At 47.3% G+C, this 72,089-nt stretch overlaps 1 pseudogene; it reads right to left on the bottom strand.

The window, feature by feature from the left end:
• Window positions 1-956: 956 nt before the first annotated feature.
• Window positions 957-51,264, bottom strand: LOC125759300 (uncharacterized; annotated as a pseudogene).
• Between the last annotated feature and the right edge of the window lie 20,825 nt (window positions 51,265-72,089).

A 72,089-nucleotide genomic window follows, 5' to 3' on the forward strand; every position in this document is an offset into this window, starting at 1 on the left:
CGTTCTCAGGACATCCACCGTAATGTGAGTTTGCATTGCATAATCCCGAGCAATCGCAATACTTGCCTCTGTTGACGTACATCTGGGCAAACCAAGGCACGCTCTGAGTGCTTGAGCTTGTACTGCCTGCAGAACACGAATATTAGTCTTGCAAGTATTGCTCAGCACGGACAGGCTATATCTAAGAAAACCGAGAAAGAGCGCTCTGTAGAGTTCGAGCATTGCGTCTACTGACATCCCCCATGTCTTTCCTGCCAAGAACTTGAACAACTGGGAAATTGCTGTCAGGCGCTGCTTCAGGTAGACCACGTGCGGGCTCCAACAGAGGTCCCTGTCAATGATTACGCCAAGAAACCTATGAGTTCTGGCATAATGAATGGGCCGCCCGTTGATTGAGATGACATAAAGTTTCATTAGTTTGCGAGTGAATGCCACTAGTGCGCATTTTTCTGGTGATATGCTGAGACCTTGCCTACACAAGTAGCTAGCTGTCAAAGTTCCTGCTCTTTGAAGCCGCGCACGTATCTGAGGACGTGTGACTGCCGAAGTCCAGACACAGATGTCGTCTGCGTATACTGAAATTGTAGTTGGCAAGTAGCCAGCAAGCCCAATAAGTGCGAGGTTTAGCGTCGGGCTGAGAACTCCGCCTTGAGGAACGCCCCTGGAGATATAGCATCGTGTAGTTGGGCTATCGTCTGTTAACACAAAGAATGCTGGTACGTTCAAAATAAATTGCTTTAGAGACACGTGATGCATGTTATTTTCATCAGTGTGTGATAGACTGGAAAACATCATCGCGAAGTGTTACCGCTTCCTGAGCTGCATTCCCAAGAGTTTTATAAACTCTGTTTCGTTTTCCGGTTAATACTTGACATTTGGGCGCTTGGTTGGCTTCGTAATGATGTAGAAAAAAATACGTTCTGCATTTTTCTCCTATATATCTTCCCTCGGATGCGTTAGCACAGGTCCAGAAGACTGAGCCGAAGGCGATGGCCTAGGAAATGCTGAAGTCACGTTGAAATAAGGAAACCAAGTTTATGCACCCCCACATAGAATTTTTATTAACCGCGTGGCTGTAAAACTAGACTACACTGTTCCCTCTAAATATGAATAAAAAGCGAAGAAATACTAAGAAATAACGGTAAACATGCACCCTGTTTCATAGAAACATTCACTTGGCGAAAACTCGGGAGTTACGGCGTGATGCTTCGAAAGCGTGGGTTGGTCAATAACTAGTAAGACAATTACCTATTCCCTTATTTACTGAGACACAATTTTCAGTAGCTATGCTTGTGGCCTAATTTGTACTGACATGTAATTCTTTAGCCATTTGAACGATAGGACGCAGTGGTGAACGCAGTGGTGAACCCAGGTAAAAAAATACACGAAGAAAATGAGCATGAGGAAAATACACTGTACTGCAAGAGGATGCGACATTACGCGAAGAGTCCGCATCAAATGCGTCTCGTCTTGTGACAGGCGCTCGACATTCATCCTTGCCTACAGGCGTCACTTGAAAGATGAGTGGTTCTGAGACACGCGTGGAGAGCCCCGCTCGTTTGCAGAAACGCCCTACCTTGCGCTCCGGCGTCGAGTTCCAGCATTCGGACGTCCATTCGGGCGTCCACGGCTGAGAAATGTGCTGAGTGTATGGCGCTTGCATGAAGGACCGCGCTATCACCCGCAGGTCCCGAAAGGCCAGCACCCAGTAGGGGGTCAGTCTCCTACGCAGTTGAACACATTTCAAAGTTTGAAAAACACTAACTTTATTCTGGTCAAAATGACTTAAGTAATTATTCAATAAACGGCAGTCCGCTCTCGCCCGCAGGTCCCGTATTAAATTGGGCAGTCTATGCGACAAGATTGAGAGGCGTGCAAGGAATTCTGCAAGGGCGCATCATTGCTCTGTCAGGCATGTTAATAAGTACACCACGTGTTAGACCGGCTTGGTATATAGGATACCTTACATTTGCGGTCGTGCCTACATCGGACAGACTGCAAGATGTTTCACCATGAGGCTGCGTGAGCATGCTGATTGCTTGAAGCGTGGGGTATCTTCTCATCTCGCCAGCCATTGTCGCGAATGCATGCCTTCGTTGGCACAAACCTCGATCAGCACGCATCATCATGATCAATGTGCACGTGAGATTGCAGAGGTATATCACACAGCCATAGGTCGGCAAAAAATGTGGAGCTCACTCAGACTCACTCAAGAAATATATTTTGCGCTTAGGGCTCACTCGGACACCCAAACCTCCCTCTACCGGACTCACTCGGACTCAGACTCACCAAATTTTTTCTCAACCGGACTCACTCGGACTCAAGCTCACCAAAATATTACTCACTCTAACTCACTCAGACTCAGGCTCACGGCTCGATCTGAGTCTGAGTGAATCGACTCATGAGTGAGTTTGCCGACCTATGCACACAGCAGTGTGATAGCCATCGTACAAGTCAGTCGTCAGTGTCACTATCAGAAGGAGATATTGTGTTCATTGATCACTCGTAAGCACATGTGTGGTTTACGTTTTCTGTACATATTTAACAAAGTAGCCATCAACTCGTATCGCTGGTCTTCCACTTTCCCATCGTACCCCTCCCAGCCACCCGCTGTCAAGAAGCCCAACGTTTCACACGATGAGGGTTATGCTAACTAATGCTCGAAGTTTCTTGCCCAAAAAAGAAAAGTTGGAGGCAGTCATCACAGATGATGACACTGACCTTGTCATTATCACTGAATCATGGCTGAACTAGGATATTGAAGATGACGAGCTTTTGAACAACTCGTAGTATACCGTTTTAGACGGGACAGGCCCGATCGTAAAGGCGGTGGGGTCTTGGTTTTTGCTAAACGTCGTCTGGTCTCTTCCCTCGTACCTGTTGTAAGCCAGCACGAGATTCTCTGCCTCAAGATTTCGCTACCGGCAAGCACGAACATACTGATTGCTTGTTACCGTGCCCCTGATTCTGATATTTCATTTACAAACGAACTTCATTCCGTCATATCTGATATAATCTCCCGCTTTCCTCGTGCAAATCTTGTGTTATGCGGCGACTTCAACTTTCCGGATAATAATTGGGATAATTGCGCCGCATCGGCCCGCGCATACAAAGATTTCCTTGAAGTCTTCTTCATGTACATCTTAAGCCAAGTTGTTACCACACCTACTCGAGGAAGCAGCATCCTCGATTTAGTTATAACCACCGATAGTGAAAAAATTAATTCCTTACAGTGTGTTCAAGGTGTTTGCGACCATAACATCTTGCTTTTTTACATAGCCATTGAGCTCCCTGACCGTCAGCCGTCGACCATGTACATTCGAGATTATAACAAAGCAAACTTTTCCGAAATTAACAATCAGCTGGAATCTTTCTTCGAAGACTTCTAGCGGTCAGCCTCTCTCCGTACAGTTGAGCAAAACTGGACACTCTATAAGGGCAAACTGCGGTCTCTCATCGATGCCTATGTTCCTCTCGTGCGCATTCGCGGAGATGCCGGGAGACCCTGGTACACCAATAACTTCAGAAACCTATCTAGAAAAAAAAAGCGCAGTTTCCGTGAACTCAAGCGAAGTAACGATCCGCAAAAATGGGACAGATACTTTACGGTGCTACGTGAGTACACTGGCTTACTGAGGCACTCTAAGCGTAAATATTTTCACCTGGACCGTCTGAGCAGTCTGCGAGACAACCCTCGCAAATTCGGGAACTCATTATCACCAAAACGCACCTCATGTCATAGTATAGCGTTTAATAACTCTGACGGGTCATCTGTACCAGGGGATGAGCGTCCTAATGTCATGAACTCCTATTTTTGCTCAGTGTTCACTAATGAACCTATTGCCAATATTCCTACGTTGCCATCTCGTAATTTTTCGACAATGTCGGAGGTCATTATAGCTATTCAAGGAATCGCGAACTTAATCGACAACCTGAAACATTCCAGTGAACCAGGCCCGGATGGCATAACGGCTAAAGCCTTAAAGGGCACCAAATCGCAATCTAGCCGCTTCTTGCAATTGATTTTCACTCAGTCCGTTGCCTCTTCCACTATTCCGAATGACTGGAAAATCGGCCATGTTGTGCCCATACACAAATCTTGTAGCCGTTCCAATCCATGTAATTACCGCCCAATTTCTCTAACCTGCATACCTTGTAAACTCCTAGAGCATATTCTGTATTCCAGCATCGCATCTCATCTAGACAAGCACTCTTTTTTTTCTTTCCCAAGCATCCTGTATTCAGACAGGGCTACTCATGTGAAACACAACTGTTTGAGTTTACCACACACCTTCACCTTAACTTTGATTCCCGTTTTCAAACTGATGTTTTCTATCTTGACTTCTCAAAGGCGTTCGATCGGGTCGCCCATCGTCGTCTAACTTCAAAACTTGCTTGCCTCAACCTTGATACCCACGTACTACCCTGAATTGAGTGCTTTCTCACGAACCGCTCACAACACACTGTCATCGATAACATTCAGTCTTCAAGTAGCTCTGTCTTGTCAGGTGTACCACAAGGCTCAGTGCTCAGACCTCTCCTGTTCCTGATCTTTATAAATGACATCCCTGCCCACATTTCTTCATCCATTCGATTATTCGCTGATGACTGCGTCCTCTATCGGCGCATATCCTCCACAAATGACCAGCTTATCCTCCAGGAAGACTTAAATAAAATGGTAAATTGGTGTTCTGTCTTGCTTATGTCCCTCAACGTTTCCAAATGCAAGTAGATGTGTGTTACCCGCAAGCATACAACCTTGAACTACCAGTACTCTCTCAAATCTTCGGCGCTCACCCAAGTCGACTGTTACCGTTACCTCGGAATTACAATCACCGATCAACTCACATGGACTGCGCATATAACTAACCTTATAAAAGACTGCTCCAAATCACTTGGCCTCCTCAAGCGATCACTCTTTCTGTCCCCGATCCCTGTTCGCAAACTCGCTTACGAAACGTTCATTCGGACAAAGCTTGAGTATGCCTCAGCGATTTGGAACCCTCACCAGACCTGTCTTATTGACTCACTCGAAGCAGTACAGAATCGTGCGGTGCGTTTTATTGCTTCAAACTATGACTGGCACACTAGTATCACTTCCATGAAATCGTCCCTCAACATACCTAGTCTATCTCTTCGCCGTAAGATTTCACAACTTTCCCTTTTCCACAAAATGTATTATAACTTCTCTCACCTCAGAGACACCATTTTTCTTCCGCCCAACCGCACTTCACACCGTCTGTTTAATAACCTCAGTGTTCGACGCTTACATGGTACCGCTAAAGCATTCCACAAATCCTTCCTACCAACTGCTATTGAGCTATGGAACACGTTGCCCGAACAAATAGTAAATGAGCAAGACTCCAATAAATTTAGGCACATACTTTCATGTTTTCTCAACCCGTAATATGCCACCATCACAGTGTTATTCCATGTACTATTCTTTTTGTAACGGCATTTATAGCACTTGTTCTGCCTTTTGCACTGTATTTGCTTCGCTTTTGAAATTGAAATCATGTCTTCTGTATTTTGCAAACATTATTTTTTTATTTTTTTATTTTCTAACATTGCATAATAATGACCATGCTGTTATTGATGCTTTTGCCCCCCCCCCCCCTTATGTAATACCCTGAAAAGGGCCTTTAAGGGTAAATAAATGATGATGATATTTGAATATTTTCAGAAAAAATCTTTCAGTTGTTAGACCAGCGCTAACTGCCCCGTCTTCTTCCTTCGTGTTTCGTCGTTGTGCGTGCTACCCAACAATGGATTATTCAATACGCTTTACGACAAAATATCTGCAAGTACTGCATCTTCTCATGTCATCGCCATGTCAGCGGCAGTCTCAAGGACCAAAAAACGAGCGTTATCAGCAATGCTTGGTGGAGAAGCACACGGAAATAATTTTACCGCGAAGTAAAAAATAGAAGACAGAAAATCACAACAAGCATGCGAAAGAGCTGCAAGGCACTACGATGCGATTCATTGTGAATTCCAGCGTTGCTGGTGTGGTCTTACGTTCTAGCATGCATACACCGCTATTAACCGCGCGCGAGCAATCTGAATATAATCGTCGATATGATTAAAGAAGCTTCCGATTCGTCAATGCGTGTTCAAAACGTGTGTTGCGCCGAGCGAGAGTATGTGTAATTTTATCCGGAGAAACGCGGTCACCGTGACAAATAAAAAGTGCTACAACATTTGAGGCGTATTTTTCTCCCACAGCAATAAAAATCTATATTTGTCAAAAATAATCACCTTGCTTTGTCGCAGTGCGATATGTACTTTGAGGTCACGAGTGGCACGCGCACTGCATGAGTTACATAGAATTCTTGATAGGATGTGGCAAGTTCCGAGTTTCCGCGAAACGAAGCCAGTCCAGCGAGATGACGAATATTGTTTTGGGACAGAAGACTCCCAAAAGAATGCAGCTGTTTAGCCTAGAGTCAATACTGCAGCCAAAGTGGTCACCTTGGAGGGATTGAAACTCTTGGCGTTCCAGCAGTGGCAGGGTCAGCAGCCGCTACAGCGATGGGCGGGAAGCTGCAGTCCGAGAGCCGTGACCGGCGGTTGTGAGCGAGGCGACCACTGTGGCGGTGTCTGCAGCTGCATGCCACTCTCACCCACGCGTGCAGGGTCCGTCATCGGTTGCGGAACTATCCGTCTTCCCAGCTCTTGAACATCTGCAGCCGTTCCGGGATCTCTTCTGCGTTGCTTTATTTGAGTTTTGTTCGTTTTGCGGAGCGACCTTCATTTGCTGCTTGTCTAAATGAAAGTCGCAAGCCAGCACTGCTTCCTGGACCATCGCACGACGCATAATATTAACGAGCATTGTGTGCGTGTGCGTGCGCGTGCGTGCGTGCGTGTGTGTGTGTGTGTGTGTGTGTGTGTGTGTGTGTGTGTGTGTGTGTGTGTGTGTGTGTGTGTGTGTGTGTGTGTGTGTGTGTGTGTGTGTGTGTGTGTGTGTGTGTGTGTGTGTGTGTGTTTGTGTGTGTGTGTGTGTGTGTCTACCCTATAAAGTGGAGCCTATATACCCTATACCCTATAAAGTGGACGGGGGGATGGCCGCCGCGGTAGCTCAGTTGGTAGAGCATCGCACGCATTATTCGAAGGCCGCAGGTTCTGTCCCTGCCCGCGGCAAGTTATCTTTTCGTCCACTTTTCTTTCTTCACATTTACCTATGATCCGGCAAGCTATATTCAAACGTTGCTCGACCCAGGCGAATAGGCTAATGAAAGTTACACATGATATTCACAGCATCGCACCATAAAGTGCACTTCGTTTCGATAATACTGACGTCTGTGCTCTAACGTGAGTGCTGGCGTTACGTCAGACCATACGTTTCCTTCTGTCCGTGTTTAATCCGTTGCGCTGTCAATTATTTTACGATGTACCCTTTAAACGACAGCATAGAAGACGTTCCTGGTAAGCCCACGATGTGCACACAACTACTACGTTTACAAAAACACGTCGATCCACTTTGTAACGCTTGGTTCGAAACAAAAAAAAAAAAAGAAATGCAGCATAGACAATTACGCGCCAACTGCTTCGCATAAAATGAAACCGATTCCCACAAGGCGTGGGATCTGCCGAATTTCAGGTGCGAAGCAGCTTTTGCTCGGGGCTGTGTCCGTCGTCAGTGATGGCGTCCGCGCGCCAACGCGCATGCGCCTACTCTCTCTCCCACTCTCCTTTACGCAGCTGATCGGTCGCCTTCTCTCCTCTCCTTCCCCGCGCTGCAGCCGCGGCGCCGCCTCTCCTCCCACGTGATGCAGCCGCCCCGCAGCCAAATCCACTCTCTCCTCTCAGCCTGTAACCACTCTCTCCTCTTCCTCCCCCATTTCATGTATATATAAGCGCGTATGCTCGGTTGGCTTCCGTCATTCTCGCTTCGCTCCCGTTCGGATGAGTTGTAACGTCAACGTCGGAGCCACTCGTTCACTCGGCGCTAACGGAAAGCAACGCACAAACACAACGTAATGATAACACATACACTAAATACAAACCTCACACACTAACGAAAACGCCGAGTGAACGTAACGGAAACTTGGTGTGCGCCCCAATGCTGCTTCGCATCCCCCTCACCATCCCTTGACAGTGTAATTTTTTCTTGTGTCTCAACAGCACATTTCATTCCTTAGCTATGTTCACTATCTTCAGTAACGCATTAGGCCATTCTTTCTTTTTTTGAAATGTCTCAATGTCAAGTCTTACAGTTATCAATGCCGGTCGTAACTTCAGTTCTCTCAACCTTTGATTCACTTTTCCCCAATCGTTCGAACGGCGTCTACTAATACGCACAGCTCTCAGCGAGCTTTGATGGGCGAATATCTCGGCATTCACTTGCAATGTGGAGAGTTGTTTCTAGGATTTTGTTAATCTAGACACCTGTCTAGTCTTTCAGTGAATATTTACTCCATCATTTCCTTTTTGTTTGTTTTTTAATCAGGGAGCCAGCTGGTACCGTAAATAGCAAAGCACTGCCTTTTGTGTGTATACTGTACAAAAATCTCCTTCTGAATCACTTCTGTCGTGTATATAAATTTCTATGCTTCTTTTATTTTAACACGAGAGTGTTTTATACCGCGGTCCACCTTTTAGTGACGTATTTCCGTCACGGAAATGACGTCGAAAATTTTACACGATCAGATGGCAAAGAAAAAATTACGGCATATCCACAGGTGAATGATGAAGACCTTGGGCGAAGTTCCTGAAGCAATCATGGTCTCGGGATTCGCTTCTCGTTGAGCCCGTTTCGCAGCGGCGTCCTTGGCGCGCACCGTCACGGGATCTGCCTGGCTGCCGCCAAGCGAGCGCCCGCCGCTGCGAATCGTCCATGCTCCGCCAACGATCCGACACGTACGGCGACGATCCAGGAGAATGAGAGAGGCGCTCGCTCCCCGCGCATCCCCGCGCAGTCCGCGCAGCCCGCGCAGCAGCCAATCGGAAAGCAGTGGCACTTCCAGTGCCATCTAGTGTCGATTCACACAAGCGTCCTATTGCACACAATTCTATTGGACCAACGCCATCTAGGAAATGAGACAAGAAATGGTGATGACACAGATTGTGTACAGCGCCATCTAGAATATCGTCCCTGAACTGCAGTTTGTATGTACTTCTATGAGACAGCGCCATCTATTCCATCATACGGGAGATCCGTTTACGCCGGACAACGGAGACGTGACAAGGTTAGAGTAAGAGGAGCTACGCCCCTAAAAAGTTCCGTCGACGGGCATCAAACCCACGACCGCTCGGTCCGCAACAGCAGATGCTGGGCATGCTAACCACTGCGCCGCGGTTACAGACTCCAGAGACGTTACAAACGTGCCTTTTATATCTACCACTCTCGCGTTCGGCGGGGTGGTGTTGTCCTCTGGAGTGGTAATGTAATTCGTCATTACTGGGGCCTCCGCGATTAGCACCAGCAACGCCTTACACGTCCTCCCATTCAGTGCGCTTTCAATAGAAGTTCAATTTTGTCAATGCCCCAACACGCCGCGAAGTGGCGACCTTAGCCTATGCGTCGTAAAAGCGTCGGCCTCGCTCATAGCATCACGCTAATCCAAACCAAAATAGCTCTGTGACGCGCGCCTGCCTCACCTGGCCGTAACGCCGCATTCCCCGCTCACGCGCTCGCCCCGCGAAAAATCGTGGCCGGGCTACCGGGGCGGCACGACGCGCTTTGCGCTTGCCTGTAGTCCGGCCGTGGCGTTCAATCACATTTTAACATGCCGCGCGTTGGCGACCAAGTTCTGCGTCCAATATGCGACGCTCTTCTGGCTATTACACCTCGTTCTCTGATTACGCTTTCACCGTTAACTACTACAGCTACCACAACGGTTTCTTTAGTCATTTATCATATGGAGATGTACCACCAACAAAGTGGGGACATCTACGTTAAACGGTGCTATAGCTGCCAGACACACATTGTGCGAACTCTCTTATATAAATGTTGTACAGTAAACATTGTTACTTCTCGTAAGGGCGCGCTTTAATTTCGTGTTATTCCGATTCCAATAACGGAGGGATCAACCATGTTTTTTTAGGAGCGAAGCTCCTTATAGCGTCACCTGGTCGCTTGTCGCTCCGTCCGGCGTTCCCCCGCCGTCGCGTCTCCCGTCTCCCGGTGACATGTCTGCCTGGTGGCAGACATGTCACCGCCCCGTTTTAAAGGGGACGCTCATAGCATCCATCCATCCAGAAAAAAAGAACTAAAATAAAAGATAAAATAAAATATAAAAATAAAAATAATAAAAAATAAATAAATAAAGATAAAAAATAAAAAGTAAACAAATAAAAAGGTGAAAAAAAGGAAAGAGATTACTTTGTCGAGCCAGGTGGCACACTTGTCATCGCCCCATTATAAAGGGCACGCTCATAGCAACCATTCATGTGCAATATGGCGGTTGGGTGAATGCACGCTAGATGGCGTTATAGGTGCCGCTGCTCTCAGATTGGCTGCTGCGCCCGTTATCTCTCATTCTCCTTGATCGTCGCCGTACGTGGAGGAGTGCGCTTGCCGGATCGTGCTGCTTGGCGGACCATGGACGACGAGAAGCGCCGGGTGCGGAAGGCCGCTGCGTCTCGTGCTCGTCGGCAGGATCCCGAGGTGCGAGCTCGAGAGGCTGCCGCCAGTCGCGCTTGGCGGCGGCTTTGCGGGCGCGCACCACCTCGAGATCCGCCTGGCGCCGCGCTCGCTTGGCGGCAGCCTCTCGATCCCGAAAGGCTCGCTTGCTTGGCGCTCGCTTGGCGGCAGCCAGGCGGATCCCGAGACGGTGCGAGCCAAGGACACCGCCGCGAAACGGGCTCAACGAGAAGCGGATCCCGAGACCATAATTGCTTCAGGAGCTTCGCCCATGTTCTTCATCATTCACCCGTAGATATGCTGTAATTTTTTCCTTCTTTCCATCGCTCTTATCTAATTTACCGCTTCTGTTTCACTCAGTTTGTTTTGATTACTCCTCTTTGTCTTTTTACACCTTCAATTTTCTTGTGCTTAGTTGTTAAATTCCTTGATCTTGTCCCACAATCAGTGCCCAGGCTATTTAGAGCGAAGCTTTTAGGCACCCTTTCGTGTTTTCACCTTGGTGCGTAAACGAGTGATGAAAGGCGGTGAGCACGGTGTGCAGCTCGTGGGACGCACAGCTCTGGTATACAGTGGTAGTGCACTCTTGAAAAATGCCGAGTGGCCTAACGTCCTTTGGCTTACTTGCAAAACCCAGCAAGACTGCTGGTTTTATGCGCGGAACTACAGTGGCGAGTCTCAGCGTTCATACCATTATTTCTTTTCAAGTTCCTTCCGCAGCTTTATATTTCTTGCAGCCCAAAAGACGTCATCGCTGCTTCGTAATCGCGGCATTTCGCGTTTCCTTTATGCCAAATTGTCTTTATTTAAGCTTGTATTGTCATTTCCTCGGTTATGCACGCACCCTCGCACTATTACAACTAGAAGATAAATATGGCTTGTTCTTGAATTCGCGCCACTTCATTATACATCTCTTCAATAAATCTGTGCATTCGCATTTCCTCCTAACAGAAAATAACTAGTCCTGATGTCCTAACCTCCTTCATGTCACTATATTGTGAGGGCTCCAAAAACACTATAACATATTGAGAAAAAGGCATTTGTTCTAGTTTTTCTTAAGGCATGAAAACCATAGGGAATGACAGCGAGTCCAAGTTTGCCGTATAAATTCAGTGGATTGGTGTGAAGCATAGAAAATGTATGGTGCATCATGAAACAAAGTTCGCGTTCAATCTTTGATTTTCCCCTGCTTGAGGCGTTGAAATAAGTTGAAAGTTGCGCAGTGTGTGTCCTGCCTCTTCCCTGTCTTCAAAGCGCACCCACATCGTAGACATTCAGAACCAACTAGCCCAATTAAGTGCGCGGACATACCAAAAACACTGGACACCTTTGTATTAGCGAACCTTCTGTGCATATCACAGAAAAGAGTTGCTGTTTCGTTCAGGATGTGGCTGATTATCGGGTGAATGATAGGCTTCATGTTGTAGCGTGCGCGGGATTAGGTGTATAAATATACGTAGATGCGTCAATAAAATGGTTGTACGTCCGGCGGTGCTGTGTGCCTGAATGTGCCTTCTGCTATCGTCCTTGCTTTTGAGTTTCGCTGGTTTCTTCGCAACTAAGCATGAACCAACCGGCCCAGCTATTCACGCTTGAGAAGTTTATTCTCTTTAGGGCTCAGTAATATGGCCTAGCTGCCACCATATGAATATGACATGGTACTTGACGCCTCAAGCCAATCAAAACGATACGAGAAACAGCGCGAAACACGGGACAGTGAAAGAGACAGACCAAAGATACAGTGATCAACGAGCACGTGAGATTTATGAGGCATTTTCCATTGACAAAAAAGGTGATAGTATGTGCGTGAGTGTGCCTTCGTTAGCGCTCCTCACCAGGGAAATTGCCTATCAGTCTAGTGGATGATGGTTTTATTTTTTCAGAAGCTTTCATAGAATTCGTTAACAAAGTTCCACGTCACTGTTCTCCTCTCCTTCCTTTCATGTTGCGTGTGCTATATATACCCCCATGTACGGAATAAAACCTTGGTTTTAAGTCAGCGCTTGGTCTGTCTCTTTCACTGCCCCGTGTTTCGCGCTGTTTCTCGTATCGTTGAACATGTACCAACCGGCCCAAATACGCACCTTAGTCCAATCAAAACGCACGGCCTTTGTCGTCACTGCCCCATGACGAAATGTCACTTCCCATAACGAAAATAGCCTATGTGTGTCGCTGTAGTCCGAAATCAAGGCAGTTTATCCGGTGAAATAAAATTATAACGGCTTCGTTTAGGGCGATGCCACTGGCGCAGCAATGTCGGCGCATTCCACAATACCAGAATAAGCGTTGAAAACGACAGGCTTATTTGTGTCGCAGAGCCCCTTAAAGAGTTTAGCCCCTTCAAGAGCACCAACTAGGCCAAACGCAAGTTCTCCTGTTCCCCTTTAAGAGTTACTCTCATACGTTTTGAAGACATCTGGGTAAACATACAGATAAGGTAGAAGAAATCGTGTTAAATGGTTCGAGTCTTACGGAGCCACAAACATTCGCTGATAGCTTAAACAACTTCTTTTACAGTGTACTTACTACTGATTCTGCGCGCGGAGAATCCAAACGTGTGGTAGACTATGCTAATTACCAATAATTAACGCGGATGGTGTTTTGTCCACGCTACTAAAACTGAGCGATAAAAAAAAAGCCCTGGCTCCAATGGGCTGCCGAATGGATTCTTAAAGCGTTTTGCTGTTCAGCTGTGCCTGCTTTTGGCGAAAATATTCCAAGTTTCTTTCAATGCTGGAGAAGTGCCAAGTGATTGGAATACAGCGAGAGCTGTCCCAGTTCACAAAAAAATTTACCAACGATTACGATATTGCTTAATGCGAATTATGAGCCCAGCTTCGTGTTGCGGTAATGCCAACTGTGTTTGAAGTTTTGGCTTTCCGCAAGGTACCGACTACGCCATAGATCATAATTCTTTTGAAGTAGGACAGCAACCACTACGCCATTATTCGTCTTTCTGTGGATAAGCGAGGTACCCGCTACACGTCTCTAAGGTATTATGGGCACTTTGTTGATGCTGCATGTGGCTGAAGGGCGTGTCCAGATAAGATCGAACACGAGGTCCCGGTCACCATTCCCGATTTTGATGAAATTTACTGTAGGTCTAGGCATTATACTAGTGATGCAGAACTATCGGTAAATTGACTATCGATAGTATCGATAGTTTTTTTGAAACTGTCGATAGTGTAGACAAACTATCGATAGTACTGTCTACAAACTATCGATAGTGCAATAGATAGTACCATGGTTAATATTACTAGCGATATTACTGCCACGCGTGTGTATTGATTTGCTTTAATGTATTCGGGTTTGACCCACAAAGACTTAGGAACCTTTGACGCAGACTGAGCCGAATTTTAGCGAAGCTTCACGATTGTTTGAGATCATTCTATTAATATTACGCGCCGAACGCGGATAGTCAAGTTTATTCGAAAGCTTACGCGAATACCAGCGATAACACTGGAAGATTCGATGACCGGCCCCCCACCCCTCCCAGGTTTCTACCGTGGAATCCACTGACGCAAGGGCCCCGGACAAGGAAATACGACGACACTGCAGAACAACATATTCAAGCGTCAACGCACCACGTGACCTGCTGCTACCCCATCTAATCAGCTATAAACGCCTTACTGCACACCGGTGATCACACTCGGGCAGTGGTGGCGGCGGCGGATACACAGGAGCAGCACCTGAGAAATTTTGCTCACTTTTGCAGTGCCAACTGGTAATCGAAGCTCGGAACTACGACGCGCCGTCGAAGTGCCGGCCCCCCACCCCTCCCAGGTTTCTACCGTGGAATCCACTGACGCAAGGGCCCCGGACAAGGAAATACGACGACACTGCAGAACAACATATTCAAGCGTCAACGCACCACGTGACCTGCTGCTACCCCATCTAATCAGCTATAAACGCCTTACTGCACACCGGTGATCACACTCGGGCAGTGGTGGCGGCGGCGGATACACAGGAGCAGCACCTGAGAAATTTTGCTCACTTTTGCAGGTTAGTTTGCTGTTCTGCAAAATTTTTTTTTCCACACTTGTACCCATTCCTATATTTTGCTGCTGCTCTACTGCCCGAGCAAGTGTTCCTTGTGTAACGCGTTTACTGAGAAAGTGTTGCTGAGCTTGTGTAACGCGTTTACTGAGCAAGCAGGTGTTCCTTATGTATCGCGTTTACTAGCACTCTAAAGAAACTTCCTGTGCACTATCGCCTTGGAACTATTGTAAGTGTGCATCCCGTGCTTACGCCATGAGCAACGACCCTGGCGAAACGTGTCTAGCATGTTTTGAGGAGATACTGACAGATGAAGAATGCATGAAATGTGCAGAATGTGGTCTGCGTTATCATCTCGGAAAGTGCTCAGGCGTCGGCGAGCGCACGTACAAATCCAAAGACGTTGAAGCGAGGGCGAGTATGAAGTGTCAGACATGTCGCTTAACAGCGTCTCGAAGCGCTGCCACTGCTCGACAGCAGGATGGCAATGTATCCATTGCTATGAGCAAGCAGTTGGCGGACATAAGCAGAGCGCTTGCTGCGCTTACAGTAAAGGTCGATGAGATAACGAGTCTTAAAGATGCAGTGAGAAACATTGAGAGATCTGTGCAACACATGTCTGACACTTATGATAAGCTTATAGAAGCTTCAAATAAACATGACAAGCAAATCGAAGCCCTACAAAAGACAGTTGATACGCTCGAAGTAGCTAATAACAAGCAAACAATTGCAGAGCTGCGCACGGAGCTGAATGCCCTAAATCAATATAGCAGAAAACAAAACATGGAAATACATGGCTTGCCTGAGACTGAACGCGATGATTTGATGGAAAAAGTGAATGAACTGGCAAGAAGGCTCGATTGCCGGTGCTTACAAAGGATGATGTTGATGGGCTGCATCGCATTCCCTTAAGGTCAGACAAAACCCCGGTCGTGCTCATCAGGTTTTGCAAACAGTCCACAAAAGCACTGTGGATTGCGAAGCGTAGCACTCTGAAGCAATGCATAAAGGATGTTAAGTTTTTCGACAACTTAACTGCGCAAAACAAGAGGCTATTGTGGCTCGCAAAGACAAAAGCTGCGGAAGCACACTACCGGTTTGTCTGGACGAAGGAAGGGAAGATATTTGCTCGAAAGGAACCAAGTACTCGCGCCATCAACATCAACAATGAAAGCGACTTAGACAAAATTATCTAGAACAGACTGTGCGTTTCGTCAGAAAAGAAGTTAGTGAAAAATGGCCTATTTTCTGCTGATTCATTCCTAGAAGTGTTAAAAACTTCTGGATACAGTAGAAACAATAGCCTGTCCTTTTATCACTTAAATGCGCAAAGTTTAAGAAACAAGGGAGAGGAAGTCGAGGCTGAAATGAAGCAGATCAACTACACTTTTGATTTTTTGCTTTTACCGAGACGTGGTTCCGCTCGGAGGAAGACGTCATTCAATTCACTGGCTACAAACATGTAACTCAATTCAGGAAAGAAAAACGAGGTGGGGGTGTGACCATATACATGCGCCAAAACTTATCTTTTGACATCCTGACTGATTATACGGGCGTTTTCGAAGATTTCGAATGTGTTAGCCTGTTACACCGGAACATTTTTATCATTGCGCTGTACCGCCCACCTCAAGGTAACACAGAAGCCTTTCTTCAGTTTATTGAGACATGTTTAGAAAATGCTAATTCAAATAAATGGCGTGTTATTGCACTTGGTGATTTTAATATTGATGTTATGGGTAGATCTCCGATTCAAGCGGCCTTAACTGAAATAATGCTACTGTATGGCTGCACAAATACGATTGAGTCCCCAACACGAGTAAACAAATCAACAGCAACAATAATAGATCTTTGCTACACGAACTTTTCTCGGGACGCAGTTTTTTTCCGGAGTGTTTTCGTCTGGTCCAAGTGACCACTTGCCGTTCTTTGTATTTGTCCCTTTAAGTAAAAAACGAACTACCCCTATCCATTCACGTAGAACGAATGATTCCAATAATATCGCTGTTTTCTGTGAGTTGCTGAAACAACCGATTGGACAGACGTCTACAATGCAACCGACCCAAATGAAGCGTACGAAAATTTCATTATAAAGGTTATTAACCATTACAATGTCGCTTTTCCTGTTATGGCAATTAAAAAACACAGAAAGGCCCGTAAAGATTGGATAAACAAGGCTCTTTTTATGAGAATAAAAGAAAAAAACTTGATGTTCGCTAAATTTCTTAAAACGAGAAGTTCTGAGATATTAGCTGAGTACAAAAAGTTTCGTAATGTGCTAAATTCTGATCTAAAAAAAGCGAAGTCGTCATTTTACAGAAAAAAGTTTTCAAACATAGGTAACAATCCTAAGCAGATCTGGGAAGGAATTAAAACTCTCATCGGCAGCAAAGCTAACACAACCCCCGTCGAAATGCTGGTTAAGGGTATTATCTATGACGGTGTTGCATTAGCCGACAAATTCAATGAACACTTCCTGGAAGCTGGTAAATATGACGGCTTAATTCCCTTGCCTAATAATACCTCTCTTACGTCATGCATTCAGATTTCCAACTATGACTCGATATTTCTGACGCCAACAACAGAGGCAGAAATCACAACCATTATTAATTCTCTAAAAAATACTTGTGCTCCTGGTGATGATGACATCTCACCATTGCCAATTAAGAATTCCATTAGTTGCCTTATAGAACCACTGACCTATATATTCAATCAGATGTTGGCTACTGGCGTGTTCCCAGATAGATTAAAGATAGCACGTGTTACTGTTGTCTATAAAGGTGGAAATAAAACAGAATTCGGTAATTACCGGCCAATTTCAGTTCTGCCAATTTTTTCTAAGGTTGCTGAAAAAATAATTTATACACGTTTCTTTGGCTTCCTTTCCACAAATAATGTGATAAGTGATCATCAATACGGTTTTCAACCTGGGAAATCAACTGAAACCGCATTGCTTTATATAAAAAATGTCTTAATTCGAAACATTGAAATGAAACACTTTACTATCGGACTATTTCTCGACTTCAGTAAAGCGTTTGATTCGGTTCAACATGACATTCTCTTAGCAAAATTAGAAATTTATGGAATTCGTGGCATTGCAAAAAGCCTTATGAAAAGCTACCTGACTGCACGTCAACAATACACAAAGCTACATAACGACACTCGCTCTAACTACGGAACAATAAAATATGGAGTACCTCAGGGATCAATATTAGGACCCCTTCTATTCACTATGTACATAAATGATATTGTAAACATTCCTTCATCTTCGAACATTATCCTATATGCCGACGACACTAACATCTTCTTTTCTGGTCCCAACCTAAAAGAACTTGAGCAGAGAGCGAATAGTTGGCTTGAAGAATTAGAGGGATGGTTGAGGGTAAATCAGCTGAGATTAAACGTGAAAAAAACTAATTTCATTTTATTCCGTGCTAAAAACAAAGCAATAAACCACAACCCAAAACTTTATTTTGGTAATTCAGAAATAACATGTAACAGTAGCTGTAAGTTTCTGGGCGTACACTTCCGCAATGACTTGAGCTGGTCTGATCACGTGAGTCATGTAAAACTGAAAATGGCTCGATCCATTGGTGTTATAAGCCGTATTAACCATCTTCTTCCACATTCGGTGGCAAAGCAGCTATACTTTTCTCTCGTTCATTCGCACCTCACATACTGCAACTTAGTTTGGGGCACATGTAATAGGACCAATGCACAAAAATTAATTACCATGCAACAAAAAGCATTGAAGCTAATAACTAAAAGGCCAGATAGACATAGACATAGCAATTTATTTTCTGTTTTTCGTGTATTGTGTTTCACTGAATGCTACAAACTTAAACTGATGGTTCTTATTTATAATCGTATAAAACAAGATTTTGCTTCATTCAGCATATGTACCTCACTCGTCACATTGAATATAACTTACGAAGGACGTCACTTGTTTCAGCACGATCTAGAACAAATTATGGTACCCAATCACTTGACCATCAAATAGTAGATATATGTAACAGTTTTCCTTCTGTAGTAGAATTATCACAGATAAGCAGATCTGTACATTATTTTAAAAAGAAAGTAAGATTACTCTTCGATCCAGGATGAAGTGCTTGTTTTCTTTTTTGTTTTTTTTTGTTTTTTGGTGTGTTTTATGTGCATGCAATGTATTTTGCCACTTGCGATGTATACTTCTGTTCACCAGGTTGTACTTCACTGCGTTTCAATTGTTAAGCTACGCACATTGTTAGCTCCACTTGAATTCTGAATTATGATGGATACTATTGCACCTCTTCATTCATTAAATCTATTCACAACTTTACTCTGATGGACATATCAACATGAAATGGTTTTTTTATAGGTTTTCGTACTTCTATAGCGAAATTGCTTGAAATTGGTATGAACCTTCCATGACTTCTCTACAGTGATGCTGATGAATTGTGCTGTACTGGATGTTTTTCGCTTTCCTCACCGCTGTCCTTGTTTTTGTTTTTTGTTCACGAGCCGGGATGTAGGCCTAGTCAGGAAACAGTTTCGTCTGTTTCCTTTTGCCTCATCTCGGTGGCATGTAACTGTTGTGTACACATGCCAGAATAAAGTATTATTATTATTATTATTATTACTGTATAAAAGACGACGCATTCCACCGATGATCAGATTACTCGACAGCCGACGACTGTTCTCGCCGCTATCAGTGCGCAGCGTGTGCCGCTTGTATTTTGAGTTTTGATTTTCTGGGCACAAGATCGCCCAAATAAACAGCTCCGTATTTCCCAGTCTTGTTGCAGCGTTCTTAACCATCACAACCACGTGGCAATACTATCGATAGTGGTGTAAATAATGATGCTGTGGCGGGCCGGCCATATTGCCAAAATATTTGCTTTAACCTACTATCAGCTGCGCTTAATTTATGAGCAATTCTTTGCGAAAGAAATAAATTATTTCCGCAGTGAAAATAGCGGAATATGTCCTTCAATAAATCAATAAATTCGCATCCAAAAGGAGGCAGTTGCATGTTGGAATTAACAAACATTGTTCGTGATATCTTTTTTCTATTTTGAAATCATAAAATGCAATATAAATTTAAGGCCGCGCAGTTCCACTGCATGTAACGCTTTCCTTCCTGCTACAGCTGAATGGCTTCGCTTTATGACCATGTGTCAGCGAAGCACTCAGGTGAAGAACGCAAGCATGTCAACTTCAGCCTGCTCCTCCGGCTTCACTATGTACCACGCGTGCGGGGAACCAAGTTTATTCTGCAATTAGTTTGTGATGTTGATTTTATACTATGGATAGTACTATCGAATTTTTTACTATCGATAGCACTATCGATAGTATTGTTTGCCATCGATAGTTCGATAGTGACTCGGCTATCGATAGTATCGATAGTACCATCGATAGTTTTGCATCACTACATTATACCCAGCACAATGGTTTCGAAGATAGTTTTGCGAAAAAAAAATGTTCGCCTGAAAAAAAAATATACAAGTTTTGGCCGCAAAAAAAAAACACTTTTCCGCCAATTTCGCGATTTCTGACATTTGAGCGCACCTAGAGAAAAAACGGTGCACTTCTTGGTAGCTATTTATTCCTCTTAAAGAACAAATGAAATACAATCTTATGAGTCTACTATTTCCATTGCTTGTCGAAGCACTTTTGAAAAAAAATATCACAAACTCGGCAAATTGCACAAAATACCTGTATTTCAGGAATTTATTGCTTAATTGCAGGAATTATTACATAATAACTTTCATACTTTCGCTCTCTTTTAAAATAGTTGTCGTGGTTTATCGCGCTCCGTTTTACACGATAATCGGGCTGAAACTTAAGTGATTTACCAAAAAAGCTGACCTTTGAAAATGATTTTCTAACAAAGGCCATTTTTAATTTTTTCAAATTGTTCTGATTGAAGTCAAGGACGTCATCTACCAGTTCTGCAGAAAAAAACGTTGCATTATCTTGGTTGCTAGGAAGTTATAGTGCGTCAAATGTGACCATGCCAGCCTAGAGGTCGCGTCATTCGTTATGTGCTGAAACTCGAATATAAGCTCTTAAAAATACTTGTACGTGACATAATCACAAATCAGTAGCTCCGCTCCAACAAATGCGCAGCCAGGTGTCATGGTTCACCAAGCTTTGTCTTGCGATCAGCCGCTTGACAAACCCGCGGCAGCGGCCGCTCGATGCTGCGGGCACTCACAACACATGAGTGCCGCTTGGACTGCGGATGAGCTCCGTTTGCGCGCCAAACTACGCTCAGAGGACAAATGAGAGTAGGAATGCATCACTGTGAAAGATAAAGACTGTTAAGTGCCAACAAATGTCATAATGTGCATCGGAAACTCTGCCAACAATTTCGCAGTGAGCGCCTCCAGTAGTGCGCTCATGTGTTGCTTTCTCTCTGCTGATGGCCTAAAGATAATTAGGTTCATTCTATGAGCAACATATGGCACAAAAGAAAGCCATTGACATCTAAAGAAAGCTGTCATACGTGCTTCCGATGGTCGAACAACTCAAACTGCAGTTCTTCATCTCGAGCCAGAACACTTGTGTCAGCCGGCTGTGAAAAGAAGTATGTCCAAGTCCTTTGCTTCATCAAAGAACCGCTTTTACAATACTGTATTGTTGTGCATCCGCAGATAAAATAATCAACGCAAGTCGAGCGTTTATCACGATACTTTGCGGCTTCGGGCATAACAGCAGGAAAATAAATACATGTGTGCTGTATTGAAGGCGCTCACTGGGGAATTGCCGGCAGAGTTTTTGTTGCATATTATGACATTTTGTTGCCACTTAACGGCCTTTAACTTTCACAGTGATGCATTCGTTCTCTCGTTTGTCCTCTGAACGTAGTTTCGCGCGCAGACGGAGCTCATCCGCAGTCGAAGCGGCACTCATGTATTGTGAGTGCCCGCAGCATCGAGCGGCCGCTGCGGCGGGTTTGTCAAGCGGCTGATCGCAAGACAAAGCTTGCTGAACCATGACACCTGGCTGCGCATTTGTTGCTGTGGCGCTGCTGATTTGTGATTATGTCACGTACAAGTATTTTTAACAAATTATATCCGAGTTTCAGCACATAACGAACGACGTGGTCGCTAGGCTGGCATGGTCACATTTGACGCACTATAACTTGTTAGCAACCAAAATAATGCAATGTTTTTTTTCTGCAGAACGGTAGACGACGTCCTTGACTTCAATCGGAGGGATTTTTAAAAAAATTAAAAATGGCATTTTTGAGAAAATCATTTTCAAATTTCGGCGTCTTTGCTGAAATCACTTACGTTTCAGCCCAATTATTAAGTAAAACGGAGCGCGATAAAACCACAAAAATTATTTTAAAAGCGAGCAAAAGTATCAAAGTTATTATGTACTGATTTTTATTATTCTCACTTTAATTTGCTTGCAGCAATAAATTCCTGAAGTACAGGTATTTTGTGCAATTCGCCGAGTTTGTGATTTTTTTTCAAAAGTGCTTCGACAAGCAAGGGAAATAGTAGACTCATAAGATTGTATTTCACTCGTTCTTTCAGGGGAATAAATATTGTGACCAAGAAGTACACTGTTTTTTCCCTAGGTGCGCTCAAAATTCAGAAATCGCGAAATTGGCGGAGAAGTGTTTTTTGTGGCCGAAATTTGTATATTCTTTTTCAGGCGAACAAATTTTTTTTCCGCAAAACTAACTTCGAAACCATTGTTCTGGGTGTAATGCCTAGACCTTAAGCAAATTTCATCAAAATCGGGAATGGTAACCCGGACCTCTTGTTCGATCTTATCTGGACACACCCTGAGACGATGAATAATTATGGCTGAGCACTTTGCAGTGGGTGGGAAGGATTAAACCACACTCGTTGCGAAAATTAGCATTGTGTGATGACTGCTTGTTACTTTATTCTTCTGTCACGCTATATTGCATAGGTTAACGCGATTCCTTGCCCGACATGATCCCTGTAAGGGTCTTTATGTAAATGAGCTTCAAGCACCAGTGTGGCACCCCAGGAAGCTTACATGGATTTCTAAAACTAGTAGTTTTAGCTAGTAATTATTTCTCCACTCGCTTTTCGCTCGATTATCTTTCCACTGCGGAACAGAAGAAATTGCATAAAGACCTTTGTGACGCTGTACTACCCGCACCTCTGTATAGAACCATGTACCATGAAGGTCGAGGGAGAAATGTACTAAAAAGGGTCAAAGGATGATGGTACCTGCAGGAATGAAAACATTCTTCTTTCAGCTACATTCAGGTACACTTCCAGTCAAACCCTGGCTGGAGGAAAAGGGCATGTCTGTGCCATGGGGAACCGATTGCTTAATATGCAGAAAAGTAGAAACGATCGACCATATGTTCCTCCACTGCTGGGACGCCCTGTTTTTATGGGACGTACTGCACCGTGCCCTCAAAAAGGATTTCCACTTAGACCCCCCGGGCATTCGCTATCTCTCTGTTGAAAGTGATGACGGGACACCGTTTAATCTAATAATGTTGATTACACTCCACATCATATGGAAGTGCAGGATGGTCATAAGGCCCGCAGATGTGGACGCCCGTCCGGCGCTTCAATACTTCAAAGAAAGCATAACGCGTTTTGTTGAAGAACAAAAACTTCTTGAAGATGTTGCCGATTGATTAGATTGTGTAGAGCTCCTTTTACAAATGAAGAGTTTTAGAGTGTCCCCTTTAGTCCCAGTTTGGCCCTTTCCTTTTTTTTAACACGAAAGTGTTTTATGCCGGGGTCCACCGAGACTTCAATGACGTATTTCCGTCACGGAAATGACATCGAAAAAATTTACACGATCAGATGGCAAAGAAAAAAATTTCCGTTAACGGGCATCGAACCCACGATCCCTCGGTCCGCAACAAGAGATGCCGGCCACGCTATCCACTGCGCCACGGTCAGACTCTAGAGGCTTCACAAATGCGCCTTTTATATCTACCACCTCCCTGTCGGCGGGCCGGTGTTGTCCTCTGGGAGCGGTAAAGTAATTCGTCATTACTGTGGCCTCCACGATTAGCAACTGCAACGCGTTACATGTCCGTCCCATTCGGCGCGTTTTCAATAGAAGTTCAATTTTGTCAATGCCCTAACACACCGCGAGGTGGCCAGCTTACCCCAAGCGTCGTAAAAGCGTCGGTCTCGCTCATAGCATCACGCTAATCCAAACCAAAAATAGCTCCGCGACGCGCGCCTGCCTCACCTGGCTGTAACCCCGCGTTCCCCGCTGTCGCGCTCTCCCCGAGAAAAATCGCGGCCGGGCTACCGTGGCGGCACGACGCGGTTCGCGTCTCCCTCTAGTCCGGCCTTGGGTGTTCAATCAAATTTTAACATGCCGCTGGATGGCGACCAAGCTCTGCGTCCAATATGCGACGCTCTTCTGGCTATCACACCTCGTTCTCTGATTACGCTATCACCGTTAACTACTACAGCTACCACAAGGGTTTGTTTAATCATTTAACATGGACGTTAGTCGTCGGGATGGAGATGTACCACCAATCATCAAAGCCGGTGCATCCACGTTAAACGGTGCTATAGCTGCCAGACATCACTATACATTGTTCAAACTCTCTTATATCAATGTACAGTAAACATTCAGTTACTTCTGTAAGGGTACGCTTTACATTCGTGTTATTCCGATTCCTATGATGGAGGGATCAACTATCTTCTTTTTTGTCAATCTCTCTCCCTTTTTACGTAGTGTTTGTATTGTAAATAGCGTTTCCTCTTGTGTTTGTTCGTTACATGTCAAAAACATGCAATAAAAAAAAAATACTCATCTGCCACGGAGGAGGCCCGGGTTCAAATCTCTTTCGATCTTCAGTATTTTTTTCTCATTTTATTTTTTTCATTTCTATCGATTACTTTTTCATGTCTATCGGCTACGCCACCGACGGCAACGGCAACGGCGACGCCGCTTGGCGCAGGAGCGGGCGCCTAAGAGTTGCGCTCTAAAAGGGGACAAGCTACTCGTTTCAAATTACAGGCCGGTGTCTATTACTTCATCATGTTGTAAAATGTTGGAGCATATCGTTGCAAAAGAAATTAGAACATACCTTAGCGAGAACAACATTATGCCACCTCATCAGCATGGGTTCCGGGAAGGTATGTCGAGAGTAACGCAGTAACAACCGTACGTGAAATCTCTATGGTTATTTATAAAGGGGGCCAGGATGACATGTTATTTCTTGACTTCTGTAAGGCTTTCGGTAAAGTGTCACATTCCAAACTTTTGCATTAGCTTCAACTAATTGGTCTTCCGGATTACCTGATTAAGTAGGATTACGTCATACCTGACCAACAAAAAACAATTTGTAGGTATTAATGGTTGCCATTCTCGAGTGCTTCCTGTGAGCTCTGGTGTGCCGCAGGGCAGTGCATTGGGGCCCTTGTTCTTAATTTATATTCATGATTTAACGGAGGTTATTTCATCATCACTGTCCATAAAGCTGTTCGCAGATGACTGTATTATATTTAAAGAAATAACTTCTACTAGTCACCGAAGATTTGCTCCAACTGTTAACATAAGTTTTGTGTATCATTCTTGGGACGTGCAGTTAATTGCGCAGAACACAGTTTTACTAAGAATCAACGGAAGAAAGGCCCCAGGAATATTTGAGTACTGCTCGAGCAGCGTTCCCATTCAAGCTGTTGACAGTTACAAGTACATTGGAGTCACTTTCACTGACAAGTTAACATGGACTAAACAGATATCGGAACTCTGAACGAAGGCATTTAAGAAGTTGTGCTTCTTACGTAGAAGACTACGTCATGCTCCTCCTCAAGTGCGCTTGCTCGCAGTGAGCACATATGTACGATCGAATTTAGAATATGAGTGGCAAATTTGGGCCCCACACACTTTAAAAGACATTATTCAGCCGGAAATGATTGATCGCAAGGCCACTAGATTTATTTTTAATAAATATAAGAGAACAGATTCCCCAAGCGCACCCATGACCAAAAACAAAATATTTTCTTTACATTCCAGAAGAAAATTTCATTGCATAAATGTTCTTCATAATATAATGGCTGGTAGCTTTAGTATAACTGATTTGCCATACATTCGTCCTGTTACAACTAGACAAACAAGACACACTAGACCTCATTCATTGCAACCAATTTTTGCAAAAGATAATGCACTTAAACATAGTTTTTTTCCCAGAACTATAGGGCAGTTGAATACACTTCCAGATTCAGTAATGAAGTCGCCGAATTCCGTTCGGTCTCTAGAAGAGCATATTTTCTGTTAGGTTTGAGGTTTCTTTCCTGATGATGATCTCTTTCATTCTGCTATATAAGTGTGTTAATAAATATTGCCCAATTATTGCCTATTCTTCATGTTAATGTTCAACTTTTATTGCATTGTAAAATGCCGCAATGCTATCGATTAGCCACTGACTGCACCATTGCATGTGTTAAACTGTCCTTGTATTTTTAACACGAAAGTGTTTTATGCCGGGGTCCACAACGGCTCCACTGACGCATTTCCGTCACGGATATGACATTCTAAAATATAAACACTAACATATGGAAAAGAAAAAACTGACAAGAAAAAGATCCGTTACCGGGAGTCGAACTTACGACCTCGATCCCCAGCGCGCAGCGCGAAACGACGCCGCCACAGACGGCACGTTCTTCGACATACTAACGGCATGCTATATATATATATATATATACACCGTTTGCCGGTGGCTGTACTCAGAGATCGCGGTACATCAGCGTGTTTTCGTAATCACTAGAGAGATGGCGCGAAGGGCTCGAACGGCGCGCGTCGCCGCTCACGCGTTGAGATGAGCGTGCGCCTCTACAGGCCGTGGTCGCTCCTGCGCGCGCTTATCTTGTACGTCTTGCGCTGTCACCGCAAGTTTGCGCTGAAGTTACAGAGAGCACGAAGGTCACCTCGCTCACTGCAGTGGCCGCTCTTGCGGAAAGAGCGCGCTGCTCACGAACAAATAAGTTATAACAGTGACAGTTCGCGCTCATCCTGTGTATACTTGTGCGTTCGTTTCGTGCGTCCTCCTTTGTATTTGACCAGCGCGCTTTAACTGTCGAGCTGTCATAGTTGTTAGTTCGCGCTCATCCTGTGTATGTTCGTTCCGTGCGTCCTTTCTGCTTGAGCAGCGCGTTGCAAGTTTCGAGCTGCTTGCCGTTCTTCACGTGACATTACGACTTGTTGCTATAGCCTTCATTCCTTCGCCCTCGGGGCGAAACAATCCACAACCAACGCTCAACTACGTCTGTGAAGACACGTTTTACTTTCGCGTTATACCGATTCCTATGACAGAGGGATCAACCATTTTTTCTCTGTACTGCCCCGCCTGCTTGGGCTAAATTAGCCTGCAGTACGTTCAAATAAATAAAAATAAATGAGGAAATAACCAATAGACCACCGCGGCGGGTACGAATGAAATTTAATGAAATAATAAGGTGAATCCTTGTATATCTTGAACCGTACTTTAGTAGTAATTTGTCTTATAAATTAAAGGAGTCCTTACTAGAGCCGTGCACGGGCCACATTTTGGAGCCCCAGCTCGGCCCGAGCCCGCTGAGTGCGTCGAACGTTCGCCCGAGCCCGGCGCTAAGGGGCTGCGAGATCCCCCGGCTCGGCCCGACATACAAAAACGAATGCCCGAACCCGCGGCCTGGTCTCCTGCGGAGACAATTAAGATATCGTTTTCCGATAATGTGGCATTTTGTTCAACATAGCAAAGCGAAACATAAGCAGATGACAGTCACTAGATAAACAGATTACAAGATGTCGTGTCAGAGTAACAAACTGTTCAATGATTCGGGCTTCAGTGAAGTGCCGCGCTCCTGCCTCACATATTCCGCTGCTCTGAAGTTCGGTTCACTGCTCGCACTGGTAGCCGGACTTGCCAATATCCTTTGCTCAGGCATAGGAAGCTTGGGATATTTAGACTGCTTGTTCATCCAGAAGTTTAGTACCTCAGATGCAGGACAGAGCGATGATTACATGGATAGATAATCACAAAGCTCATCTTGTGTGACTTCACCTTCTTCCCTTGCGTTTAATGTGGCTAAAGGGAGGAGAACCGAGAAAGGGCGCTGGGGGAGGAGGCCTTACGTGATGGAAAACAATTCCGGCACAACGTCTATATTTTGAGCTTGATTCGGGCTTTGCACCTGACCCGGTCCGCCCGATAAAAATCAATCTAGCCCGAGACCGGCCCAAGCCCGAGATTAAAGATGTCGGCCTACCCGAGCCCGGCCCGCGGGCCGGCCCGGGCTCGGGCTTTCGGGCTATCCGGAGCTCGTGCACACCTCTAGTCCTGACGCGAATTTTAAAAAATTTCGTATTGTTACTCTTAAGAAAAGTGCTGGTGTCAAAAACACTGAAAATTGTACGAAATCCATTTAATATGTTTTAATACCGCTTCCTTAAAAACACTTCCGATGTCTATTTCGAGGAGTTGGTATCACAGTGAGGCGAAAGCACTGTGTGACGTAGCTCTAGGTCCCGTGGGGACAGCAACTCTTGACGTTCTTGCAGCACTCCGTGGCTTGCTGTTAGTTGTGCGTGTTGTACGTAAACAACAGAGGGTGAATTGACATCCAGCGGCTCCGACAGCAATTTCGACCGCGTTCGCAAATCTAGCGAGCAGTGTTGACTCGTCATGATTATATCCATTCTGATGGGGTTGTCTTGCACATGCTTGGGCGACGAAAACATTACAATGAGACTAAAATATGTTATACGTGTTTCCTGGCTCCGGTGTGTGGCGAGCATTTACACTACATGCTAAGGAAACCAAAAATGTCCCTTTTGAGATGTCTCCAAATCGCGTCAGTACTTCTTTAAGGCACGACCGCTACACAATTCCACTTGTGTGGACCAACTGTGGAGCCGAAATGCTTTCGTGCATAATCCCCAGTCTTCTCAACAGACGTGCACAGGCCACAGAATCTATTCAGAAATGCGCGTCCCTGAACTTTTTCGTGATGAATGTTAAAGCTCATCTTTCTTCCTGCTCTAAATATTGATAAATTGTGTGTAAAAAAATATTATGTTCCTGAGGTTTTCGTTATCAATTTGTAATTTTTAATACCTCTATTAATAGTCCTAAGACTATTCACATTGTTCCGTTGTTTACATGAAACTGTATTCTGTATGTGCGATAGCGTGTGATGTTCTTTGTTTTTGTCGCTACGTGCTCTGAGTGCGTGCATTCGAGTGCCGAGGTCCCCGTCAGGCAGAGCACATCTGCCTTTTGACTTTGTGACCGAAACTCTTTGTTGCCTGAAATAAAGAGCTGAAATTAAGCAAATTTAACATGAATTAACACATTAGCGACCAAGTTTCAGCATGTCGAGTCCATCTGCCCTGAAAGGCACGTCGCCTCAAACGCGCTCGCTGCAGACAGCGGCGGCAGGGACGAGTGGGTCGGGCCCATGCAGCTGGGCGCCCCGCCCTTCCGCCACACGTGCGGGGCCAACCATTCTGTAGGTCTCCATACTGTTTGCTTTTTTTTACGCCTCTCTGTGAGCGCGTGGGCGGCACGTTCTATGCGACAGCTCTGCTCGGTGGCCTCACAGAAGTCCTGCCTTCGAGATGAATGTCTGTACTTCGTCCCCGATAGCTTCCCTTACAGGATGTCGGAACGGACCCCTCGTTTTTAGAAGCATGCATAAGCCTCAGAACGGCTGAATCTCACGCAGTGTGCACAGCGAGTGCATGCTCACGAAACAATTAGCTTATGCCGTTTTACAATCAAAAAAGTAAATTGTGATTATGAAACATGCTGTAAAACTTTTTGACCATCACATTCGCACTAATTACACCGCGTGTGCATCGCAGTGCGGAAGCCGCAGCTAGGCATCGGACCGCAGCTAGGCACCGAACAATGGGGCTGTGCTTAGCAGCACAGCCCCATTGCCTTAAAAAGGTGACAACCTATAGATATGTAGCTCAAATCCCGGCTCCAGTTGAAGTTTTAAATAAAATATTAAAACTTTGAGGACATTTGAGCTTCGCCTTTAAACTTCAAGACTGCGATAGCGCAGTCGCCTTCTCATTCCCTGGCTTGTCGCGCTCCGTGGACACCTCAGTCGTGCTATGGAACGTCTATGCGCTTAATGCTGACCGTTTTAGACTATCCTAGAATGCGTACTGCAATTACGTTTGCGAAGCGCCCTATAAGCCATAACTCATCATTTTGCGGATTAGAGAAGTACCCACAACGCGTCCGTAAGGCAACACGCACACCTACGCAACTGTGCACTTTGTTGATGCTGCGGTTGATGATGGTAATAAATTACGCCTGAGTGCTTTGTAGTGGGTGGTCCTTGAACCACCCGCTCGTTCGACAGCGTGTGCGATGTGTCACGCAATACTGAATATGTTGAAGCGACCCCTCACACAGCATGACACTTGCAGAGGGCTTTTTTTTTTTTCCGAAGCAGTTTCAAGCACTGGGATGACTCTCGTAGAATATGTGACTGCCACCCAGGATACCGGGGCGACCGGGGTTCGATTCGGATTCGTACCCCTGATGTTTTATCATTTGCATCCATCGCAATTTCTCCTTCACAACCAACGCCGCCGACGCCAACACCGGAGTTCCTGCGACACGAGCTTTTTAACGGCACCGCGTTAAAGCAATAGTGAATGTCCTCCCACGAGAGTGTACTCTATCGATCATTACAAAGTAGCTACCTCAAACGATTAACAAAAACCATGCTATTACAAGATGAGCAATGCAACTTATGCGAAAAGTGCTTACGAGATATAAATAGACGGAAGTCTCCGAAAGCTAAAATATTCTTGTATTCTAGATAATTAAAAGCCTTCAGAATAATCACTGCGTCCACTAGATTTTCTTATGCGGATAGCGTAGAGAGCTGGCATGTAGAGTTTTCATAATGCCATTGATTGCCAAAGAAAAATATATCTTTGTCATGAGAGAGATCACTCCTGAATTTTCTATTGAAGCAAATGCAGTGAAACTGAAACTTTCTTACTTCAGTCATGTCATGCGTGCTACCCTTTAAAGGAAGCCAGGGGCGTAGCCATAAATTTTTCGATGGGTAGTGGGGGTGAACCAGCCTTTATGTATGTTCGTGTGTGTGTGTGTGTGTGTGTGTGTGTGTGTGTGTGTGTGTGTGTGTGTGTGTGTGTGTGTGTGTGTGTGTGTGTGTGTGTGTGTGTGTGTGTGTGTGTGTGTGTGTGTGTGTGCGTGCGCGCGTGTGTGTGTGCGTGCGTGCGTGCGTGTGTGTGTGTGTGTGTGTGTGTGCGCGCGCGTGTGTGTGTGTGTGTGTGTGTGTGTACATACACGTGCAATATTCTGAGGATTGAACCCCGAACACCTCTCATCTTTTAGCTACGCCAATGAATGGAGCGCGGATTCATGCTAGCTAGGATGAAAGGTAAGAAGACGCCGTGGCTCACACAAACATGTTTGGAACCATAGGCATGCACAAATGATGGGGGGGGGGGGGGGGCTTCGTGATCATCTAAAGGAGGGCGCCAATTCTGCCCACACCTTTACTCTGTCGGACCTATCACGTCATTTTTTAACGTCCAGGATTATGACCACGCAAGTTTCTTGACGATAACGGCAACCGAGGAAACCTCGTGTTGCATTCAAAGAACTCTTTGCTACCCACCTTTAGCCCCCTAAAAGCCGGGCACCAATTACAGTCTGCTGCGAGGAGTACGTCATCGGACATGTTTACTAGCGAAAAAGACTTGGACGAGAAGAAGGAATACAGGACAACGCTAGCGGGACAACAGGACTAGCGAGATACAGGACAACAATATACAGGTTAGGACTAGCGGGATACAGGCTAGCGGGATACAGGACAACAGGCGACATATTTGCACAGCGTTACGCAAACGAGGACGTTAGAAAGGACACAACACAGGCGCTGACTTCAACTAAATTTTATTAGCGAAAACGCTAGAAATATATACAGCTGATAACACCAGCACACATGAGCACAAACGCACAAACCTATTGCATAACCGCCAGATACGCGATTTTCTTTTTAGTGAGGGCAACTGATGGCATGCTTACACAGAGGTCACCCAGTTGTTCCATTTGATTAGCTTCTATGATTTCCAGCGTAAGCTGCTCTCGGTGTTTCGCGACAACGGCGCACTTTTCAAATTCTGGTTTGCAACCACAATTTCTGCAATGTATGCCGAGATGACCTTGAACAGCTGTGGTGACATGATAGTGATGCTCTTTTAAACGCTCGTTCAAACATCTGCCCGTTTGCCCAACGTACTTCTTACCACAAGATAATTAACGGGATCAAGTACACAACACCCACAGCGCATGCTACGAACTGACTCTTGTGTTTTGTTATAAAACGCTCCTTCGTGTGGGTTGGGCATTCACGCGCTTACAAAGCATTGATAGTTTGTCCGGAGCTGAGAATACAACCTTAACTTCTACCTTGTCACCTGTCTTTTGCAAGTTGTGCGAAATTTTATGCAGGTAGGGAAGCACCGCGACTCGTTTATTATCTCTAGCGGCACGGCTTCCTGGTGCTTCACCTCCCTGTTTAATTGTCCTAAGCAATTTTTCTGCCAACGAAACCAGCACAAACTCAGGAAAACCGGCACTTGTCAGACGGGTTGCTTGCTCAAGAAAGCTACATTTCAAAGAGTGGCCGCAAGATTTCCTGAGAGCATTGGAGAAGCAAAGGTTCGCAATGCCCCTTTTAACAAGCTTTGCATGAGCTGACAGATCTGGTAGGAAGTGGCTTGCTTCCTCGGGGCTCATACTTCCAGCATAGGTGCTCGCTAGAAATGCTTAAGCGCAAATCTAAAAAAATTACACCATCTCCCGCTAAAGGGGACCATGAGGCGATGCGAAGCCGGAGCACTTGCACGATCGCGTTCCGTTGGCGTTCGTTGGGCATGCTACCAACCTCGCGTCGTGGAACGCGAAGAGGGACGCTACGCGCGTCTTATCTTCCATCTAGCCTGGCCGTTCATTCTCGCAGGGCGAGCGGGGAACGCGGTCGACAGGCGGGCGAGAGGGGGGCAGCGTGGGAGAGGAGAGAGAAGCGGAGGGGACGCGCATGCGCTCGAGCTCATCGCGGCGTTCCGCAGGAGAGAATTTCGGCATGTCTAGCCCCCGTTTCAGAGGAAGAGTGGAAAGGGAAAGTGGAGAGGAGATGGGAGAGGGTGAGTGGAGAGGAGGTGTGTGGAGAGGGTATGCGCATGCGCAGTAAGGGTGGTCACGCCGTACACCACCACCACCACCACCACCACCGGATTGAGCTCCGCCTTAAGATACTTCGCATCTAAAACCTTAACGAGGCATTCTGCGGCAGCTTATGCGTCAGGATTAGTGGTGACATGCACTCTTTAAAGGGTCCCTCAAGCAAACTTTAGTTAGACGCTGGAAGTTGTGTGCCGAATTCGTCATTGCTGTGGCCTCCGCGACTAGCACCTGCAACGCGTTACGCGTCCGTCCCATTCGGCGCGTTTTCAAAAGAAGTTCAATTTTGTCGAACGCAAGGTGGCGTCGACGCGCGTAGACGTGTTTCTTCGGCTCCGTGAGTTTTTGGGTGTAACTCCCATCTTTCTTGTGATATCCTTGTGATATTTTTGCACGAGATGTGTGAAGCTTTCTCCTACGTTTTGAGACATTTTTTGCAAAGATCTGTGCACTAGAACGCGTTTTATTGACTTCTGTGGTTCCGCGCCTACGAGAGCTTGGTGGCTCTCCGACGCCGTAGGCGTTGCGCGGCTCGTGCGTCATGAGCCAGGTTGAGGTGGTAGAAGGGGAGGACCTTTCCCCGGAGGAGATGCTCAAATGGCGACAAACGCACATCTACGACGCCGCATATCAAGACTCACTTCGTAAGGACGCCATCGCTGCCACTGCCAAAGCTGCTGTATGGCAACAAATGATCTCCAAGAAAAACAAAGTGAGACCTCCCAAGCTACCCGAAGGCTCCTACAAGGCTATTTTTCGCATTCGCGGAGGTTTCAACGCCTCCCGCTTCAGTCACTTCCAACTTTCTCAGCTACTCTTTACGGCTGCCGGTCTTCTAGCCACCATGGAGCTGCGTCAGGACGTCGTTACGATCAACCCCACCACCAACACAGTTACCCTCAGTACGGAGAGCTATGACCGCCTGACGAAATATCTCGCCATAAAGTCGCTCATGGTCAACGGCCAAGACCACGAAGTCGCCTCCTACAGCGTTCCAAACTCCGAGACATGCAAAGGCATCATCTACATCGACAGGGTATGCCTGGGAGAAGTTATCTACGAAAAAGATATTCTTCCTATGCTTCGTGAGTGCAACCCAGAAATGCATTTTCTGGAAGCCAGACGGATGGGGAAAACTTCTGACGCAGTCCTCGTGACTTTTTTGGGAACGAAGGTTCGTTTTTGGGTCAAGTATGAAATGGCAATGCTCCGGTGCAAACCTTTCCGACAAAGGATGGAAGCCTGCACTCGCTGTTGGACTGTTGGACATCGGCCCAGATGTGTGCCCTACGCATAAAGAGGAGACATGCCGTAAATGTGGAACTCTGGATCCTCCGCCTGACCATGTGTGCATTCCGAAGTGCGTGCTGTGCAGTGGAAGCCATGAGACTGGCCGCGTGAGACTGGCCATGAGCATGGCCGCGTCCCCTAAGCGCTCCGAAATAGTTGTGTGGCAGTGGAACTGCAGGGGCTTTTCGAAAAAGAAAGCTAGTCTGCAACAATACATAGCAAATCTCACACAACCACCTGCAGTCATTGCTCTACAAGAAACGCATGGTCGTATTAAATTCCCTGGTTACAATACATTCCAATGCACAAGATGCGAACGAACCAATACCGCAATTCTAGCCCAAAAACACTTAACCGTTACTTGTGTAAGGAGGAAGAAGAACAACATGCCGCAGTGGGACACCACCTCAGCTGGGGCAGCCAAGCGCGAGCTGTTGGTGCCAGCGCTGCGATTCTTGCGTCGGTTGTCGCCGCCCGCTTTCACCGTCCGTAGGCATCCTGCCCAAGTGCTACTTGCGCCAATAAACCCCGTATCAGAGTGGTGGAGGTGCGGGGTACCTCGGTGCAGCAGAGGTCGCTGCGAAGCGCCGACGACAGAAGCGCGCGACATGGCCTGGATACCCGCAAGCGTAGCAAATGGGACGGTTGTCAGCTGTGCGCCAGGGGTTTCCGTAGCACTGCTGTGTACTAGGCGTCGTTGGTACTCGCACAGGTTGAGGAGTCGACGAAGGTAGAGGTCGCGGTGGATTAGCAGTAACAGCGGCATAAGTCAGTGGCGCGGCGACAGGTGTTGGCTGGGAGGCGGACGGCAGTGCCTCGGAGACCTGCTCCTGTATCACCTGTCGGATGGCTGGCGCGAGACGCTCAGTAGTGTGTTCTGTTGTCGGTAAATACGACAGGCACGACAGTTGTCGAGCCACTTCCTCGCGCACATACCGTTTGATTTCTGACAGCAGCGGGTTGTGCTCACCACCGAGGGTCAACGCCGCGAGAGTGTCGTCTGTAGCCGCTGGCCGCCGTGTCAAGAGCCGTTGCTTCCGCAGTTCCTCGAAGCTCTGGCACAGAGTGGCGAGTTCAGACACAGTCCGCGGGTCCTTGGCCAGCAGCATCTGAAAGGCGTCGTCGTCTATCCCCTTCAAGATGTGTCTGATCTTGTCTCCTTCACTCATCGAAGGGTTAAGGCGCTTGCACAAGTCGAGTACGTCTTCGATGTAACTTGTGAAGCCTTCTCCTTGCAACTGTGCACGCCCCCGTAGGCGCTGTTCAGCACGGAGCTTCCGTACCTCTGGGCGACCGAACACATCGGCAATGCGTTGCTTGAAATCACTCCAGGTGGTGAATTCTGTCTGGTGGTTGTTAAACCAGAGGCTTGCGACCTCTTTCAGGTAGAAAGAAACATATTGCAGCTTGGAAGGGTCGTCCCACTTGTTGCTTGCGCCCATCTTTTCAAATGTCGACAGCCAGTCTTCGACGTCTTGCTCATCGGTGCCGTTGAAGAAAGGTGGATCGCGCAGGCGCAGCGCCGTGGGCACGATGACCATCGGAGGTTGGGTCGTGCCTTGCTGGGCGGTTTCGTTGGCCATTTCAGGGGCAGCGGGTAGTCTCCTGTTTCGGAGTTCCAGGTTGAGTACCCCGCACCTCCACCACTGAAGAAGTGCCGCTTCGGGGCTCGCCAACTCACAATACTTGGTCATGTTGTCTCAAAGGATGGAATTCTTCCAGACCCGGACAAACTTCGTGCGGTCGCCGAGTTTCCTAAGCCGACTACACTCAAAGAACTGCGGAGCTTCGTCGGCTTGTGCTCTTATTTTCGTCGTTTCGTCCGTAACTTTGCGTCGATTATAGCACCACTTACGAAACTACTTGCTGGCCCTGCTAATCTTTCCAGTTGGACCCAAGCATGCGACGAAGCCTTCGACACATTGCGCCGCCTGCTTACGTCACCACCCATTCTGCGCCATTACGACCCCACTGCTCCGACCGAAGTGCACACAGACGCTAGCGGCGTCGGTCTTGGCGCAGTGCTCGCGCAACGTAAGCCCGGCATTCCAGAGTACGTCGTCGCATATGCTAGCCGCGCCCTCACAAAAGCAGAAACCAACTACTCCGTCACCGAGAAAGAGTGCCTCGCAATTGTGTGGGCATTAAGCAAGTTTCGTCCTTACTTGTACGGACAGACTTTCGACGTCGTAACCGACCATCATGCACTCTGTTGGTTAGCTTCTTTGAAGGATCCTTCCGGTCGCCTTGGACGTTGGGCTCTTCGCCTACAAGAATTTGACATCCGCGTCGTCTACCGATCTGGGCGAAAACATTCTGACGCGGACGCGCTCTCTCGATCGCCAGTGCAATCTAGTGAAGACCCGCATTCAGAAGCTGCCTTTCCCATCACTGCCGTTTCCGTCACGAACATGTCATCTGAGCAGCGAAAAGACCCATGGATTGCCTCTCTCCTCAACGTCCTTTCCGACTCTTCAACGTCTGCATACCCACGTGCTCTTCGTCGCCAAGCCACACATTTTGAGATACGAGACGCGTTATTATACCGAAGAAATCACCAAGCAGATGGTCGCAAATGGCTCTTGGTTATACCAAGCCACATGCGATCTGACGTATGTGCATATTTTCACGCTGACCCGCAACATGCTCACGCTGGCATGTTGAAAACATACCAACGGCTCCGCCAGCGTTACTACTGGCGTGGCATGTACACCTTCGTCCAAAAATATATTCGATCATGTCCATTGTGCCAACAACGAAAGTCATTTGCCCATTCACCCGGATTACTGCAACCTCTACCGTGTCCGGCACGCCCTTTCGACCGTGTTGGCATTGATCTATATGGACCGCTTCCTTACACCGCAGCTGGCAATCGATGGATAATTGTCGCCGTCGACCATCTAACGAGATACGCTGAAACAGCTCCGCTACCTTCAGCCGGTGCTCGTGACGTAGCCAACTTCGTCTTACGCCGCTTCGTCCTGCGTCATGGTGCACCACGCGAACTACTCAGCGACAGAGGGCGCGTGTTTTTATCCGAGGTTCTTCAAGAACTCCTTCGCGCATGTCGCACGGTTCACCGCACCTCTACAGCCTACCACCCGCAGACCAACGGTCTCACTGAGCGCTTCAACAGAACGCTGGGAGACATGCTCGCGATGTATGTCGATTCTGACCAGTCAAACTGGGATGTGGTCCTCCCCTTTGTAACTTATGCATATAATACGGCAACGCAGTCAACGACGGGCTTCTCGCCTTTCTTTCTTCTATATGGCCGCGAACCGTGCGCCACCCTTGACACTATTTTGCCGTATCGTCCGGACGCCTCCGAATTCAGCCCTGTTTCTGAAATTGTGCAGCACGCTGAAGAGTGTCGTCAGTTGGCCCGCTCATTCACCTCGGACAAACAGGCCCTCGAAAAAGAACGCCATGACCGCGACCAGCAAGTCGAGACTTTCGCCGTAGGTTCGCTCGTTTGGCTCCGACTGCCCTTCCATTCCCCTGGCCTGTCGTCCAAGTTTGCCCCCAAGTATCACGGTCCTTATCGCGTCGTGGAACGTCGATCACATATAACATACGTGATTGAGCCAGTCACGCCATCTACAGACAGGCGCCGCCTTGGTCGGGAGACAGTCCACGTCAGTCGCCTCAAACCATACCACGACCCCTTCGTTCTGTCGTCACCTTGATTCGCCAGGATGGCTCTCCTTTGTCGCCGGGGTGTTGTAAGGAGGAAGAAGAACAACATGCCGCAGTGGGACACCACCTCAGCTGGGGCAGCCAAGCGCGAGCTGTTGGTGCCAGCGCTGCGATTCTTGCGTCGGTTGTCGCCGCCCGCTTTCACCGTCCGTAGGCATCCTGCCCAAGTGCTACTTGCGCCAATAAACCCCGTATCACTTGTACTTATTTTGATGGTATCGACATTGATCATGACTTCGTAGAAATACTTCCTAAAAAGACCAGGTCGGCTCCCATTTACCTCCTTAATATTTACAGCAGTCCGAACTCGAAAAAACACAGGTTTACCGTCCTTTTTGCTCGTGCTAAACAGGAAGCCCGGAGAAATCCGCTCCTCATTGTTGGCGATTTCAATTCTCCAAATCAGCTATGGGGTCACACAACATCCACACCTAAAGGACGAGCTTTATGGACCCATATACAAGATCACCAACTCACCCTGCACAATGACTTTGACATACCTACCCGCTTAGGAAATAGCGTCTCCAAAGACACATCACCAGACCTCACCCTCACCTCTCGGGTTAACTTAGCTAAATGGGAAAACCTTCAAATCAATTTCGGTAGTGATCACTACGTCATTCAGACCTCTTTTACTTTCTTTCACAAACCCTTTAACACCCAACCTCCCGAACTTACGGATTGGGACAAATTTCGGCAAACTCGCGCGAATAATGCTCCCGGTTCTATAGATGATTTACAAAAGTGGATCAGCCAACTCCAAGCAGACGTTGACAAACATACAAGAACTATGCCATTTGATACCCCGTTCCGAACAGTTGATGCCAAACTATTCCACATGTGGGAAGCGAAGGAATCGCTATTAAAACGCTGGAAAAGACACCGTCACAACCGCAGGCTTCGCATCCGTGTAGCTAGACTCGATCACGACATACATGCATATGCGACCCAACTAGTCAATCAACAATGGGGTCATATGTGCGAGAGCATGCACGATAATCTCAGTAGTAAGAAGACTTGGCAATTGCTGAGACATTTGCTCGACCCATCGACATCGCGCGCTCATCACAGTCATTACATCACTCGGTTATTGCACCAACACAATGATAACATTCCCCATCTTTTTCAAGAGCTTGCACAATTGCACCTCCCCCTCACTACAACTCACGAGCAATTAGATTATAAAGGCGAGGTCAATGAACTTCTCGACGCCCCAATAACGGAGACAGAAGTTCGACATGCCCTATTTTCCCTTAAAACTACATCTGCCCCGGGTATCGATAATGTAACTAATAAATTACTTCGAAATCTGGACGACAAATCGATCTCCGCCCTTACAGATTACTATAATCACTGCTTCAATAACAGCTCCCTTCCGAACTCATGGAAAGCCGCCAGGGTAATCTTTATTCCTAAACCTAATAAGCCCTCAGACATAGCTAACCTTAGACCAATTTCCCTAACGTCATGTCTGGGCAAAACTCTCGAACATGTCATTCTTAATCGCTTAAATAAGTACACAGAAGACAATCGGTTATTCCCACCAGAGATGATTGGCTTTCGCCAATCGCTCTCTTGCCAAGATGCCATGCTGAGGCTCAAACATGACATCCTTACTCCCAGTGGTAATAAAGATACCCAAGCCATCCTGGGGCTCGACCTTCGCGGTGCGTTCAACAATATAGATCATGGCTATATCTTACGCGAATTAGACAAGATTAACTGTGGCAAGAAAATGTATGACTATATCCGTGAATTCCTTACCAACCGCACGGCTATCATTAGTCTCAATGACCAAAATTCGCCCCCAATCACCCTAGGTAGCTTTGGCACACCTCAGGGATCTGTGCTCTCACCGTTCCTCTTTAACATAGCCATGAGGTCTATTTCTGAGTCGCTGGCCCACATACCGGATCTTCAAAATTCTTTATATGCAGATGACATTACCATATGAATGAAGGGTGGATCCGATGGCTACATTCAAGATGTGGTGGCTACGACAGCTGGGCTTATGAACCTCGAGTGCTCGCCAGCTAAATCTGAGCTGTTACTTATCTCAGCTAATAAGCGCGACAGACCCAGCATTCAGATAAACCTGAATGGGAAGCAAGTTCCCATTGTAGACAAAATACGTGTACTAGGCATGCACATCCAATCTAACACACTGAACACTTACACACTTCAAGCGGTTGCTGCGAGCGTTGACCACACAACACGGCTTATAGGAAGGGTCTCGAATAAGCACGGTGGTCTTCGCGAAGCAGATGTAATAAGACTTGTACAAGCATTTGCCATCGGTAAAATCACATTCTCCCTCCCTTATCTTCACCTCACAAGGCCTGAGGAAGATAAGGTTAATTCACTAATACGCAAGCTATACAAGTTTGCTCTTGGAGTGCCAAGTACAGCCTCTACTGAGAAACTTTTGGCTACAGGCACCTTGAATACCTTTAGTGAGCTCGCAGAAGCCCACCTGACAGCTCAGTACCAACGCTTATCGAACACCCACGCTGGTAGACATATTTTGAACTCCCTAAATATTATCCCAGCACCGATGACCAAAGAGAAATTTAATATTCCCCATCAGATTCATGAGAATTTTGATATCCCTCCTCTCCCTAAAAATATGCATCCTGTTCATCACGAGCATAGAAGGCAACGACGAGCTAAATCTCTACAGAAAAAGTTATTTAACTCCAAAGATGTGGTCTATGTCGACGCCGCAGAGTATCAGTGTGGACAGAAGTTCGCTTTATCAATTGTTAACTCCACTGGCAGTGTTGTAACGGCAGCATCCATTCGAGCCTCGTCTTCGGAGGAAGCGGAGGAGGCCGCGGTGGCACTCGCCGCAACAATTGCTAATTCGTCTCTCATTGTAAGTGACTCAAAAACTGCCATATACAACTTCGGAGCGGGTAGGGTTTGTAGGACAGCCCTAGCCATTCTCTCTCGTAATCCGCCATCCCAACTTGTTACATTAATCTGGACACCAGCTCACGCAGGCCTAATTGGTAATGAGGCGGCTCATGCAAGCGCTCGAGCTTTCACGATCCGAGCGCAGGCTAGGCTAGGGGACGCTTCAGAAACCAATAATCTTCCTCCTGCATTTACCTCTAAGGACAGATTGGTTACGTACCACGACATTTGCGGGCATTACCGCCTAGGTCGCCAAACCCTCCCGCCTTTACTACGTCGGTCCTCACGCAGCCGCGAGGTTCTATGGCGTAGACTACAAACCCGCACTTTTCTTTCCCCTGCCTTACGCCACAAAATTTACCCCGGGATGTACCCTAATTCGCACTGCAAGTTTTGTTCTGTCAGGCGAACGGACCTTAACCACATTAGGTGGCAATGCAAACGTCACTCCCCTCCCCAGAGCCTTCGTAAACAATTAAGTAGTCAGGAGCTGTGGGAGGCTGCCATGCGCAGCTACAACCCCGCACTTCAGGAGGCTATCCTGAGGTGGGCTGAGGTGGTAGAGGAAGCCTACCGCGAGTAGGATCCCTCGCCTTCATCTCGCAGCCCCTTTCCCTTGAGATGGGATAAATAAAGTTATTTCTCTCTCTCTCTCAATTTTGTCAATGCCTTAACACACTGCGGGATGGCGACCTTTGTCCAAGCGTCGTAAAAGCGTCGGCCTCGCTCAGTATCACGCTAACACAAACCAAAAATAGCTCTGCGACGCGCGCCTGCCTCACCTGGCTGTAACACCGCGTTCCATGCTGACGCGCTCGCCCCGAGAAATATCGCAACCGGGCTACCGGGGCGGCACGACGCGCTTTGCGTTTTCCTCTAGTCCGGCGGTGGTGTTCAATCACATTTTAACATGCCGCGGGATAGCGACCAAGTTCTACGTCCAATATGCGACGCTCTTCTTGCTATCGCACCTCGTTCTCTGATTACGCTTTCACCGTTAACTACTACCGCTACCACAAGGGTTTGTTTAATCATTTAACATGGACGTTAGTCGTCGGGATGGAGATGTACCACCAATCATCAAAGTGGCTGCATCCACGTTTAACGGCGCCATTAACTGCCAGACATCAATATACATTGTGCAAACTCTCTTATATAAATGTACGGTAAGCATTCAGTTACTTCTGTAAGGGCGCGCTTTACTTTCGTGTTATCCCGATTCCTATGACGGAGGGATCAAGCGTGTTTTTTTTAAAGACGATAGTCTTTCTTGGGGAACTTAAACTGCTTAAACGCCTAAATTTTGGTTTGTCTTTCTGTCTTTCTGTTTGTCGGCAAGTCCCTCGATTCAGCCACCCGGCCAAAGTTGAACCACTTGCCCAAGGGCCAGCCACCTTGAACGGATGACTAGGTTCATACTTGTGTACATTGTTGATCAAAAAGCAAACATTACGCATATCTGAGGCGCAACATCACTAGGTGAATATTAGGTGCTGTGTTGCTTTAATAGAAAATACTAGGGGTGTGCGAATATTCGAAAGTTTCGAATATTCGTCGAATATTACATTCGAAATATTCGTATTCGATTCAAAAAACGTATATTCGAAAAGTTTCGAATATTCGAAAAATTCGAATATGCGATTCGATTATCATGCATAAAATAACTCGTCTTCCACATTTCTGCTGCGTTCGTATAGCTAAAAACGTTGCCGAGAGGAGCGATAAACATCGTAAGTACAGCGCCCCAATACGTATGATTTATTGCTGGTGCATCTCCGACGTGCAGTGCTGTTGGCGATCATGTAACCGTGCATTTTCAATATTATGCGGCCGTAACGTGCCGCACTACCACTCGTTCACTATGCGGGACCACTTCTGAAGAAAGACAGTGACCCACGTGACTGGTGGCGGACTGTAGGCACCTTCATATACCCCAGTCTGGCAAAGCTTTGCCCCATGTAACTCCCTATACCAGCCACTTCTGTTCCAAGCGAGCGTGCCTTTTCATTGGCAGGGGGGGGGGGGTTGTCTCTGTTAGAAGGGAGCGCCTGCTGCCTGATCATGTGGAGCAACTCGTATTTCTTCATTTCATTTCATTTCATTTTATTATACCCCTCAGGGCCAGAGGCATTACAGATAACATCTGATAACATCTAGTAGATAACATCTGATAACATTCATGATAACATCTAGTCATTACTTTCATTGTGCCGTGATATTTGCTTGTGTTGTGATGTGCATTGTGCTATAGCAGCGTATGTTATGTTGCCAGTCAGGCTGTTGATGTTTTTTTTTTTTTTTTCAAATAGCTACATGTTAAATAAAATATTGTTACTGTGGAGGCATTTTTCCTTTGATATTCGATATTCGATTCGATATTCGAAGGTGGATATTCGTATTCGATTCGTATTCGAAAATTTTGATATTCGCACACCCCTAGAAAATACATAGATACGTAATTCTAGAGACCCTAGTTTCTTAAGCTGCGCTGAAAATGCGACTGCGCTGAAACTTCTCTTCCTCCGTGCCCTCTGCACGAGCTCATTGTTGTGTTTCGGTTTCGGTTCCGTATTGCACTGTATGAATGCCATGGGGTGCCGCTCTGGCATTCCTGTTTTACTCAGGCGACGTGTAAATAAAAGAGTGTGTGGAGAGCACTCGTTGAGTGCGGACGTTCCTTCTGCTTCGGCGCTTCCCTCCAAACCGCGTGTTCGGGCTGGCTGGCGTCCCCGCCGGTCGCGTTGGTCACCGCCGGTCTTCGCCTGCTGCTGCGCCGGGACTACCAGCCCGCAACACAGCACTCATGTTTCCCGACGTATTGCCAGATGGCGTCCATATCTCACGCAGCGCCTCTTCTATCGTCTTTAGACGACATTTTTTTTTTACGTAGATGCCATGGGCGTTTTGTCGGCGTTCTCTATGGTGTACTGCCTGTTTCTGTGGGACGGGCATGAAAGTTGAGACATTTGTACGGGCACGAGAGTGGCGGTATCATGAGCCAGCGCCGCAATAACGTTTACTTGGACGCGGTAGAATAAACGAGCATACCGAGTGCTCGAACGCGCCAGAACATTACTTTCGTTTCCAGGGCTGGCGTCTGCTCGATGCGCTAACCGCTGGGACACGAACGCATGGGAAATCGAAGCACATTAGCCCCGCATCTCGCTGCAATTCAGGAAAAAAATTAAAAAGGCGCACACGTTCCCTTTGTGTGTCATTATTTCTCTCATGTTTTATTAATATATTCAAGCAACAAATTACACAAACTACACATGTCGTGTGAAATAATTATCGCAGCGTCACGTGCTAATGTTGGCGACGTCAGAGCACTGTCGTCTACGTAGAGGAGCGACGTCACAGCACTACCATCTACGTAGGGCCATTTTCTCATGTATGTCATCCCCTCATTCTCTAAAGCGCGCGCCCGCGAGAGGAAGGGCAAGCAGCGTTCACCTTGAAATATGACCCATTTCCGCGGCGCGTAGCGTTGCAAATATTGGCAGACGTGATCGCGAACGCCCAGTGCATGCATTGCGCTCGTTAGCTCAAAATTCTCAAACCTGGTGAGGGGCCCTTTAAAATCACATAACACGTTTGAAACAGTAGCTTCAAAGCCCATGTCGTCACAATCAAAAAGCAAAAGAAAGTCGTCGACAAAACGAAAAACTTTCACAACAGTGCTTTTCTCGAGACGGCTAAGAAGTAGTCGGTCATGATAAGCAAGAAAAATGTCACTTAAAACTGGCGCTATGCATGAACCGATACACACGCCTCTTTTTTGAATGAAAATTCCTTCGTTCCACGAGGCAAAAGTTGCTCTTAAGTAAAAACCAAGTAGCTCGGGAAAACCGCTGGCCGACACAGCCGCCGCATTCTGGAAAGCAACTGAGCCAAAGTTGTCAATACAGTCCTCAACGCACCGTGTCGTGCGGTAAAGAGTAGTACAGGTCCTTGATGTCTACTGAGCACGCGTTAAGACCCTTGTCGTTACTTCATAGAAAGGCTATTATATCGTTAGAGTCTTTTACCAGGAAAGGGTCGTCGATAGTTAGCAAGTTTAGCTTCTCTTGTAAAAACAAAGCAACAGCTTTTTGCCACGTCCCATTCTCAGATATAATGACCCGTAGTGGCCAGTCAACTTTGTGAGTCTTGACTCTGAAGAATAAATCCAAGCTAAGCTTCTTACTTTTGTCAATGGAGCTTGCTAACCGACTTAAGCTCAGTGCGTTACACAGCTTTTTGGCTTCAGTTCTTACTTTTTTTAGTGAAACTTGGCTTCAGCAATAGAAAACACTATTTATAGCGTTGCTGGCTTTTGAGCGAAAAACGTGATTCGGCAATACCGCGAAACCCCCATCCTTATCAGCGGTCAACAAAGCGACAGAATGCTCCTTGAAAAACGCCACAACACCGTGAACAGGCAGGTTGTTGCGGTTTCATTTTGCCTGCGACAAAACATTAATGCCTTCAGCGACACATCTATCAGCCTCGGGAGCCCGCTTGGCTACCTGCCTTACAAAGGTCAGCAATTCCGGCGGAGCCAGCTGAGGCTCTACGGCGAACTTGGCTCAACACACTCTGAACACTGTCCGGGATAGGCACGGCACACGCTGTGTGGATTGGGTTGCTCCTTCTGGGAGCCCGAAGCTGTGCCAGAACGTGCTGCCAGGTGAACTCAGTCGTCCGGCTCGTGGAGGCGCAAAACTCGAGCCACTTTTTCTTGGCCCTGCGAGGTGTCTCGGTGCTGTTCAGCTGGAAGAATAATACATCCCGAAGCAGGTGTGCTCGAAGTTTCCATTCCGAGCGAAGAATTTTACAGATTCGCTTGCCGTGTCCAGTGGAGGGGGTGAGGCCTCCAAACAACAGCTTGACTGCAGGCGGAAGGAACTTGAGGCGTATGCAATAAGCGAGCGTGCGCGCCTGACATTCAGCAATGGCAATGAGGTTCGCAAGGTGACACGGATCAGCAGGAAAACACGTAAAAGAGCCCGACGTACTAGAAATGTAACTTGAGAGAACGGCAGCATGGGCTAGTTGGTGATTTATAATCGACATATTTGCACAGCGCTACGTAAACGAGGACGTAAGAAAGGACACAACACAGGCGCTGACTTCAACTAAATTTTATTAGCAAAAACGGTGGAAATATATACAGCTGATAACACCAGCACACATTAGCAGCACATTAGCATAAACCTATTGCATCACCGCTAGGTACGCGATTTCCTTTTTGGTTAGGGCAACTGATGGCATGCTTACACAAAGGTCACCCAGTTGTTCCATTTGATTAGCTTCTATGATTTCCCGCGTAAGCTGCTCTCGGTGTTTCACGACAACGGCGCACATTTCAAATTCTGGTTTGCAACCACAATCTCTGCAATGTATGCCGAGATGACCTCGAACAGCTGTGGTGACATGATAGTGATGCTCTTTTAAACGCTCGTTCAAACATCTGCCCGTTTGCCCAACGTACTTCTTGCCACATGATAACGGGATCAAGTACACAACACCCACAGCGCATACTACGAACTGCCTCTTGTGTTTTGTTATACAAACGCTCCTTCTTGTGGGTTGGGCATTCACGCGCTTACAAAGCATTGATAGTTTGTCCGGAGCTGGAAATACTCAAAGCTAATCAAAGCTAATCAAGTGGAACAACTGGGTGACCTTTGTGTAAGCATGCCATCAGTTGCCCTAACCAAAAAGGAAATCGCGTATCTGGCGCTGATGCAATAGGTTTGTGCTTTTGTGCTCATGTGTGCTGGTGTTATCAGCTGTATATATTTCTAGCGTTTTCGCTAATAAAATTTAGTTGAAGTCAGCGCCTGTGTTGTGTCCTTTCTTACGTCCTCGTTTACGTAGCGCTGTGCAAATATGTCGATTATAAATCACCAACTAGCCGATGCTGCCGTTCTCTCAAGGACAACAGGACTAGCGTTGTCCTGTATTCCTTCTTCTCGTCCACGTCTTCTTTTCGCTAGTAAACATGTCCTATTATTCACGTTACCAACTAGCCCAACTTTCCGCCTTAAATGTACGTCATCACTCCGTTTTCAGGGGTGAGGGTACCTGCGGTGAAATTTGGCCCTCCCTAACCCAGAACCCTGTACACGCCATTGTTTAGAAAGCATTCCGAAGCCAATGGGGAAACGTATAAATGAGTTTGAAGAACTTGTAATAACATGGTCACTCCGGTGTTCATACACTCATGGTGTCACCACAAGTAGCCGGCGACCTGAAGGCACTTAACACCAACGTTACTAGAATGAACTCAGTTCCAAAAAGCTCCGTATCTCCGCCAGCGGAGGAGGGTGGTCCGAATGGCGGTCGCGAGAACTAGCGGCTCTGCAGTCACGTCTTGCGCAGAACCGTATATCTGGCGAGTCTGGCGAATGAGCGGGGCAGTGACGTCGCGGCGCGGTGATGACGCCGCTCACGTCACCGCCACGCCTCCACTCCGGCGCCGTCCGCCATATATAGTATTTCACGCGCGACGGGCGCACGGCTGAGGTTAGGTACGCGCTGTTCATTCGTGAAATCTAGCGCTGCTAAACAAATTGCGAAAGCTAAATTGTGCAAGCAAATTGTTATAAAAGTTTCATGAAGGATATGGAGTTAATTATATGTCCAAATCATCGAGAAACTGACTTCTAGAGTTGTGTACGCCGAAAAGAGTCCACGACGTTCTACGCAACGCGCTCTGCTTTTAGAGCGCAGCTCTTAGGCGCCCGTTCCTGCGTTGATCGGCGTCGCCGTTGGCGTCGTCGGCATAACTGATAGAGCGAACGAGGACGAAAGAAAGCGAATGTGGAATCAGTCGATATCACGAGCCTCTGGCCTCTACGTCGCTTTCTTCCTCCGTCACGTGCGCTGGCCCTTCGGTCGGAGCTCGTGCGCATGCACGGCTAGTGGGTGCGCTGCGACTGTCTCGCTTGTCGTGACGGGGATGTCGATGCCAGCGTTTCGCTTGGTTCGTGAAGCCTGCAATGCACAGAGCAGTGTGCGTATAGCACTCGAGCACTGGCATTTTCTGTGGCAATATGTAACGAATGTTCCAATGCGGATAGCCAGAACTTCAAACACAGTTGGCGTCGCCTCAACACAAAGCTGCGCGCAGAACCCGCATGAGGGAGTATCGTAATCATCGGCGACTTATCGGGCTATGAAGACTGTGGGTTTCGTCTATTTTAGTTTGTTTCTTCATTAATTTTTTGAAGCTTAGATTCTATAATAACGACGCTTAGCAATGTTTCTGGCGCTGAAGTTGTTTAGAACGGTTCGGCTGACGCTTCTCTGCACAGTGATCTCGGGAGAAGCTTATTTTAGACCCTGCGATGATCCTCGCTCCGAAGTTAGAGTTGAACTGTTGAGTGTACTATATATGTAACATTGATTTCTTTATTTGCTTCTTCAGCGGAGTACTGGCTAGTGCGCAAGATCACTACAGTCAGAAATCGGATCTCCCATGCTCGCGCTTTCAGCAGTATGGGGGTGTTCATGCAAGCGGAATGCGCGCTGGTGAATGTCACGGTCATTAAAACATTGCTTTTAGGGCGAACGCCTTAGATGCCTTATGAAACGCGAGAATTGACTGGAGTCCCGAGGCTTCGGCGGCAACACTAGTGAGCCAAAAAATCATGTGATGACGACACGAGGACGTCGTAGATAGCTCGAATTGTGACCTGTCAACGACGCCATGCTTACGCCGGGTTACGTTACGTCATCTGATATTGTCATCACATGACATCGGCGCTTTGCACAGCCTCTGTGATCGACCCACTAATCACGGAGGCAATGCAAGACCCGGAGACGTACAGAAAGCTTGCAACGCGTCCGAACTTGGAGGCAGTCAAAATCATGTTATGACGTCAACAGGACGTCATAGAAGCTCAAGTTTGTCACGTGTCCATGACGTCAGCTTACGTTACGTCATCTGATATTGTTATGACATGATATCGGCGCTTTTCACAGCCTCCGTGATCACCGCCAACCACGGAGGCAATGCAAGACCTGGGGACGAGCAGAAAGCTTGCAACGCCTCCGATCATGGAGGCAGTAAAAATCTTGTGATGACTTCACTAGGACGTCATAGATAGCTGTAATTTGTCACGTCACAATGACTTCATGTTGACGTCAGCTTACGTTACGTCATCTGATAGCGTCATCACATGACATCGGCGCTTTGCACAACCTTTGCTGATGCTTTTGCAGCTGATGATGATTAAATATGTCTGAGCGCTTTGTAATGGGTGGGCCTCTCAAACACCCACTCGTTGCGCAATCCACATGTTTTAACGCCTGGCGCGATTCTACGCTTCTGCCACGTAATACTGCATGCGTTAAAGGGGTGGTGCCATCAAATTTAGAGGCTATACCAAGCCTGTTGTGGATTTCCTCTGTATGCAAGGCCACTCCACACGAAGGATCGGACGCAGCAAACGTTTACAATATATTTTAATTCACCTCCAAAGTGTACCTAAATGCCCATTCTGCCGACCGAGACCCATCGCTAGCGCGCCAACACTGACGTAGCTCTGTAGGATGGGCAAGGAAAGTTGTAGTGACGTCACAACAGATCTGCTGTAGTGACGTGAGTGACCTCCGGACCTCCGCCCCATCCGCAACGTACTGTAGTGAACTAGAATATATTCTAGTTCACCGTAGTACTGGCAAAGCATCGGTTGCTACATCACTCGCCGAGTTTCGATCGCTTCCTGGCTAAGTGCGTCACAGCCTTGTGTGGTCACATGACCAAGCCTCCTACACTTCTACGTCACAGCCCAACCTCGGCGCCCCGAAACCGAAACCGAAAGTTGTCCACATCAAAAGGAGATAATAAATTATTTAGCGAGAATACATGAATCTTGGTGCGTGCGTCATGCTTCCTGGAGCTATAGGAAACGCTTAGAGCCAAGAACGCGCAGCCACAAATTTGGTGGCACCACCCCTTTAAAGAGACTCCTTCCATTACATAACATTATTCATATAGTGTTTTTCTTTTCGGAAGCAGTTTCATGCAATAGCATGGCTCTGTGGTTGAACACCTGCTTGTCACGCAGACGACCGGGGTTTGATTCTCACTCGAACCCAAGATTTTTATAATTTATTTTATATGAATCTTTCTAGATTTTTCGGTCACGGAGAAGATGGTGATTTTTCGCTCACAACCAGCGACGCCGACACCTACGCCAACACCGCAATTTCTGTGAAACGAGCTCTTTCACGCTGTCGCGTTAATACCTTGAACCGACTAAAACAAAGCTTTTCCAGTCCAGTCGGACCTACTTGCCAACACACGTTTATTGCAACTTGCAATACAACGGAATGACCCCCAAAGCACATACACGGCGCTCTTATAAGCTAACAGAGAAACTAAACAGCGACGTCAGAGCCAGACACTTTCAGGTGCGTGTTATCTTAGGTACGACAATCCAAGATATACAGTGACGTCAGAGCGCCACTAACGGACGTTCTAAGGTGGAATGAAACAACAGTAACGTTACGCGCCTACGTGCTGATTGAAAGCACTCGCTTTTCGAAATAACAAGCCACGTGCTGGATATCAGTAAAATAATGAATGAATTATTTACCATTTAATTTATTTCCAGACCTTCTAATAAGCGCGTATACCTGTGCTTCCGCAAATCACTGCTTGTAAACTTGCTGGAAATACAGTTACTTCTACCTAGCGCAGTAAAGATGACAGCAATAGTTCAACACACGCTATGTCGTCTTCAGTAGGCTATACATTGCTAAAATCCTTAGTACAACGATATGAAAAAAGAAAGGAGTAGGAATCCTGAGATCAAATGAAATCTGCAGTATTGCGTGAGGAAATCACGTGGTTATGAGGCACGCGTCGGGTACCATCCGGGGTTCCCTAACCGGCACTGATATGAAAGTACACGAGTTTTTTTACGCTTTGACCCAATCTAATTGCGGCCGTTTTCAGTGGGAATCAAACACAAGACGTCTTGTTAGGCAGCGCGATGCCATAGCAGCTAACGCGCCACGGTAAGTTGAGATCTCGTGTTTAAATATTACAGGATAGATCGATTGTTGACAATGCGTATACTTGGCATAATAATACTGCGATTTATTCGATGAATCGCCGAGAAGTATTCAAGGCGATATATCGTGTGTCAGCCTCGCAGTTTAGTCACAAAGATGGGCTTTCTTCAATAAAATCGATCTGCAGCGTACACGGCCTCCGTGATCGCTCTCGCAGGTACACGCGAAATCACGTAGGCCATGCTGCTCGCGTCTGGGCGTCCCCGTCTTGTGTGGCATTGTAGCGCAAAGGAGTCGTGTCGTCGGGCGCATTGTCGTCGCGCACTGTCGTGTCGTCGTCGAGCGCCCTCGGGACGCCTTTGCCGGCCGAGTAGTCACGTGTCGGCGTCGGCTCGGTGCGTTCCGTGGTGTGTCGCACCTCAATGTAGAACAGGGCGTGGTGGCCCTTCTTCTTGGAGACGCCCGAAATGACCGCGCCGAAGGCCAGCACCACGAGGCACAAGGTGGCTGCGACGGTGCAGCGTTGCATGAACACGTAGTACGCCGATGGTTCCCGTGGCCCCTCAGCTGCGCGGAGGCGATCTTCTGTCATTTTACAGCAATGTCATCTTTTTGTTAGTCTTTTCGCGCCATGTCAAGAGCTTAGCCAAGCTATGTAGCCTGACTAAACTCTAGCCTCTAGTTAATATTGCAAATTAAGCCGAAAGAAAAAGTACATCTTCTGATTTTTGTTGTTGTTGTTTATATAGATATAAGCCCCCGGTAGCATATATAGAGGCCAAGGCACCTGGTGTTCCATGAAACGAAAATATAAGCACATCCTAATACAATGAGAGAGGAAAAAACGACGTAGATAACAAAAAAAAGTCACAGCTTCGCAGCAAGGGCGAAGCAATGATTGCGATAGCAAGAAACTAATGCTATACGAAGAGAGGCTCGCCAATGGATACTCTCAGTTTTAAGAGCGCTCCTGTTTCAAAGGCGGCCAAAGCAGCGCAGGAAACTAGCGTGCTTCAAGTGTCGAGCTGTGACACTTGATAGTTCGCGCTCATCTTCTGTTTGTTCGTTTAGCGGCGTCCCTTGAGCTCGAGTGACTTTCGTACGCTCCGTAACATGAGCGCGGACATCACGGTGAAAGCGTGAAACATTCCTCTTCCCCTCAGCGCGAGAAAACCGCGCGAGCGGACAGCGGAAGGGCAAGGTTCTCCCTGCGCAAACATAACAAGAAGCGAGCGCGCTCGCCGACGACTTTTAAATCCACCCGTCGCGCTGCTAACGCCATCTCGCTGGTAATGAAGAAACACTTATAAGCGCCTAGCGTCTCTGAGTCCGTCCAGCGGTAAATGGTGCGTATATAACGCTCGCCGTTAGCTACGTGGACTATCTGCGTTTCATGGCGTAGTGGATAGCGCCACTCGCTGCGGAGCAAGAGGTCCCTGGTTCGATTCCGCGCTTCGGAAGCATTTTTCTGAATTATTTTTCTTTGGGGCTTTTATATATATATATATATATATATATATATATATATATATATATACGTACTTATACCCCTGACACACGGGCACTCTAAAGTCCTTTAGACTAGGGGACATCTTCCGAAAAGGCGTTCAGGCGCAGTGACACACGACAAAGGAGTAACTCCTTTCTGGCAAAGGTTCGTTTCCGAAAAGCAGATGCCGCATCTACTTTTCGGGCAGTAAGGGAGTACTGTCGCACACAGTGTGCAGAGCTGATCAATAGAAGAAAGCGTGTCACAACGCTAGGTTGCCCCGTGATTTCTTCCCCTAGAGAAAATGTGTTCATTTTCAGTAGTGAAGCGATTTGTTAAACAGTAAATGTTTACAGTAGCTATACTCTCGCACGCCCGCATCACGCCACTGGCGCCGCCACGTTGGTGTTGACAGTGGCACAGTGCGGGCTGTCGCCGGTTGTCAAACCCACACGTTGTGTGTCGTCGCGCGCGTCACGCTTGTGTTCCTTGTGTTTACAGTAGCTATACTCTCGCACGCCCGCATCACGTCACTGGCGCCGCCACGTTGGTGTCTTCAATGTGTGTTGTCATCACTGTGCCTGCAAAACCCGATCTGCAAGGTCAACTCGCTTATCGAGGAACACGCGACTCCACGCTACCTGCGAGTGCGCTGCAAGGGACGCTCATCGGCGTGCTTGCCATACGCGGTCCACGTCCCACAAGAACGCTTAGCGAGAAGCGCGTCGGGTGTGCGCTGGCTTCGGTCGCCTCTGTTGTATGCATTTGTTCGCTCTTGTAATGTGAAGGCGCGTCTCTGCGCTCTTTTGTAAAGACTCTGGCGAGTAGTCGTTTGACTTTCGCCTGCGCTGCGGTAATCTAACCATCAAGAAATCCGAGAGCAACAAGCGTCAGGATTACCGCAACTCTTCCTTTTCGCTATCGCTAATTACTCCGCTAATCCATCACGTGATCACAGTTGTGTGAATAACGCTATGAATAAAACGCGGCATGCCGGCACTGACATAAACGTGAGAAAGGACGGCAAGAACGTGGGTACCAAAACACCGACTGTTCATAGTTGCAAAACCAATCGAGGTCGCTGCTAAAATGCAAAAAAAAAGAAAAAATATACGAACGTGAGCAATATTATAAGCCGTCAAACATTAAAAACAAACGTTTTCGAGTTCTGGTAGCGCTAAAAGTGATCTACATGCGTAGCTTTTTTAAAAATACATCGCTCGCAGAAGAAGCGCCATTTATTTTCAGCGTTCTTCTGAGGAACCACCTGAAGCACTAGTCCGGTGCCGTGTGTCATCGGCGCAACTCCTTTCTGAAAATGGTCCCTTTGGGCGACAAAAGTGGTTTACTTAAAAGCACTTTACTTTTGCCCGTGTGTCAGGGGCATTATACATATACGGTGCATGACGGGCGACGGCGACGGCAAAATTCAGCCGAGACTGTCCATATAATTGCTATCGCAATAAAATACTACGACTTGGTCGAGTCGGTACATGCTTTGGACAGCTAAATACTCGGCACTTGTCTGTATTTATCTGTGTCTGCTGTCTTTGTCTAAGTCGCGCTGCATTCGTCCAAAATAGATAACAAACCTTTTATTTATTAAAAATATCAGGAATTCCTGCATCTTTATTCTGAGTCATAATCATTGTAGGGAAAAACTATAATGAAATAAATCCGTGTAAGACTTCATTAAACAGGCAACAGCGTCCACTATCAATGTTTGTTGTAAATATCGACAACTAACTTCAATTCTACGGCTGAATAAAAATTCAGTCACAAAGCTTCAGTGACAATCACCGTCCAACAAAATCGAAAAATCAGAAGAATCGGTGAAATCAAAGATACGAGTTAGCACAACGTCTGGTAAAAAGTAGGGGTGTGCGAATATCAAAATTTTCGAATACGAATCGAATACGAATATCCACCTTCGAATATCGAATCGAATATCGAATATCAAAGGAAAAATGCCTCGACAGTAACGATATTTTATTTAACACGTAGCTATTTGAAGAAAAAAAAACATTAACAGCCTGACTGGCAACACAACATACACGGCTATCTCCAAAACACAATGTCCAGGCTAGCACAATGCACATCACAACGCAAGCAAATATCACGGCACAATGAAAGTAATGACTACATGTTATCATGTAGAAATATGAGTTGCTCCACATGATCAGGCAGCAGGCGCTCCCTTGTAACAGAGACACCCCCTGCCACTGAAAAGGCACGCTCGCTTGGAACAGAAGTGGCTGGTATAGGGAGCTTTGCAGCTTTGCCAGACTGGGGTATCTGAAGGTGCCTACAGTCCGCCACCAGTCACGTGGGTCACTGTCTTTCTTCAGAAGTGGTCCCGCATAGTGAACGAGTGGTAGAGCGGCACGTTACGGCCGCATAATATTGAAAATGTACGGTTACATGATCGCCAACAGCGCTGCACGTCGGAGATGCACCAGCAATAAATCATACGTATTGGGGCGCTCGTCGCAAGCAGATATCATGCCTCCGTGTACTTACGATGTTTATTGCTCCTGTCGGCAACGTTTTTAGCGATACGAACGCAGCAGAAATATGGAAGACGAGTTATTTTATGCATGATAATCGAATCGCATATTCGAATTTTTCGAATATTCGAAGTTATCGAATATTCGAAACTTTTCGAATACACGATTTTCGAAGCGAATACGAATATTTCGAATGAAATATTCGACGAATATTCGAAACTTTCGAATATTCGCACACCCCTAGTAAAAAGGGATTGACCTCTAGATGAGAACGTGCCCGCAGTGAGCTTCTTCCACTCCGTGAGTTAACGAGGACAAGACGCCGACGCAGGCAGCGTCGCGAGGCAGCGTCGCGGCAGCGTCTTGACTGAAAAAACCGACCGCTCGCGCTGCACAACCTTTCACTGACCACCCCATATATATAGGCACTGGATTTTGACCTCCAAGGTAGTGCGTGTGTGCGATTTCTCCTGTGCGTGATTAAACAATGAAAATTCACAGCGTACATGTAAAATTAAAGTGAGCTGCAAGTCGTCATAACTCTCATCGAACCTTTAGTATAAACGCGCCCGATCTCAGGTCGGTGATGATGTACTGGGCAGAATTCACGGAAGATTCACGGTTTACCGATGAACCCCCGCAGCTTCGCCCACTCATCATCATTCACTCCGTGGATATGCTGTGACTTTTTTTGTTGCTCTTCTTGTGTGGAGATCTTGAACTGAATCCGGGATCCTCGTCTGACGCGAAATTTGCTCAGCTCCAAAGTGTAATTACAGCAAAACTGACGGCTATCGAGGTAGCACAGACACAGCAGACGCATGTCATAACTGACATTGGCTCCCGAATTCAGACTTTCGAGTCAAAGTTGCGTTGCCTTGATGACTTAACCGTTTAAGTTCGAGAATGTAGAAAAGAAAATGAAAGGCAGCAAGAGGCAATAAAGACGCTCCTGTTGAAAATTGATGACCTTGAGAATCGTAGCCGACGTTGCAACCTGCTTTTTTGCGGAGTGGATGACAAGAAAGCTCAAGAATGTAGCGAAGAATCGGAAGGTTACGTCCGTAAAATTTGTGAGAGTAAACTTGGAATGCAGTCTATTTCTACTGAACGGGCTCATAGACTTGGAAAGTTTCAGTCCGGAAAAAGCCGTCCTTTGATCGCTAATTTCACCTTGTTTAAAGAAAAGCAACAGAATCTGCACAGCGCTAAAAAGCTAAAAGGAAGTGACATCAGCATTTCGGAAGACTTTTCTAAAACGGTGAGGACGAAACGAAAGTTTTTATGGCAGTATGCTAAGTCCCGAAAGGTAGAAGGCGATAAAGTGAGCCTTCGCTATGATACATTGATAACGAAGGGGCAGAAGTACGTGTACGACGATGGCGCGAAACAAGTTGTACCCATGACTTGACCATCCCGGGTAAATGATGTAGGTCTTTCTTTTCTCCTGGTAAACTGTAGATGTATTAAGAACAAAGTAGATGATCCCAATAGCCTGATTGAAACAACAAATCCAATTGTAATCTTATGGAATGAATCGTGGTTGGATGGAGACATTACTGACAATGAAGTATTTCCTGATGATTTGACTGCTTATAGAAACGATAGGAATTCTGTCGGAGGAGGTGTGTTCATTTTAGTAGATAGTAAGGTTTCGTCATGCTCGGTTAACGTGGATGTAGGCGCTTGTGAGGCAGTGTTCTGCAAGCTTACGCTGCCAAATAGCAAAGTACTGACTGCATGTAGTTTTTACCGACCACCGGGCTCCTCTGTCAGCGCATTGTCAGAGCTTACAGCAGTTCTCGAAACAATACAGACTGATACATTAGTAATCGGTGGTGACTTCAACTTGCCTTCTGTCGACTAGCACCAACAGCCTAATATTGTTACCACGACAGACAGCTGCAGACAAGAAATGAAAAATTTAATAGAATATTATGCACTCGAAGAAATTGTGTCGGAACCAACACGTGGAGGAAATATTTCAGATTTGGTACTTACAAATCAACCGGAACTTGTTATATCCAGTGCTGTTGTAGATTGTATTAGTGATCGTAACGCTGTGGTGTGTGCGATGCATATTAGCTATGTGAAAACCGTAACTGGCCCTAGTAGGCGGATATTCAATTTTGAGAAGGCTGATGTTGCTCAGGTTAATGAGTCCCTGGATTCCTACCTAACAGTTTTTGAGACACTGGCCGAAACTGAGGGTGCGCCTAAATTGTGGACATCATCCATACAAAAGATGGTGGAACTAAAACATCAGTTTGTTCCATCCTGGACATTAACCCCAAGGCGTGCTAAAAGCATATCCTGGTTTACCAAATCATTGTACAGGCTAACACAGTGTGGTAGTAAGAGACTGTAACCCACAACCGAAGGAGAAAACGGAACTAAAGAAGACGAAGTTGTGCGCGAGCGAGACGCTCGCGAAGCTCGAGAGCTGCAGAACGTCGCTGGGCTGGAAGAACGCGGCCAGGAACGAGCGTCCCGGGAACGAGCAACCGTTACGGGCCGGGCCTAGCAGCTGTTCCTGTGGTGAACGAGCGTGCGGGCCAGGAGCCGAGATCGTGGCCTCGGTGCCACGTCCAAGCGGTTCCGGCGCAACCCGAGCTGACCCGTTCAGGAGCTGAGATCGTGGCCTCGGTGCCACGTCCAGGCGGTTCCGGCACAACCTGAGCTGACCCCGTTCTGGAGCCGAGATCGTGGCCTCGGTGCCACGTCCAAACTGACCTTTTCCCGAGCCGAGATAGTGGCCGTGGTGCCACGTCCGAGTTCGCCGTCGTCAGCGCGGGCCTGTGTATTCCGCGACGAGGAGGTCGTCGTCTGCTCGTGCACCTTCGCACGACTGCACCACGCACCTGTCCGCTTCGTGCTGGCATCGTCGCTACCTGACTGCGGTATGTGAGTGACGTTCGACGGGCCTATACGGCAGGACGCGCCGATTCTCTCGCGTGTGATTAGAACTCTAAAAGTTAGGACTTAGGGATATCTGTATTGTTCAGTGGGACAAAGCGTGTGTAATTGTGTGTGTCAAGTCGATAAATGTGTTTCTTGTTCGAGCCTTGGTTTTCCTGCATCTGAGGGCCCAAGAACCACCACATTTGGCGAGCCTGCCAGGATGGCACATTAATATTACAGCCATTACTCAGATGCGGGGCTAAGCCATGGACAGGAAAAAGTTTATTGCACTTGGCCGAGAACTAGGGCTTGAGAAGGCTGAGCTTAGAGAATGGGTAGAGAAAGAGTGCGCCCTAGCTCGCGATGAACGCGCACGGGAAAGAGAAGAAGCGAAGGAAAGCGCCGAACTACAGCGACAACTTCAGGAACAAGAGCTCAAGATTTTGGAGCTGAAGCTTAAACTTCAGGAAAGCGCGGGACGACAGTCAGCTGAGGCTAATGAACCAGGGGGAGCTACCTCGAGCGTCACCACGAGCACTACACGTGCACCGGAAGTATATAGCCCTCATAAACTGATACCGCCCTTTGACGAAACGCGGGACGATCTCGACGCGTACCTACAGCGGTTCGAGCGGGTCGCGACGTGCCAAGGGTGGCCCCGTGAGAAATGGGGTCTTTCACTGAGTCTGTGCATGACTGGAGAAGCCCTAACTGTGATAGGCCGGTTAGATCCAACAGCTGCGTTAAACTATGACCAGCTAAAAGCGGCGCTACTGCAGCGGTTTCGGTACACTGCAGAGGGCTATCGGGAAAAATTTCGCAAAGCGAAACCCGAAGACAATGAGTCCGGCCTGCAGTATGCTTCTCGGCTTGCTGGTTATTTTGACCATTGGTTGGAGCTATCAAAATCCGACCAGACCTTTAATGGCATTAGAGACCTGATTATCGCCGAGCAATTCATGGAGAGTTGTCTTCCGGCTCTGAGAGTGTTTCTAAAGGAGAGGAACTGCCGAACGTTGCAGGAGATAGCGCAGACTTCGGACAACTTTATGGATGCTCAGTCACTGGTGAATCTGGGCAAGGAACGCGCATGTAGAGAAACGGGTCCGACCACAAATCCAAGGATGGAGCTCGCAAGGAAGACGCCTCGGGCGGACGACCGTTGTTTTCTGTGCGATAAAAAGGGGCACAGAGCGGCTGAATGCTGGTCGCGCACGAAAGCATGTTCCCCAGTGCATGTTCACAATAGTGACAAGTATTCCGCCGGCAGAGGAGACAGATGTGAAGCATCGTGCATGGTATCAGGTGAAAGAAACGAGGAAAAAGCAGCAGGGAATGCGGAATACGTCATTCTGAGAGATGGTGAAAAGGTTCCTGTTGTCAACACTGCAGTCAGCCGAAGTGTTGTACTTGAGAACATTGAGAACGTGCCTATTGTGAAAGGGTTTATGAATAAACGCCCAGTTACCGTACTGCGCGATACTGGCTGCGATACGGTCATAGTGCGACAGGCATTAGTGCCAAAGGAAAAATTGACCGGTACGTATCGGCCGGTACTCTTCCTTGACCGCACAGTGCGTAATCTACCAGAAGCTGTGGTCTTCCTGGATACGCCACTATTTAAGGGAGAAGTTCGTGCTCACTGCCTGCGAGACTCACTTTATGATGTTGTCCTTGGAAACATCACAGGAGCCGTATCATTCGACAACACGAGAGTGATGAAGACCCGGACCTTCAATCCCAGTAGCAGCGCAGATATCGAAGAGAAGACACCTAAAACTTCTATAAATCGTCGTGATAGGCGACAAGACCAGGTCACCGTAAGTCGCGTCGCGAACCGACTACGTGCACCTAGGCCCGAACACAGTGACAGCAGTCCATCTGCAGCAACCAGCGGTACCCAGACGGCATGCGCGAAGAGATGGCAAGCAACGGCACCTCCATCTGGATCGTCGCAGCTGTCGACCTCGCCGTGGCCGAATTCGCGACCGGATTCGACACGTTACCGCGGTACACCTACCCCACAAGATGAGACATGGTTGCCTCTGGACACGACGCCCAGGGTACCACAACGTCGTCGACCCAGGCAACACTCCTACTTCGAGGAACGCAATACCGGCCGCCTCAATCAATCTCGTCCGGGGTATCTTACGCTCCGCAGCGATGGCACGGACAGCCTCAGTGCTCAGATGGATCAGTCGCCATCATCGCCTCAGAGGCCGCTACAACCACGACGCTCCCAGAGTCACTTTCAACGTCACAAGACTAAGACGTACAAGCGACGTGACAACAATACTCACTGACGACTACCGGTGACGACGACTACCATGAGCATGGTGTGGTGTCGTCGCTGCGCAAAGAGGACCAGGTCAAGACATGAAGGCAACTAGACATCAACGGTGTGAATCGTGCATTGTGTGTGATGTACGTCGGCGCGTGTTTATTCACCAGAGCCGGCAGTGTGCGCGCGCCTCGTTGTGACGTGTACGCGGTATGAAGGTGTATAAAACCGTATATGCCACCGCCGGCCGTATCAAACGTGCGATTAGCGCGTTTTATCTTCTGTGTCAGAGTGTGCCGAACAGTGAGTAACAGTGTTTGTGTAATGACAGAAGACTTGCAATCTTGGCACTATTTGCATATGTTCGGTGATTGCATTGCCATTGCTGTGTTCCGTTGTGTCGCGTTCGTACTAACGTTATCCGCGGCACAACGTACTGAAAGTGGGGGGAAATGTGGTAGTAAGAGACTGTAACCCACAACCGAAGGAGAAAACGGAACTAAAGAAGACGAAGGTGTGCGCGAGCGAGACGCTCGCGAAGCTCGAGAGCTGCAGAACGTCGCTGGGCTGGAAGAACGCGGCCAGGAACGAGCGTCCCGAGAACGAGCAACCGTTACGGGCCGGGCCTAGCAGCTGTTCCTGTGGTGAACGAGCGTGCGGGCCAGGAGCCGAGATCGTGGCCTCGGTGCCACGTCCAAGCGGTTCCGGCGCAACCCGAGCTGACCCGTTCAGGAGCTGAGATCGTGGCCTCGGTGCCACGTCCAGGCGGTTCCGGCACAACCTGAGCTGACCCCGTTCTGGAGCCGAGATCGTGGCCTCGGTGCCACGTCCAAACTGACCTTTTCCCGAGCCGAGATAGTGGCCGTGGTGCCACGTCCGAGTTCGCCGTCGTCAGCGCGGGCCTGTGTATTCCGCGACGAGGAGGTCGTCGTCTGCTCGTGCACCTTCGCACGACTGCACCACGCACCTGTCCGCTTCGTGCTGGCATCGTCGCTACCTGACTGCGGTATGTGAGTGACGTTCGACGGGCCTATACGGCAGGACGCGCCGATTCTCCCGCGTGTGATTAGAACTCTAAAAGTTAGGACTTAGGGATATCTGTATTGTTCAGTGGGACAAAGCGTGTGTAATTGTGTGTGTCAAGTCGATAAATGTGTTTCTTGTTCGTGCCTTGGTTTTCCTGCATCTGAGGGCCCAAGAACCACCACACACAGAAAAGGCAGAAATGCTATCAGATTTTTCGAATGGTACCCACAGATCAAAACGAAAGAAAATTGCGGGATATTACATGTGAGATGATAATCGCTATTCGTATGGCAAAGGATTCTTATTCTGGTACTATGCACTCTAGATTACAGCAAAATCCCAAAGAATTTTGGAGGCACGTTCAACGAAATAGTAGGGATAAGGTAGCCATTCCATCGCTGGTGATCGGCGGTGACACTGTAAATGATGACACTGAAAAGGCCGAAAGCTTTAATCAGTATTTCTGCTCTGTCTTCACCCCCGTGATAAGAACAATGAAAGCAGACAAGTCAGCAGAAGCGGCATAGGCGAGATGGACAGCATTAACCTTTTCACACGTGGCATTGAAGTGCTGTTGCAGGGGTTAAATGCATCAAAGGCTGGCAGTCCTGATGGCCTTCCAAACCAATCTTTACAACTTTGTGCAACATCAGTGACGCCATATTTAAAGATAATTTATAATAAATCACTAGATGAGTCCTCACTTCCTGATGACTGGAAAGTTGGGACCATTGTTCCGATTTATAAGTCAGACCCCCGTAGTGATGTAGCTAATTATCCACCGGTGTCCTTGACGTGTGTTTGCTGTAAGGTTTCAGAGCATATTTTGTATACCTCTGTTGCGGCACATATTAACGAACATTGTCTGCTTAACCCAGCGCAGCACGGATTTCGGAAAGGCCTGTCTTGTGTTACACAGCTAACAGAATTTACACATGATATAGTAACTCTAGATCATCGACTTTCTGCAGACTGCGCATTCCTGGATTTTCAGAAGGCATTCGACACTGTACCCCATGCTTCATTAATCGAAACACTTGCAGTTTATAATATACATCCGCAGATTATTTCTTGGATAAGCTCGTACCTAACATCACGAAAGCAGTTCGTCACCTGTTAACGGAGCCGAATCTCGAATCGCAAATGTCACGTCGGGTGTACTTCAAGGATCTGTGTTGGGACCACTCTTACTTCTTTTATACATAAATGATATAACTGACGGTATTCCATCCCAAATGCGTTTATTCGCCGATGATTGTGTGTTGTATAAGGAAATATAAGGCATGGACGATGTAGTTGTGCTTTAAAAAGACTTGGACAGAATTAGCAAATGGTGTGCAAAATGGCATATGAAGTTGGCAGCTGAGTTAACTTCAGTAATCAGCGAGTTAACCGCTTCAGTAAAGACATTTGAAAGAAGACCTTAAAATCTGGCAGGTTTGTGTGATTCCACAATCACAACAAAGCGCAAAAGAAAGAAGAAAAGTGTCTTTTTTGCGCTTTTGTACCATCGTGGAAGGCACCTAGGTAACATTTATTGATTCATCGTTGAACTCTGTAGAGAACGCAGCCCTCGACTATGCTACGGTTGTAGTGGTACCGAAACAGTCACTTCTAGCTGGCGCACGGGTAGGTGAAGACAGGTGCAGATGAGGGCAAGTCTCTTAAGTGCTCCACCAGACTTTCTTAACCGCTTTACGCTACGTCTAACTTGAAGCAGCGCGAAACAACGAGGACAAGGATGGAGAGACAAACCCAATTGGACGAGCGCTGAACTGCGCTCGCCCCGCTGCTTCAAGTAATACGCAAGATCGACCGACTTGCCCAAACCATCATGTTGTTGCTCTTAACATTCATCGTCTCGAACCTTACGCATAGCAGCACGTATGCCTCCATGTATGGCGATCGCCTCTGCTGCAGTAAACGTATTTTTTTTTCCGAAGAGAGATCTAAAACGAGTCCGAGCTCTTAAACTTGGTCTCTTTAACAATAGTAATAATAACTTCTGGGGTATTGCGTGTCAACACAACCACATGATTATGAGGCACGCCGAAGTGGATCCCTCCGGAAATTTTGAACTCCTGGGTTTCTTTAATCTAAGCACACGCGCCTCCAGCATATCACCTCCATCGAAATACAATCGCCGTGGCTGGGAACGAACTCGCGCCGTTCGTGTCAGCAGCCGAGCACCGCAACCAGTTTACAACCGAGAGGCTGCCTACGACCTTTCGCGCCTCGCCGATCGAGGAGCGTCCGCTGCACGTTCACTTGAGCTCTGCAGGGTTTGCATGTTTGTAAGAATAAAAAATTAGCATTCGCGTGACTCTCAATTCGCCTTTGCGAAACCGAGGCGATAAAAAAATATTCAAGACTATGACCCTCTGGCGCAGCAGTCGTCATAAAAAGCTTCCGCGGAGCGGCGAAAGACATACAAGTCCTCTACACTGATGCGTCACGCTACCAGAAAAGCCCGCCATGTGTTTAGCCGTGATAGACGACACAGACGCCCTTGTGGCGTCTGCCACACTTTGAACTACGGACAGTGATTCGGCTGAGGAGGGAGCTCTTCGCAGTGACCATTGTCCACGCCACTACATTGCCACACGACGCCCCTGTCACCATAGTGACAGACCCGCAGGCTGCTTGCCGTGCCTTCGCACAAGGACTTGTGGCTGCACATACACACAATATCCTGTCTTCTGTCTCGCCGTCCGCACTACGTCCGGTGCGTATCGTCTGGCCTCCTAGACACGCCTCTGTACATGGTGATGAACGCGTTCATGCGGTTGCCCGAGGTCTGACCGGCCGAGCACCATCGGAAGAGCTGTCCAACCCAGACGACACACCGACAGAACCACTCATTACAACGCGACGCTAGAATACTACCGACAGAGCCGTTACACATATCCTCCTCCTCATCCCTCACTTACCAGAGCAGATGCTGTCACTTGGCGGCACCTGCAGACTAACTCATTTCCTTGCCTCTACATGCTAAATATCTTTCATCTAACTCTATATCCCTCCTACTGCCCCTTCTGTCGATCCGTACCAACAATCAGTATACCACTCCACGTGGGAATGCCCTGACCCACGGGGCGTTCCTCCCATCTCCAATCCCACCCCTCCCTCTTGGGAGTCTGCACTGCTCAGCTTACGCCGGCAGGAACAGCAGCAGCTGGTCCAGAGGGTTCGAGGGTTGCGAAAGTCAATGGAGTCCTGGACTGAGGTAGAGTGGCTAGAATGGGGAGGTGTGACGACCGCGGTGCCGCCATCATTACCTAGCGAGGCCCCGCTGTGCGTTATTGCCACTTGGGGGAAATTCGGCGCATCAGTTGGGGGCGCCGTAGGTATCTGCAGTTCTTGAGCAAGTGTTGCTTGTGTCTCGTAGGTCACGGAGCAGCGCAAGTTAGCTCCAGTGGTCAGTGTTGTACGGCCTGCTTTTCTTGCGTTTTCTGATTCCTTAAAGCAGGTGATGTGAGCGGGTATCGTCGTTTCCTGAAACGCTTTGAAGAATGCCACAGAGGGAAAAAAACGCAAAGGTGGTGTTTTGTGCCAGGTTGCGACGGTGGTTACAAGTACTGCAGGAGAAACTTGAGTGTCTCTCTCCCATGAAGCTGCCTGCAAAGGTGAATTTTAAAAGTGGGCACGTACCATACCAAGGGCCGACAAGGCACTGCAAGACAGTTCTGCGGTTTTCTAAAGGGCGCGAACGTACAGATGCCCCAAAAGCAAAACGGAGCGCGCAAGTTGTGGCCAAACGGGGCGAAACTGCATGCCAGCGAGCTCTATGAGAAGGTGCGCTGCAGATAGCGAGAGTGCGTCGCCATATCCGGCTGACCCATCTCGATGTTCTGATGCTCGCCTTATCGCCCGCTGGAGCGAAGCCACGCTGCTACCATCGCTGCTCGTCAGGGACGGAAGTGGTGGCATTCTCGGCAATGCAGAAAGCGCATGCATCCGAAGATTTCGTCACGACGCGGGCAAACAAATGCATAAAGAGTTGAAAGCGTCACCTGACGAGCAGTGATGATAGCAGCGCGGTTTCGCTCGGGCCGGCGATAAGGCGAGCATCAAAATATCGGGATGGGTCTGCCGGATATGCCGACGCACTCTCGCTATCTGCAGCGCATCTTCTGATAGAGCGCGCTGGCATGCAGTTTCGCCTAAAATCCCTTGATATATAGAAAGTAGCGACACTCTCCACCATATCCTCTCCCAAGTGTCCAACCCTCCTCTTTCAAGTGTCCAAACCGTATCTATCTCCTCTCCTAAACGACCACCATGCGGGCGCCGGCCCTATAACCCGGCTCGCGCCACTTTCCTATCAAGAATGCTATGTCACGCAGATAACGCGCGCGTTTCCCAGGCGACGGCCCGTGAAGCGGGAAGGTGGAAGGCGGGAGAGGAGGGTACTCGGCGTGGCGGCTCGGTTAAAAGAAAGACGGTACTTTCCCAAAAATATTAGTTTCGCCCCGTTTGGCCACAGCTCGCTCCGTTTTACTTTTTGGGCACCTGTACGTATACCTTCAAAGTACGATGTTCGTACATGTATAAGCATATATAGCTCAGGTTTGGATGCTTCTTTGCCAAGATTTTACAGCTTGGCAAAGAGCCTCAGGGGAGGAGATGTGTCCCCTGACTTTTGGAGGCCCTGCTTTCCCAAGACCAACTCCTCCCTGAAAATGAAGAAGTACTTTTGGACGACACTACCTGCCGAAACTATTGACCATGTGGACTACGTAGACCAACACAGTGATGCCCACCTGGTTTACTGCATTGCGGGATATGATATGCAGCCAGGACGAGCAGCTTTTTAACTCATATTGATACGCTTGTAAGAATGCCCGCCTTGTGACACGAGAAGGTGCACCGCACCATCTGCCAGCAGAACCTTGTAGACAGTGGTACATGCGGGGCTTCTTTACCACCTGCATCCAGAAGTAGTAAAGGATCTTTTGCGTCTAGCAGCCCATGTGCCACGGATTGGCTGCAGGGACCATTGGGCTGTTCTAACAAGATCGCTTGCCATGTTTTGCTGCATTACACGAGTTCATTTTCTGCTCAGAGGGCGGAACCAGCGTGCTACTGAAAACAGAGCCGATAGAGTTAAGCCTGTATTACGTAATATTTTAATGTTCTGCATTGAATGTACTGTTTTGAATAAACTCGTATCAAGGCACCAGTCTTGTACTTTATAGCAATCTTGAACCGCATTGCAGAAAAATCAGCGTTGACTCCCTATCTTTAAATTACAGTGGCGTAGCCAGGGGGTGATGACACCTGTCCGCAACCCCCCCCCCCCCCCGCGAAAAGAATTTCTGCCTACGCCCCCGTTAAAGTACTCCTACAGTCGCAAATATGTGATTGATCTGCAAGCGACACATGCAGGGTTTTCCAACCTTCGGTAGCGATTTCTGTACACTTTTCGTAGGACACAAGTGCGCCAACCTCGCAAGATGTGGCCGCAAAAGGCCGCACTCTGTCGCAGGGGTCTCAGGCTCACCTCAGCTAGCGGGTCGCAGTCACAAATTTAGAGCCCCTCAATTAAAACGAGGGGAGGGGGTAGTTAGCATAATGTCAGCTAACGTTGCCATTGGAAAGGCCTTCCCCATATCTCATATATGTCATGATTATATGAAGCAGCGCACGACGACAGGCACAAAAGGAACGAAAGGGACACTTTTGTGCCTGTCGTCGTGCGCTGCTTCATATAATCATGAACTATCACCAACTCGCCCAACTTTCGACATTACTGAATCTCATATATGTGTCATTTCTGAAAGGGATTTGCCGTCAGAAACACATCGACGTTGATCTCCAGAATGTCAGAAATGTGAACGCCGATTTTCACATTATAGAGTTTCTGCTACACAGTAAAAAGGGGGTGTTATGTTTCAACACATCATGACAGAATGGGGTACCATCATGAAAAAAATTCTTGAGTCCATTGACGTCTGTGTAGCTCATGAACACACTTGCCAATAAAATTTAAAATATATATATGAGGAAAGGCTCATATGAGATATGGGAAAGGCAAATATCTGCGGGCCGGGACGCTAGCAAAAGGTCGGCGGGCCACGTGTTTGTCACCCCTGCTGCGTGGTTGCGCTTGTAAATTACACGTGAAATGAAATGAGAGCAGTGAAAGACTTCATAAAGTTCTCTCGACGCCTACAACACTAAATAAAAGTGCATCGCAAGCACTGAAGCGGAGAAAGAGCGCGCCCAAATCAGCCACGGTGGGAAGCAGATGAAGCGAGAAAAGCACGGATGGATGGATGGATGCTATGAGCGTCCCCTTTATAACGGGGCGGTGACATGTCTGCCACCAGGCTCGAAGGAGAAAAAAATAAAAAAATAAACTTCCTTGTTTCATGTTGTCCTAATGCCTTATCTACATTGATTAAATCTATGTTATTATACCAAAAAATATAAATTCACGGTCCATCTCTCTGCCTCTTAAGGCAGAATGACCTTTTTTTCCCCAATTATTTATTTTTGTACTTTATCTCTACTTTTCTGCCACCAATACTCTAACCGTCGCTTACTTATTTCTATCGCGGGCGTGTTCATCGCGGTGGCGCCCCCGCCAGCAGCGCCACCGCGCGGCAGGAACGCGCCTTTGGGCCAGCTTCCGGAGACCGGTCGTCACACCTCCCCGTTCTAGCCACCCTAATTGAGGGCCCCACCCAACGATGGTTTTCTGTAAATTCAATAATAATAAAAGTTTATTCTCTCTCTCTCGCTTGAAGAGTACATAAAAAAAGAAAAAAAAAGGCGATGTTCGCTTAACTCGACTTACCGAGAGGAAGTGAGAGGAAAAAGCGAGAGGAAGCCCCACTGCGCTTATATTACTGCACTTACATTATCACATGATGATAATGAGAGCGAATGGTGATTTCATTTGTGAATTAACTGTTAAAGTTTGTTATATGACGATAATCAAAGCGACTTAGGTGAACTCTTAGTTAATTACTCAAAGTTAATTCGTGAGAGTTACATCAGTGGCAGTTATTTAGTGAAAGTTAATTAGTGAAAGTTGGACGTCGGTATAAAGTGCACGGTAAAATAGCTGCACCTCATGGATTTTGCCTTGTAGTTGTCTGCATTCCCCGGTTCGACGAAACACCGTCTGGCGACGTGCATACATTTCTTGCGAATAAACACATCGCCAAACATTCAACGAAAAATGAATTTATGATGCTTCCAAAACGCTGCCGTTCTCTTGTTCACATACAAGCGAACGAAGTTTGGCCGTGGCTTTATAAGCGTAGTAGATGGCGCAACGATCTGGTGCAAGTATCCGGTAGATTTACAGGTGCCCGATTAACTGTATGAGGCATCAACAGGATTAATGATGATTCCCAAAGAAGGTGGGATGGCATTGATTTTTTGGTGCCGATCACAGTCGCCGAATTCCAGTCAATGTTGTAACCTGTGTTAAGATTACGTTCAGCCAGTGCGTTGGCAGCGGCATGTCCCTTAGCTGCGTCATTTTGATGCTGCTTGGTACGCGGTTTGAAGTTGCCGGTTCCTCCCATTAACGGCAGGAAGGGGAAGGTGGAAGCTTGCGATGAAGAAATCCGTAAACAGAGGTTGGGTGCTCGAGCCGACGTTTCGACAAGTGGACTTGTCTTCTTCAAGGCTGGAACTCAGTTCCAGCCTTGAAGAAGACAAGTCCACTTGTCGAAACGTCGGCTCGAGCACCCACCCACTGTTTATGGATTTTTTTATCTGTTTCTACTGCGTATGATGCGCGGCAGTCTTGACAAGGTACCTTATATACTACTCCAGGGTAACGTTCTCGCTCCAATGGGTCTTTAACGCGGGCCAGCTGGCCTCTTAATTTTATCAGGGCACGTGTGCGACTTGCACGTCATATCTCTTGATTCTTGCAAGGGTTTCGCTTACGCCGGGAGCATAGGGAATGGGCGCAGTTTTCTTGCAATCGTTTGGTTTGTTTCCAGGAAGTTCACTGGAGCGGAGTTCCTGCTGACGTATATATAAGTAGTTGGCGAGGATAGCCGTTGCCTGTCAGCTCATGCTTTACTTCAACGTCTTCTCGTTTTCGCGCTGATTTGTCTGAGCAAAGGCGGAGGGCACGATTGAAGAGGGAAGCCGCCACAGAGCGTTTGTCGCCAATGGGATGCACCGAGGTAAAGTTGAGGTACCTGCCCGAATGTGTGGGCTCTCTAGACACCGTTGACGGAAGAGCATTCAACAAGGACGTCGAAAAAGGCAATTCGTCCATTGCTTTCTCATTCTACCGTGAATTTAATAGACCGTTCAATAGAATTCAGGTGCTCCAGATGGCGCAATTTTCGCGCCATCTACTACGCATATAAATGCACGGCCCAACGTGGTTTACTTGTATGTGAACAAGAGACCCGCAGCGGTCTCCAAACGTCATAATTTCAATTTTCGCTTAAACTTTGGCGAGTGTTTGTTTATTCGCAAAGAAAGGACCATGTGAGTTCTTTTTTCTCGTTGTTTTATTGAAGGTACCGTACGGGTCCCTTAAGAAATTCGCACTAAGTGTGGGTAACCATAAACAACGGAAGTATGTTAGGTCATGTAGAAGTTGCGGCCACCAACCAAGCTAAGGTGAAAAATATACGAGAGAGGTTCAGGTACTTGAGCTGTTTCTTTGATCACACTCCCGAAACGACTCTCGTGTGTTTTTCACCTTGACTTGGTCAGTGACTTCTTTATCATCATGTTGCTAGACGAACTTTCGTCCAGCTCTCGACCGCAAGAATGTAAGGTATAACTTGAAGCGTCTTTCAGATCAGAATACGACTGAGCGCTGTTGATGCCATGGTGTTATGGCTGGCAAGGTTTATTCTCAAGTCTTCGCGGTAACCCTAAATGATTAATTTTTCTGGCATTGCGTGCCAGTACCACGATATGATTATGAGGCGCGTCGTAGTGGGAGACTCCGAAGGAATTTTGACAACCTGTGATTCTTTAACGTATACATAAATCGAAATACACGTGTGTAACCCGCAACGTCTAAATCTTTGATAAAATATTACTGTCATTTTTACACCGAGAACATCATGTCTAGAAACCAAAACATTGCGCAAAATGTTTTTTTTTTTAACACAGGTATTCACGGCTACTGTCTCGGTGGATAGATGAACGGACGTACGGACGACAGATAGACACCATGAGCGTCTCCTTCATTGAAGGCCAACTCCGGCGATTTTTTGACCGTGTCAAAGTAATGTTTTATGTTTCTGAGACGCTCCTGTTACGGGTCCGATAGCAGAAATACTCGGAAGATTGGACAATAACTTTAAATAAGCAAAAAAGCGCAACACCGAAACCGAAACTCAGCCGTAATGTCTTCGTGTGACGTATTAGTCGCCAAAAAGAGGAAATCGTGCAAGGCATGCCGGTCCCGCCAGCGCATAATATGAAAGCTGCGTAAGCGGCGAAGAGCAGACGCTTAGGGGAAAGGTGACTCCGTCGGAAATATATCTTGTGTGTGACTGACCGTCCTACGTGCGCAAGCTCCTCGCAGCTGTCGGAAAATGACAGCTGCGATTTGAACCCCAACTATTCCTCTGCGATGAAGTAGAACACACCTGTTTAGTTATTTGCTTGCCTGGTTGCGCATTCCACCGCCAGATGGCGCCACCTGTCTAGGCGGCTCAAGATTGTGGGGCCGCGATCGCGTAAAATGCTGTCGCTGAGATGTTTGTGGGCTAACTAAAGCTTCTTAATATTGCTATGGGAAGAGTGCATTAGTTTGGCAATAGCGGTATTCAACATCGTGTTGGTAGAGCCGAAGAAATTTAGTATAAGCCAAGAACGAGCCACATTTCGCACGACTCGCGCTCACCGTATACCGATAGGCCCGGTCAGGTGCACCCTGTGTACAGTCGTCATTTTTATGAAAGGGAACACGCGAGCGCGTGGCGAATAGCCTCGTACCACACATGTGGCGCGGCGCTGTGCCAAAATGTGAAAACTGAAAGGAAAGAGCGGTGCCGTTCCGTCTATTGCCTACACCCTCTCATGCAGTTTTTCTTTTTTATCGCTTTATCTTGTTGTGCAAGTTGGATCTGTGCCAAAAGTTCTTCTGCTTTTCTTTTCTCCCGAATGCTTCCGAACTGTGATAGCAACAATCCTTATAGAAAGCAATCATTGTTCGCTGAAATGCCCCAACAGAACACAGATATCAAGAAGAAAGCGTAAAATAAAGACACGTTCAAGACGGGAGTGTAGGCAGTATTCGGGAGCGACACCACACTCTCCTTTTATTTTCATATTTCGCCACTGCACCGCGCCACATAGATGGCGCGAGTTTTTCTAGTGACTCTAGCGCGAGGCTATAAAAATGACGGTTGTACGTTACGGAAAGTGTTTCCGTGCGGTAATGTTCACGCGTGTGCATTCTTCAGCCGGTACCGTATTACAGCACTTTCCGTGCGGTAAGCCGGCCCTGCTAACTAAAACACTCTAATATAAAGACGCGGAGTAATCGTTAGGTGCGAGTGTTCCGTAACTGTCAAAGTAACTGTACGTGGAATCGTGTGCTGTCAACAACGCAACACCACTTGCCACACATCGTACGCACGCCCTTCTGGTTTGCCAAAAATGACGTCACGCTCACAATGTTGCCAACAATTCTGGGAAGCGAGGTGGAGAGAGTCGGGGCAATCAATAAATTCATTGGTAATAAATCTGCGCATCTGTCCAGCCTGTAATTTGGCATAAATGACAGGGAGGTGAAAAGGAACGTACCCAGCGAATTTTACTGAAATCCATTCATCTCGAAAACTCGCCGCGGTTGGCCTTCACGGGGCGAGAAGCTGCGAGCCGCGAAGGTCAAGTACCTTGCGCATCTAAATTGTTTATCTTCCTAAACAAGTAAAATCTCTATATTCATAGCCTAACTTTCTGGTTCCTGCAGTAGATTAACCTTGGTTTTCATGTAATTTATTTTCGCTATTTTTTCCCATATTTATCTGTGAACAACCCTCCAACCGCCCTAACTGATCTCTGATTGCACACGTGCTCGCCTTTCCCGCGCTGTCCCTAATGTCGAGAGCTTCATGTAGGCTTGGGCGCAAGCATAGTCGGGTGAATATCTTCACATGTCATCAAAACATGCTCCGGTGTTTCCCCTATAGCTTTCCCACAGCAAGCATGCGAGTCCTTTTTGTAGCGTTAGCTACACTTGCCTAGCCGGAGCCGATTTCGCG

This window comes from Rhipicephalus sanguineus, chromosome 7, assembly GCF_013339695.2.
Source record: "Rhipicephalus sanguineus isolate Rsan-2018 chromosome 7, BIME_Rsan_1.4, whole genome shotgun sequence".
NCBI lineage: Eukaryota > Metazoa > Arthropoda > Arachnida > Ixodida > Ixodidae > Rhipicephalus > Rhipicephalus sanguineus.